Source organism: Silene latifolia, unplaced genomic scaffold (assembly GCF_048544455.1).
Source record: "Silene latifolia isolate original U9 population unplaced genomic scaffold, ASM4854445v1 scaffold_20.1, whole genome shotgun sequence".
Taxonomy (NCBI): domain Eukaryota; kingdom Viridiplantae; phylum Streptophyta; class Magnoliopsida; order Caryophyllales; family Caryophyllaceae; genus Silene; species Silene latifolia.
This window is the reverse complement of record NW_027413163.1, coordinates 11,342,705-11,414,558: the sequence shown is the minus strand read 5'-3', so window position 1 is coordinate 11,414,558 and position 71,854 is coordinate 11,342,705. Positions and strand designations below refer to the sequence as shown.

The 71,854-nt window shown below is 38.8% G+C and overlaps 5 protein-coding genes across 10 annotated transcripts; 1 reads left to right on the top strand and 4 right to left on the bottom strand.

Annotated features, from left to right (window-relative positions):
• Positions 1-11,388: 11,388 nt before the first annotated feature.
• LOC141638325 (putative protein FAR1-RELATED SEQUENCE 10) lies at positions 11,389-12,270 on the bottom strand. The gene has a single exon (XM_074447729.1). The coding sequence runs from the start codon at positions 12,268-12,270 to the stop codon at positions 11,389-11,391; it is 882 nt and encodes a 293-aa protein (XP_074303830.1).
• A 7,590-nt stretch (positions 12,271-19,860) lies between these two features.
• LOC141638413 (uncharacterized) lies at positions 19,861-32,811 on the top strand. Of its 3 annotated transcripts, none has more exons than XM_074447822.1 (16): positions 19,861-20,369; positions 27,823-28,204; positions 28,296-28,397; positions 28,507-28,578; positions 29,351-29,534; positions 29,631-29,837; positions 29,938-29,978; positions 30,057-30,125; positions 30,209-30,309; positions 30,585-30,663; positions 30,777-30,875; positions 30,968-31,036; positions 31,222-31,271; positions 31,523-31,604; positions 32,201-32,295; positions 32,430-32,811. In XM_074447822.1, the coding sequence occupies exons 1-16, from the start codon at positions 20,059-20,061 to the stop codon at positions 32,551-32,553; spliced, it is 2,067 nt and encodes a 688-aa protein (XP_074303923.1). In that variant the 5' UTR covers positions 19,861-20,058; the 3' UTR covers positions 32,554-32,811. The 3 variants fall into 3 exon arrangements, with proteins under 3 accessions (XP_074303923.1, XP_074303924.1, XP_074303925.1); XM_074447823.1 differs by lacking the exon at positions 19,861-20,369 and adding an exon at positions 25,833-26,411; XM_074447824.1 differs by lacking the exon at positions 19,861-20,369 and adding an exon at positions 26,355-26,428.
• Positions 32,812-34,515: 1,704 nt separating this feature from the next.
• Positions 34,516-35,178, bottom strand: LOC141638324 (uncharacterized). Its single transcript, XM_074447727.1, has one exon. It carries the CDS (start codon positions 35,176-35,178, stop codon positions 34,516-34,518), a length of 663 nt encoding a protein of 220 aa, XP_074303828.1.
• Positions 35,179-36,337: 1,159 nt separating this feature from the next.
• On the bottom strand, positions 36,338-41,930 carry LOC141638385 (uncharacterized). 4 transcript variants are annotated; one of them, XM_074447799.1, is made up of 16 exons: positions 41,475-41,930; positions 40,516-41,003; positions 40,345-40,423; positions 39,940-40,263; positions 39,697-39,770; positions 39,500-39,531; positions 39,304-39,359; positions 39,183-39,211; positions 39,035-39,084; positions 38,862-38,917; positions 37,861-38,300; positions 37,699-37,777; positions 37,264-37,584; positions 36,990-37,084; positions 36,835-36,913; positions 36,338-36,652 (listed from the first exon to the last, which is right to left on the bottom strand). In XM_074447799.1, exons 1-16 carry the CDS (start codon positions 41,496-41,498, stop codon positions 36,407-36,409), a joined length of 2,472 nt encoding a protein of 823 aa, XP_074303900.1. In that variant the 5' UTR covers positions 41,499-41,930; the 3' UTR covers positions 36,338-36,406. The 4 variants fall into 4 exon arrangements, with proteins under 4 accessions (XP_074303900.1, XP_074303901.1, XP_074303898.1 ...); XM_074447800.1 differs by having other exon boundaries at positions 36,835-36,910; positions 41,475-41,779; XM_074447797.1 differs by having other exon boundaries at positions 39,035-39,105; positions 41,475-41,770.
• Positions 41,931-64,484: 22,554 nt separating this feature from the next.
• LOC141638323 (uncharacterized) lies at positions 64,485-65,948 on the bottom strand. The gene is made up of 3 exons (XM_074447726.1): positions 65,731-65,948; positions 65,544-65,610; positions 64,485-65,264 (listed from the first exon to the last, which is right to left on the bottom strand). The coding sequence occupies exons 1-3, from the start codon at positions 65,946-65,948 to the stop codon at positions 64,485-64,487; spliced, it is 1,065 nt and encodes a 354-aa protein (XP_074303827.1).
• Positions 65,949-71,854: the final 5,906 nt, after the last annotated feature.

Below are 71,854 nucleotides of genomic sequence, written 5' to 3'. Positions count from 1 at the left end.
ACCTCACATATCCCATATATACCTCGGCATGTGTCATGGTCATTTGTTTGGTTGGAATGCATATGTACGGTCGTAGAGATCACTTTTATGTTATACTTTGAGGCATGCTCTTATAGGTCGTAGTTAGGTGAGCGTCATTACAAATTTACTTCTTTCTATCCTTACATAATTTACTCACCTTGTCTTTGTATTGTGTGATTGAGCGACCCGTGAGAGTCCGATTTTAAAAGTCTTGCAAGGTCGAAAGTTCAACATCTTTTTGAAATATGTATAAATCCGTTTGCTTGACATTGCGCTGTTAGTAGTTGATTCTGTTGCATTAAATTGGTTTGAGTAGTCGGTTTTCAGTTTGTCCATGTTTGCTCCTTTCTATTTTAGTTCATATTAGTTGCATTAGTTTGCTTGGGGACAAGCAAAGGTTTGGTTTGGGGAAGTTTGATGCGTGTCTATAATATGATGTTTTACATCTTTATTTCCACGCATTTTATGTCTATTATTAGTAGTTTATTCTACTATTTGCCCCTTTTCGTCGACTTCCGCCTTTTTATGTAATATTGCAGATTATCGCGGAATTTAGTAGATAATGAGCCAATCTGTCCCAAAGTGTTTAGCATAGGATTTTACATGGAGTAGTGACTCGAGGAATGAGCTTGGTGCGCGTTTCAAGGCCTAAAGATAGCAAAAGCATGGGTGCGTACGAGTTTAACAAGCAAGTAAGCACTTCACGATGTTGCAGCCTGCTTCATATGGCTATATCTCGAGTTATAGAGCAGATAATCGAGTGATTCCAATTGGAGGTGAAAGCTTATCCTCTTAGCTTTCCAACGCCGCGTAGAATTCCTGATTTGACCAAGTAACGAGGAAATGGCAGCTGTTTTAAGATCGTTGCGCGCTGCAGAATTCGTCAGAATGCACTACTGTACAGCACCTTTGGTCGATCGACTGACCTACTTGGTCGATCGACCAGAGCGCGAGTTCCAGAAGCTACTGTTCAGCTATGCTCAGTCGATCGACTGGGTCTTGTGGTCTATCGACCAGTTTATGCTGCAGCGAGATTTGTTTGCGCGAGACTTAGTGATTAGTCTTGTCTTTTATTAATTTAGGAAATAATAATATCTCTTATTATATATAAGAGAGACTTCTAAAACCTAGGGGAATCATCATTCCTTGACTCAGTTTTCAGTTTTATGTTTTATTTTGGAGGCTGCTTGAAACGACTCTTCATTGCTTCTTCTTCCTCCAACTTTATTTGTAATTTCTACTCTTAATCTTTCAATAATTACTCTTTTGCTTTCTTGTTTAATTGTTGTTATTAGTTATCGCTTTTAGTTAATTTGTTTTATGTCTTTTTAATTTATTAAGTTCAATTGCTATGTCTTCTTATTTAGTTATTTCGCAATTTATTGTTATTTCAATTATCAATATGAGTAGCTAGATTTCCTTCGCTAGGATGTGAGGGGATCTATGGTGTAGACGGCTTAGGATGTTGTAGGATTGTTTAGGTCGGTAATTTCCTTATCATAGTTTATTAATTTGCATCATTTAATGAGGAGACCAAAAGGAGAATTGTTAATTGACTTGGGAATTCTAGACCTAGATCGAGAGATTGGAATAGAATAGACCTAGAAAACTATGATAATTAGTCTACCCTTGAGACCGAAAGGCAATAGGAATTTCTTGAGACCGAAAGGAGATAGAAGTTGCAGACTTAGCTACACCGACTGCAAACGAAAGTTAGTTAGTGTGATTTAGGGAGGGAATTCAGACCGAAAGGGTGTTTCCTGTTGATAGTGGACCGTGAGGGCCTGTCATTTACCCGAATACCGTACTCATATCAGACCTACTTTAGATTAATGCCGTCAAAACTGTAGTGAACCGATCGTCCTAGCTATTTCTTTATTATTGTTTTCATCTTTTTACAGCATTTTATTTCACTTGCAATTTAGTTTCAACCAAATCAAAATCCCCCTTTAATTGTTATTTCAATAGATTAAAAATTAGCAAACATAATTAACCTTGTCTCTCTGTGGTTCGACCCGTACTACCACTAGCTTCTGTTAGTTTAGTTCGGTTTTATAAATTTAAATTTTGATACTAAACGACGGTATCAAATGGCAATAAGAAAATTCCATGGATAGCTTGGTCTAAACTCTGTCAACCAAAGTGTTTCGGTGGACTCGGATTCCGTAACTTCAGAGAATTTAATTTAGCGCTCCTTGGAAAACAAGCATGGAGAATGATCACGGACACGAACTGTTTTATGGTTAAAGTGCTGAGTGGTAAGTACTTTCCGCATACGTCGTTTATAAGGGCAGAACTGGGCTCGAATCCTAGCTATACATGGAGAGGCATTCTTGAAGCGAGAAATGTGTTACAGCTGGGTCTCCGGCGAAGAATTGGAAATGGATTAGGAACTAATGTCTGGAAGGATCCCTGGATTGCGGGTTCACAGAACAGGAAGCTCTTAACGCAAATAGGGGGCAATGATGAAAATCTGAAGGTGGCCGACTTGATAGCTGCGAATGGGCGCTCATGGAATAAGCAGAAACTTCGAAGCACTTTTGTGTCGATTGATCAGGTTCGAATTTTAAATATGCGCATAGGGCAAACTGATATGGAGGATAGTTGGGTGTGGGACTTGGAGAAAGATGGCAGCTATTCTGTTAAATCGGCTTACAAAGCTCTGCTGGGCGAGGTGGGAGTGACGGAAGAACAATCGGATCGATCACAAGAGAAAAGGCTATGGAATAAAATTTGGAGTCTCAGACTATTACCAAGGGTGAAAATCTTCTTTTGGCAGTTTTGTAATGACGCTTTCGCTACAAAACGGAATATAGCATCCCGAATAAAGTCTGTCACTATGGCTTGTCCGGTTTGTTTGTGCGAGGTGGAGACTTGTCTCCACCTGGCTCGGGGTTGTCGATGGGTGGCAGGGGTTTGGGAGGGACTTGGGTTGGAGCTGAGGGCGACGACGGGGTATGAGAGGGTGAGGGAGTGGGTGGAGGATGTGGTGGGAGAGCTTGATCAAAGGGAGGTGGAGAAGTTCATTTTAGGTGTATGGGCTATCTGGGAGGCACGGAATGCGGTGGTGTTCGAAGACAAAGCTATTCATGTGAGCAAAGTGGTGGGGCGAGTTACTGATTTGCTGAGGGAGATGGGGAGTGCGAGTAGAGCTTCGAATGAAGATAGGAGGAAAGGGGGTTAGGAGGGGGAGGACGAGGGTTGTGTGCAAAGGAGAGGAGTTGAGAGACAAGGATGGATGAAACCAGACAGAGGGAGGGTGAAGATAAATACTGATGCAGGTGTCAAAGAGGGAGCAGGGCTCGGAATTGGCGCTGTTTGTAGAGATGAAGCTGGTAGCGTTTTGTGGGGATGGGCGGAACGGCGTATGGAGGAGTTTGAACCCAGAGTTGCGGAGGCTGAAGCGATGTTGGTCGGGCTACGGGTGGCAAAGAGAATGAGATGCCCAGATGTTTGCGTGGAAAGCGATTGAAAGGAGCTTATTGAGTCCTTAATCTCTGGTTGTACGGGTCGTAGTGATTTCCATTTAGTAGTTGCAGAAATTCGTTTATTAAGTAGTAGCTTTAATTCCGTATTTTGGTCGTTTGCTAGTAGAAATGCTAATAGAGTAGCTCATGAACTGGCTCATTTTTGTAAGGTTGGATGCAGTTTGCTCTTCGATACCTCGACAATTCCAAGTCGTGTTATTAAGCTAGCCGCTGCAGATTTAAATGCAAGTTACTAATCCCGTTTTGGGGTTTTTCTCAAAAAAAAAAAAAAAAGAAGCTTGGCTAACAAAGAAGTAAGATGGACTAGCATGAAGATAATGCATGGACTTGCATAAGCAAAAGTGATGGATTAAATAAAGAAATGCACAACAAAGTCAAATGGAAGTTAAGCCCAAAATCAAAAGTCCAAATTGTGGTGGAAAACTTTGGATGCTTAGGGAACATTGGATGCCAAATAGAGCTCTTAATCGGGTGCATAATTGAGCATTAAAATACAAACTTTGGATTCCCTAAGCATTTAACCAAGAATTTAAGAGAGCGGACCAAGAACACCACGACCCCGATCGGGGTTGGGTGGCCCCGATCGGGGTTACCGCTGTCTTAATTGTTTACATTTCACTTTGTGTTCCTATAAATAAGGTGTTGATCCGGGACCTAGAGACCATCTTTTCTACACACTTTTACATAGAAATTCTCTCTAAATTTAGTAGTTAGTTTAGGTTAGCTCTTAGTTTAGTTTAGTTTAGTTTAAATTTAATTTATGTTATATACATTTCCTATTTACATTACAAGTTATAAAACAATTTACATTTACAAGTTATTTATATTACAAGTATTGTTCTTCATTTCGATTTCCATTTTCAATAAGGTAATTTCTTATTCATATTTTCATTATATTTTCCATTTCATTTATCATTAGTTTAATTTATATTTCCACCATGTTAGAGTAGTTGTATTTGTCTAAGGAGTAAGGGGAGCCATGCATGTTTAAGTAATATGTAAATGTCAAAATAAGGATAAATTAATATTGTCTAATTGTTTCTATCACATGTTTGCACCTTATTGTTTAATCTTTGTTTAAAGGCCTTATTCATTGATTAAGTTTGTTCATTCTTTCTAAAAGTCGAGAGGCATGAAATTGAATTAGATTAAGCATGTGTAGTAGGACGACCTAGTCATGGACGAGAGTTTCTCTAGGACCCGGTCTATGGTTGACACTAATGCCGTAAGGTGGGTGTCTTTAAGCCTAAACATTTATCGCAAAATCAACTTCTTAACTTGTCATGAGCAATTACATAATTAGCACGTGTGACCCGACCTCCCTAGACATTTTATTTATTATTGTTTTATCACTTCAACCCAAACCAATTCAAACGTAATCGACCAAGGTAAAATTCAATTCATAACAACTAAATTATAAACTCCCGTCTCCTTTGGGTTCGACCCCTACGTACTAAATTCATTTGTTGTCTAGGGTATAAATATTATTTTTGTATAGGTGTGCGATAGCCTATCAAATTTTGGCGTCGTTGCCGGGGAGACGGTTTTGTTTGCTAATTAGTTGTTGAATTTTATCTTATTTTATTTTGTCTCGGGGAACACTTGTTCCTTGGGATCATCTCACGGTTTCCTTTTAGTTTTAGTGCCTATTTTTGTAGGTGATAAAGCTATTGGCCTTACATAATGAGTTACGAATTCGTCCCACAACTCCAAGATGAGCCTTTTCCTGACTATCTTGACCGATTCTAGTAGTTTTGCGATGGTCTCATCTCCCTTGGACATGTCCTTGATTGGGATTACTTGGGTCATTTCGTGCTTGGTGGCATGGATTCTGAGACCCGTGGATTGGCTTTAAAATTGAGTAATGGGAGTCTCTACTACGTGATTGGGCCGGAACTTTGGAATTTCTTAGATTTCATGACTTCCGAATGTCGGGAATTAGCACGCCAATTCTATTATTGGCGCATCGAACAGGGGCTTAAAGTGTTACAGGCTCGTTTGGGAAAAAATTCTCAAGAGAAACCGAGACGATCCCGACGTGAGCCTATCTTCTCTCATTTTGATTTTTCACCTCCCCAATGTGAGTCTTTTCAATCTAATGATTTTGATTTATTGGATGATGATGATGGTCCGATTTTATCTTTTAAAATCCCCCCTAGTGTCATTCAAATAGAAAATATAGAGACTCATGTTGATGACATTAACCCCATAGTAGATGAGTCACCTTCTACAAATGAATTTGTCGAGATTCCTTGTGATTCTAATGAGGTTTATCCCGAGCCTTTTGACCCACTTGGCAATCCATTTATAGAGAATTTTGTTGATCCATTCGAGAAAGATAGAGGGCTAAGCAATTTTGATATGGAAATTAAGTGGGATTAACCCCCTATTTTTGATGACCCTCTCCTCTTTTATTCCTTATGCCACCCATTTGAGACCATATATGATTATACTTTGTGCTCTAACGATTTATTTTACGGTCTTAAGCATGATGCTCCATCTCTTGCTGACGAGTGGAGTGATACGGTGGTAATATTTGATGTCTCTCTTGCGCTCATCGATAAGATTTATAAATTTTTACCCTTGATCTTTCATGCTTTAATCTTATCAATTACGTACATATGCTTACATGTTGCTCATGCGCAGATATATGATAGACTTCTAAGGGCATTGACGTGCTTTTTAGAGGACGATGGGGGATCCATTAGGAAAAAACTAGTTTGTTTTTATTTTATTTCAATTTTTACGCAATTTCATTTGGAATAAATATTAGACTAATTAGCTATTTTGAGTTGTGACTTGTAGGTGTTTGAAGAGGAGAAGAGGCGTTTTGAAGGATAGCATACTACCCCATGTTATAACCCCGTTCGGAGTCGTAACATTTCCGTTTCTTCAAAAAAAAATGAATGAATTGCCTAATCACTTTGCAAACATCATTCCTTTTTCAAATTTTCAATTTTTGGCCTTTTCTTGAATTTTTGATGAATGGAAGAGTCCCCCGTATACGTTCTAGCTTGGGGGGAGGCTCGCTAGTCTAGTAAGTTTTCTTTGTTTTGCATTTTAGTTTATTTCTCGCAACCCATTAAATATGACCTCTTGTCCTTCATGTTTATGTGCTTTGCGCCATTTTTATGGTTTAGTTGGGTAATTTGATTGTTGGCACATTGAGGACAATGTTGTGTTTAGCTTGGGAGGAGATTGCATTTGCATATTAGTTAGTTTGCATTTAGTTAGTATAGATTTAGTGAGAATTTTTGGAAATTTGTGTTGCTTTTTGCTCTAATCTTTTGCTTGTCCTACTTATGCCCCTTTGTTTATCCCATGTTTAGCTTGATAGCTTTTGATTCACTATGTTTGACGGGATTTAGCATGCATGGGGATGTCTTGACATAGTAGGTGGAAGATGGATTTTGGACCAAGTAAGCTTGACCTTGACTTTTGGCGAGCCACAAGATGGTAAGGTGGAGGTTTCTTAGGCCGGTGCATCCATACCCGGTCTTACTTAGGTGAGTGGTAGGTCTCCTTATGGTGTGTTACATCAAAACGCACAAGTATGGTCTTTAATTCATCTCTTTAAGCATTACTTTCATTTTGCTATGCATTTTTGAAGCCCTTCACTTTGATAAATTAGCCCATTTTCTAGCCCCTTTCACATGTTCTTATTCCCTAGCTACATATAAATAGACTACCCTTGTTAAGCTAGTAGCTAAGTTCTTTTGGTGATGGGATGCTCAAAATTGAGATGATCTTTAAAATCTATATCATTGTGAAATTGGTTTGTCGGATATGTCATTGATTTCCGGAGTTATGAAAGAAAGAATTGGAGCAAGAAAAGAAAAAAAAAAGAGTTCGATAAGAATGAAAAAAAAAGGAGGAAAAAAGAAAAAAAATGAAAAGGAATAAAGTGTTGTAATTTGGAAGAAAGGAAGAAGAGTTTGTGTTATTAAGAGTTCTCATGTGTTTATCAATATCTTATGGAGAATTTCTCATGATTAGTAATGTAAGAAGTCATTTGTCAATTTGATTTCTAATTGGGATATTTTGGGTTGGAATGAGCATTTTCACATGGTTTTGTTGCTAGCTTAACATTAGCTCCACATATCCATAATCATTTGTCCCCCTTATGTCCCATATCACAATAAAGCCTTCTTCTAACCCTTTGGCTTCATTATTTGCTTTCATTTGATTGTTTTAGCTTATGATTTGATTGTTTACCATATTAGATTGCGGGCAAATTCTCATGAGTCGAGGATAGCTTGAGTGATTATTCACAAAATGTCCTGTTACACAAAGTTGAGTTATGAGTGGATCGTGAGAGTCCGAAAGTCAAAAGATCACGCAAGAGCCGAAAAGTTTACTTGAAGTCGACCACGCTACACCGTCGTGTAAATCTCAACCATGATATTGCTTATCCTTATGCCCATGTTGTTTAGGGATTTGAATCATTTTGCTTGTTAGCTATTTTGGGATTTGCAATTGAAGGGATATGGTTTCTTGCTTGGGGACAAGCAAGGGTTTAGCTTGAGGGAGTTTGATAAGTCCAATTTATATACATTTTATCCCCATATTTTAGCTCCAATTTAAATGTCATTATGCACTACCTTAGTGATATTGAGCTAATATTTGCTTTCTAGTTCTATTTGTATGTTTTGTCATGTTTTGTAGGTATAAGAGCTTTTAGGAGCTTAATCCTATACATTTGCAAGTAAACTAGAAGCTTGGCTAACAAAGAAGTAAGATGGACTAGCATGAATATAATGCATGGACTTGCATAAGCAAAAGTGATGGATTAAATGAAGAAATGCACAATAAAGTCAAATGGAAGTCAAGCCCAAAATCAAAAGTCCAAATTGTGGTGGAAAACTTTGGATGCTAAGGGAACATTGGATGCCAAATAGAGCTCTTAATCGGGTGCATAATTAAGCATTAAAACACAAACTTTGGATTCCCTAAGCATTTAACCAAGAATTTAAGAGAGCGGACCAAGAACACCACGACCCCGATCGGGGTTGGGTAGCCCCGATCGGGGTTACCGATGTCTTAATTGTTTACGTTTCACTTTGTATTCCTATAAATAGGGTGTTGATCCGGGACCTTGAGACCATCTTTTCTACACACTTTTACATAGAAATTCTCTCTAAATTTAGTAGTTAGTTTAGGTTAGCTCTTAGTTTAGTTTAGTTTAGTTTAGATTTAATTTATGTTATTTACATTTCCTATTTACATTACAAGTTATAAAAAATTTACATTTACAAGTTATTTATATTACAAGTATTGTTCTTCATTTCCATTTCCATTTCTAATAAGGTAATTTCTTATTCATATTTTCATTATGTTTTCCATTTCATTTATCAATAGTTTAATTTATATTTTCACCATGTTAGAGTAGTTGCATTTGTCTAAGGAGTAAGGGGAGCCATGCATGTTTAAGTAATATGTAAATGTCAAAATAAGGATAAGTTAATATTGTCTAATTGTTTCTATCACATGTTTGCACCTTATTGTTTAATCTTTGTTTAAAGACCTTATCCATTGATTAAGTTTGTTCATTCATTCTAAAATTCGAGAGGCATGAAATTGAATTAGACTAAGCATGTGTAGTAGGCCAGGACGACCTAGTCATGGACGAGAGTTTATCTAGGACCCGGTCTATGGTTGACACTAATGTCGTAAGGTGGGTGTCTTTAAGCCTAAACATTTATCGCAAAATCAACTTCTTAACTTGTCATGAGCAATTACATAATTAGCATGTGTGACCCGACCTCCTTAGACATTTTATTTATTATTGTTTTATCACTTTAACCCAAACCAATTCAAACGTAATCGACCAAGATAAAATTCAATCCATAACAACTAAATTATAAACTCCCGTCTCCTTTGGGTTCGACCCCTACGTACTACATTCATTTGTTTTCAGTTAGGGCTGGAATAGTAGTGATAGAGGGTTGTACTGTATGTATAGGTGTTGCTTGATTGATGGGTGCTGCGTGATAGGACGAGGAATCGCTGCGACTACTCAGTTCCTGTTGGTTGTTTAGTGTGTCAGTTGTTGCATTGATTGCAGTGTCGGTATGATTGGATTGTCCGTGTTGTTGGTTGGTGTTGTGTTGTCTCAATTGGCGTGATTGTGATTGTTTGTCTTGGTTCTCGAGGTGCGTCCTCGACTGAGTGGAGTCACTTGCGGGAGTGGCTTCACACCCTAGTTTCGCCCTCTGTGGAACTCGCCACGGGAGGGGATGCGACAAGGTTATCGCTCAGTATGATGAGCGTGGCTTAGGCGGGAACGGCTGCGGTCCCCCACTGGCAGGGCTGGTCCAGTGGACAGTCGTTGATGGTGATTGATCGGAGTTGTGGTGTGTATGAGTTTTGTGTACTTGTGTAGTGTTTGTGGTTGTTGATGTGTTGCCTCAGTTACTGACCTTGTGTGGTTTGTCTTTGTTTGTTCTGTTGTGTCTACCGTGATCCCTTATGGTGAGCAGTCGGTTTTTCAGGTGATGTCTTGGATGATGGCTGGAGTCTTGACGGGGATGGGTCTTTCGCAAGTTACGTCAGAGATAGTTCACATAAGAATGTTGAGTTGTATCTTTTGTATTAGTAGTTTGGCTAGATCACTTGTAATAATTATAAATGTTCTTCTATCGACTTTTGATCATTACTTACCTCGGGTAACCGAGATGGTAACACCTTTATATGCTAGGGAAGGTCTTGTTATAAGGCTCCTTGGTATATGGGGGTGTTACAGTATTAGAACCGGTCCATACACGATCACCGCTTAGGTTAGGTTGGACAGTCACGAAACATATTGTCCAGTTGAACAATGTTGCAAAAGCATGCAAATCCAAGGCTTCCATCCAATTCGGCTTTTGACATGGTTTATGATGAGCCCATTTGATTTGTCTATAAGCACTGTTTCGCTCACCGTAGTAGACAGTGACATAGATTAACTGTTTCAACTCCACCAACAACTGTTGTCGAATCTCGAGATAATTTTTTTGATTTCCTGTTTTTGCATGCGACATAACCTGAAAACCACAATGACCATCACCCTCCGGGTCAAAAGCTCCTAAAAAACCATCAATGACCGCCTCAGGCATACAATGCTGATAATCGAAAAGACCTACGTCTGTTACATAGTCATAATTAAGCTCAAGAGGGGGTCCATCACCTACATTCAATATAAAGTACAGAATTAAGTGTAAATATTAACATTAAAAAATAGTTACCTAAATATTAACATTAAAAATTAACTAAATATAAATATAAACAAAAACTATTATTAAAAATTGAAATTAACTCAATATTAACATACCTCCACCATTACTGGTTGTCGTACTCGGGTAACTACGTCTGGAATGTTCGAAAGCAGATTTATTACGGGTATTGGACTTCCTTGGACGACCACGACGTGTATCTATTATTTCAGGTTCCTCAACAACCTCGTCCTCAGGATACAACTTAGTGAACAATGACTCAGTTACATCTATTTGGACCGAATGGTGGGAAGCCCGAACTTTATCGAAAAGGTCCTCCATCACATCATTATGGCGAGAACGCCGATGACTAGAATCCGTGTAGGCTAACCGTGACCAAAACACATGTAAATCATCAGGATGAATTCTTTTACCTTCGTGGAAAACTGTATGTAACCGACAAGCACACAATAGCTTATGGGTGGTCCATAATGTGCAACCACAATTCTCCTCCAAATAATAACCCAAATCAGTCCCACGATTATATTCCACTAACATTGCTTCAATGGCGGTCGCCGAAACTCTTCCACTCAACATTGAAAATATATTCCCATAATACATATTAGTAACAACCGTCTTGCTTATAGAATCTTCCAGCGTTTTACGAATTTCAATATATTGCCCGTGAATCATAACATCAGCCCGTTTCCATATATACTGTCAAGAGTAAGTTCAGTTGATCCTAACCACATCTTCAATTGAGCATGAGCGGACTCAACTCTAGACGTAGTTGTGTTACCAAAATGAAGCACCAAATTAGTAAAGCATTTGCCAAACATATGGATTTTATGCCACCAAGTCAACTCAAGATAACTGATAAGTGCAGGATGACCACAATATTTTTTCTGCAACTCATTCCACTCCATGGTACATTCATCAAACGTTTTAGCTTCAACAACTTTCTTCCAAGCGCCGTGTGCTAACGCTTTCCCAAAATTACCATTCCTCTCCATGTTCGTTGCTCTAGCCTCAATTGCAGTGTATACGTGAAATAAGAACAAAAAATGATGGGAAGTACGAAATACAGCAGAAAGTGCAGTAACTAGACCACGCTCGTGATCCGTAACTATGACTGTTGGCCTCACACCTGGTTCCAACAATGACTCTAACCTTCTCAAAACCCACTTATACCCTTCGGTACCCTCGTTCTCAATTAACGCGTAACCTATCAAAAAACTTTTTCCAACAGGTGTGACGCCTACACATTGAACCAATATAAGACCGTACTTATTTGTCTTGTAGGTGGAGTCAATTATAATAACATTTGGCCACGCTTTAAACATCTGCACCGCCTCTGGATGAGTAAACCAAGCATGTGTAAGTTTTTTTGTTTCAGGATGTTTGATGGACTCACTAAGGTAGTTAGCTTCGTTCGCTAAATGCAACATATATTGCACACTATTTCTCCCATCTCTATCCTTCGCACTCAATCGGGCATTCTCATTATAAATTTGTTTCAGAATCGGAGGCGGTTTATCAGGATACCGAAGCGTAAAAGCATGTCTAACCATCCCCAGTTTCACATGAGACTGCCGATACTGCTTAATCAATTATTTCTGTTCTTCAGTAAATTTCACTCTACGCCTATGACCTTCTAGAAACTTTCCAAACTTGTGATTGTGAACCCCGCACTTCGGAACAACAACCCACACACCTTCACCTTTTTTTATCACTCTTAATGCAAATGGACACAAAAATTTTTTGGTCTTCGATTTTCTTTGCGGTTTCTCGAGATCCTTAGCCTTGCTATTATAAGGTCCGTATCACTCACATTTCACTATTTTATACGGAGGACTCTTTTCCATGTGATACTTAGCCTTTACCAAATGAAAGCCTAACTCATATGCAACTTCATCACAACGATCAAATGCTTCTTCAAATGTGTTAAAACGGATGCTCAAATACAAACATATCACTATAATCTACATTCTCTTCACCGGGATCTTCATAATTTTCCTAATTAAATCCATTAACGGTATTTTTATTTAAAAAAAACGTATTTTAATTTAAAAAAAAAGGTCCATTTGTGTGAAATATACGAAATAACCTGGGTCCATTCGTGTGAAATACACGAAATAACCTGGGCCATTTCGTGTAAATCACACGAAATATGCTGGGCCATTTCGTGTAATTTACACGAATGAGCCTGGTCCATTTCGTGCAATTTACACGAATAAGCCTGGGTCATTTCGTGAATTTTACACGATTCTGCCTGGGTTCTTTCGTGAATCTCACCCGAAAACGTAGTTTCTGAAAAATCGAAAATGCGTGTCCAAAAAAAATATTAACATGTACGAAAATGCGTATAATACCTCATTGTCTTGCGTGTTTTCATTGTGTTGCGTATTTTCAGCTTCTTCCTCGTAATTTCCCGTGTTACTACTGTCTCCATAACCACTTCCTTCACCGTTACCGTAACTATAATGTTGATCGTTATACCGATAATGTTGTTCAGCATTCCAATCGTTTTGAAATCGATTTCCATCATTATTGTGAGAATTATCATTATTGTACGAATTAAAGAGATAATTAAAAAAAAAGGATTTCCGTCACTCATTTAAAATTTTCCGAAAAAAATAAAATTTTAGAGAGTTAAAGTAGAGAGAAGGGCAAACTTGGAAAAAGAAATGAACTTTAGGGGCAAGATGAATATTTTAGGAAGAAAATAAAAAAGGGTAGAAAATTAAAGTAATAAAATAGATCAGATTAATGGCGATATTTCGATTATTAGTTAATTAAACACGTAATTAATGACTACGTCAAAGCGAGAACGTAAGTTCAGGGACATAAATCATCTCAGAACAGGCGCAGCATCTGCCGCATCCCTTGGAAGAGGCGCAGCTATTCCTGCGTCTGTTCTTGAGTTGAGCTCTGGCTGTGAAGTCAAAACCGCGAGTTGTTAATGTTTGTTGGCATATTTACGATTGATTATTGATGTTTATACTCAAGTGAAAGTGATTTAACATATTAATTATGTCTGACATCGTCATAAAAACGATAAAAGCGGATTAAAACGAATTAGAACGAATTATATGTATTTACGATGTCGGAATTACAAAAAGGAACGAACTTGAAAATCGAATAAAACTTGATAAACTGAAATCAAACAAGGAAATATGTACCAAAAAATGAATCTCAGAAACTTGATATGAACAAATCGAGTCTCTAAAATCCGGGTTTGATTTAATGACGAAAACCCGCAAATATCAAATTATAAGGGATTGAAGTCGGAAATAAAACGTTATAATTGTAAAGGAATTATTAAAACATGGTTTATGTACTGAGGAATCTTAGAAAATAGGAAAATAAGACAAAAGGACGAAACCACAGAAAGCTGAGGAGGAAGAAGAAGAAGAAGAAGAAGAAGAAGCCTCTGGAAGAGGCGCAGCTGCTGCTGCGTTTCTTCTCGACGTTTGGTATCCGCTGTTGCGTAAAAACAGTTTTCACTAGTAGAAAAACCCCATACAGTGGCGGTTATAAATGACCTTTTGTGGTGGTTTTTAGAGACTTAGGGTTCGTCGTTTATCGCGGCGTCGTATAAACTTTACGACGGTTATAGGTGGTTGTACAACCGCCACTATAGCTCTCCTATTGTGGCGGTTAATTTACAAAACCTCCATTATAAACATACATAATACGACGGTTGTTAGACAAGAACCGCCACTATAACTTATCTACAGTGGCGGTTATTGTTTGAAAACCGCCACCATAGGTATTTCAATAATAGCTTTGTACCACAACCTACCACTACATGTTCTCTATAACATCGGTTGTTGTAAAGAACCGCCACTAATGATAATTATGACGTCATTTATTAGTAAAGAACCGCCATTAAAGGTGAACAAATTGTGGGGTTTCATACTTAAGAACCGCCACCATAGATAGATTTTTTTTTAGAAAAAAAATTATTCGCTACCAAAATTTCGGCAACAATGTCCTATAGAATGGACAAGCCAAATAGCGAAATAAACAAACAATATATACACAAGAATGTCAGCCAACGAACTTGCATATCATCCGCAAAACAATAATGTCGATGGTCAAAATTATACATCCAAGTGTATAAATAATCACATACACGTCGTAGTTAATAAACTAATTAACATTTGATTTTCGATCTAAACAGTTAATAGCCCACACCTCTTTAACATCTTTTATCTCCTCAATTAAGATTGAATTGTTGAATCTGCAATAATACATTTAGCAAATCAATAGTTAGAAAAACAACCTAAATATATTAAAATCAACATAAGACACCATCGAACACTCCTTTGTTTGATCGAAAGCTTTTGCATGAGTGAGACAAAACCATGGCAGGTAATAACTAATAAGACCTTAAAAAAGCATTAGCAAATAGTGTATCAAAATATAACTGCAAATTATCATAGCTCGTACAATCCAAAGACCAATTTATTCAAAATTTCAATTTCATATTAGCATGTTTTACGGAAATATGAACGTTATTAGCCGTGACCTCGGGCAAAATCCTAACTCTTTGCCAAACTCGTCTAACCTGAAGAAAGCTTTCTTCATATTAACATGTTTTAAGGAGATATGAACGTTATTCAGTGTAATTGAACCCCAATGTGATGGTGCACATTGAACATTGGCTATAAACCACATGTCACGATGCCAGAGAGAAAAAGGATTACGGGTAATTTATAAAAGGGTTTTTCTAAGTTGGATTTAAATATACTTTTGACGTAAATCTTACAATAATTGGTACAAAAATGAAATAAAATAAATAAAGACGGGATTTACACCCTCAGACTTACATGTTTGACGAAACGAGATTGACTAAGTTAACATTAGTGATTGCTCGACTCGAATGTATGTAGAAAGTGCCCTCGTTGGAGGATTTTAGATTAACTGATTGATGTGTAGTGGTCAAATTGGTCGGTCATGCAACATGACTGGTACTCAGAATGATCTGAGCTTACGTGGTCGATTGATCAAGCACGTAGGCGTCAAAAGTTTAGAGCAAGGTCTAGAATGCAAAGGGAGAAGAGAAGGGCGGACACTCGCGTGAAAAATATGAAGACCGAAAGTCTCTATTTATACCAAAAAAATGTAAAGAGTTTTGGAATGACACAAACTATGGAAAGAAATCACGGAAATATTCCGTAAACAGCCAAAACAGGGCTGGAGAAGAGGCGCAACAGTTGCTACGGTCCTTTGATATGTGATTAGTTTACGCCGTTTCACTTCCTGTTTCTCATGTATTTTGCCTTCTTTAGCACGTTTTTAGCTCACTCTCGCTCGTGTTTTGCCCTTTATTCCATGTACATCAATATTATGACTCCCCGTACTCCTTTGTAAGGGATTGGCCTTGGAAAAAGGCGAGACGGAATGACGATCGAGTGAAGAAGCTAACTCGTGTTAGCTTGAGAAGAAAAGAGAGTTGAAAAAGCTGAGAAGTGTGTTCTGCCGGTGTATCGGCAGCCGGTTCAGCCATCGGCAGAACACCCCCACCTGACGTCACTAAGAGAAGTGGAAAAGGCTGAAGGAGTATGCTCTGCCGGCAGGCCGGCAGCGGGTCCACCGGCAGAGCACAACGTCCACATTTAATTAAGGATTGAAGAGGAAGAATCGTTTGGTCTCGCTATCGGTAGACGTACCGGTAGCCGGCCAACCGGCAGAGTACACACCAAGGAAGAAATTGGAGTATAGAGGAGTGTGTTCTGCTGGTAGGCCGGTAGCCGGTCCACCGGCAGAACGCACACTACAGCTAAAATTCTAAATTTCAAGTCCAAAATACAAAAGGCGCGCTACCGGTAGGCAGACCGATAGCCGGTCCACCGGCACAGAGCAACAGCTGCGTATTAATGGGCTTTATTTCCTCTTCATCTCTAATCCAATGACAGACTATAAATACCCCCTCCCAAAATCAATTGTACACACAACCCTATATCTAATTTATTTCATTTCTCCAAGTTCGAAACTTTGCTAATTACTTTACTAATCATTCCCTAATTAGAATAATTCCTTCAATATTTAGTAGATTATTAGTTCTAGTAGTTGGGTTGTAACAAGGGTGAAGATTTCTCCATCCTTATTTTCATCTAAGTTTCCTTCTTACTATTGAATTGGTACAATTTCTCTCCTTTGTTTTCATTTGTTACATTTGTTTACATTTAAGTTTGATTAGTTGTTTATGTTGAAATTCTTCTCTTTGTTGTTAGACTGTTGTTTTTCTCTCTCTTGTTCATCTTCTCCTTGTTCACCATTGTTGATTTAACCCAAATATTGAGTCTTTGGGTTTCTTGTGTTAAAGTTTGTGTCTTTTGGTTTAATCCTTACTCATTTTAGACTAATTTGCCTTTCCTCATAATTTTGTTGGTTTATTGCATGATTAGTAATAGAATTTATTCTCACATCATGTTTACATTTAAAGAATCCATCTTTATTCATTGCCTTCCTTTAAGAGCCACGATTAGTGAGTAGTACCCTTGCTGGGGTGCGATTGGGCACTTACATGAGCGATTAACATGTTTGATTCCATTTAAATAGTCATTAAGGGAAAATTGATGGGGTTTACCTTAGGATTTATTTTGTTAATGTTGTGATTTGGGAATTTGGTTGATTGATGACCCTTGTCCACCAATGGGAATTGGTTAGGTCCTAGGTTGACCACCCATTTACATCCTTGGCCTATTTGGGTTGAACCCGGGAGGGAGAGCCTAAAGAGGGTGCCTTTGGGGACCGGTTTGACCTTCACCTTTGGAAAAAAGGTTGGGAAGGCCGGGAATTTATCGTATGCTTAATGACTCCTAGCATTAATCGACTACCTTGGGGATGGTGCGCGTTCCTAGGGTCTTAGAATATTGTATAGGAGATTCCGAGTCATGAGCCCGGGAGGGAGTTCAGTCGGTAGGTCTAGTGTCCTTTTGTGAGCCCGGGAGGGAGTCAATAGACGAATTAGAGGCGTTTTCCCCCGCCTTGTACTCCCAAGATGACTAATTGTCGGAATTAACATGATAATCACGAATGTTTGTAGCCTAATCGTGCCCTAGTCCTTCCATATCTTGAGTAAAACATCATTCCAATTAGTTTCTTCTTTGAATTTTGTTGTTGCTTTATTAGTTTCATTTGCTAGTCATTTAGTATAGCTCACCTAGTCATTTTGCCAATCAAATCCTTTTTCTTTAACTTAGCTAAACTTAAGAATGATAACAATTGGTAATCTCTCATACTCCTTGTGATTCGACCCTCAAGTAGTGCAACTACACACGTTCACTTGCGAAGTTAAGCTTGAACCATCATCCTTCCAAGAGGCGCAGCACTTGCTGCGTCATTTCCCCAGAGGTTTCCTCCTGCGGAAGAAAGATTTCCGTGTTTCTATTATGCAATTGTGGTAGGTCTCTACTTCCTTATTCCGTAAAATATGATATATAGGATATATTTTACAAAAGATATAAAATTTAATTATGGAATAAATATCTAGAATATTCTAGAACATTCCGACTCGGCATTTTAAAGGGTTTCTTAGAAAATGAAGCGGTTTTTGACCCGGACTCCAAATGAACTCTAATTACTGTTAAAACGATCGTATCGGCGCGTAGATGACGACCAAGGGATAGACACAAGTGTTTGAGCTATCACTTGACGATAAACTTACGGACTGTCATAAATCGTTCCGCGTACCAAACATGCGGCCCAATCATCACTGGGTGGTTGGCGGAAGGTGTAGAAATGAGGTATCTTCACATGTAATTTTTAATCAATAAATAGCATAAAGCCCGGATCTTTGAAAAATATGATTATCACAAGAGTAAGATTAGAAAGCACCTACCTTGGCCCATGATGAGAAGCTAAGTGCAGCAGCGGAAACGATAACGATTATTATTGAGATTGAGTTTCTCCCTCTTGACCCTTTTAGCACTTGACAGTTCCTTTTTGTGATGGAGGCGTAAGAAGAACTTTTAATGGGTTGAGAGAGGACCAATCCCTAGGGCCTTCTTTTATACATATTCACCATCAGAATATATTAGGAATTTACCTTATTTTATAACCAATAGAATATTATCTTTACATTAACTAGGCCATATAATATACCATATTTAAGCCACAATAAAGTAATACCGATTACGGATTTATGAGCCGAACTTATAACTCAAAAGTCCAACATATACTCCCTCCTATTCTAGATAAATGTCCCATTATGAATATGGTACAAGAATTAAGAAAGTGAGTTTAGACCACACAAAACAGACAATGGGACAGTTATGTGAATAGACGGAAATGGAATTAAATTTGGACCACACAACACTTGTCAAAAATGGACAATGTGACATTATTGTGAATAGACGGAAATAGATAATGGGATAATTATTTAGAATAGGAGGGAGTACTATTTTGAGCTTTTCTTAGTTGTGTTAAGACAATGTTTACATAGACAAGTTACACTATCTTAACGCTAACCCGCAAAAATTCAAAAGGCAATGATTGTCAACCCTTAGTGCAACTGATACCTTCCCCTTGAGGAAACCAATTATATAAATCATCTGTGACGGATATATTCGTCGTAAGTTTGCGACGGGTTAAATACTATCTAAATAAGGAGATAAGACAAAAGCAAATTGCCTAAGACTAGCATTCTATTTTGTCTTATCTATCCATATGGTAGTATTTGACCCATCACAAAGCTTGTGACGGATATACCCGTCACAAGAAAGACTTATTGTATATAATAAATCAGTTTGTCTCATTATAGACGAATATTGTCCATCTCACAAATTAAAGTAGATAGTGCAAGTGGGGTATCCATTTTCCACCCACTTACACTACCCACTTTAATTTGTGAAAGGACACTATCCATCTATAGCTATAGACAGATAATGTCCGTCTATAATGAGAATTTGTGATAATAAATAGCTTTAATTTGTAAACCAATAAATGACGACAGCCATAATAAAGAAGAAACTGTTGAATTAAATGGTCATAGTCACTACTCAATGGATCTCTAACACACTAGTCAACCTCATACTACTGATACGTGGCAGCTATTTTGCCTCTGTACACAATACACACCCAGCTTCAAAAACTTAACACAGCCGCCAAATTCCCCTTCTATATATAGTAACAGTATACTTTGATTGATTGAATCTCTTTATGTAAGTAGTGTCCTGCGTCTATCTTCCGTAAAAAAAAAAAATTGAAATTTTTAGAACAGTTATTTTCATTTTAATCTAATTTAACCAAATCGTGAGTATCACCTCTCATAACTTTATCCTATTGCACTTAGATTTTTAAAATTGTCGTTTCTGATATCACCTTAGTTAAGCTGGCCTAAGGGTGAAATGGGATTGGAAGAGGCAGGATCGAGCACGAACCGGGTTTTAGCGAGGCGGTGCACGAGATTGGAGGCGGGACACGAGAGACTAAGAGAGTTACTAGAGGAAGTATTGTGTGAACTCAAGAGTAGGAAGGATAATGAAAGAGGAGGTGGAAGAGGTGGAGGAAGGAAGAGTAATAATAATAATAATGATTATAATTATAATAATGGACCGTTTTTCCGAGGGAATTTCAAAAGTCCATACCATAGTCTGCTTCAGTCTCTAGGCCATGCTCTTCATGTTACCTCTGTTCCTTCTGGCCATATCCTCTTCTGGTATGATTTTTCTCTTCTTTTATTTATTTTATATTCACTCTCTTTAATTTGCTTATTACTCGCTACATAAATTGAATATTAGTAAGATTGTTAGACCGTTTTCGAGTATAAAACCGCCATTTCATGATTAAAAGCTCATTTATGTTTATGGATAGATGAGTTGTACACTTGTACTTTATTCGGTCTCGCTAAAGACTCTTAAGAGTACTAGTACTATATGCGGGATATCACACTTTCTAATTTCTAGTATACCTCTTCCGAAAAACAATGTCATCCAATGTTGCGAATTTTATAGCTAGAGGTGTTCTCGGGTCGGGTTCAGGTCTGACTAGGCCCACCAAATGGCGTGCCAGGCTCTTTTGGTCAGGCCCGTGGGTGAGGTGGGTCGGGCGGCGGGAAATATAACCCGGGCCAAGCTGGCGGGACGGGACTTACCATTTTTTATTATTTTTTTTTTCCTAAAATGATGGGTCGTGCTATTGGCGGACCGGGCCAAATTGCCTAAAAACGGGCCAAAGACGGGTCGAGTTGGTCCGGGTTAGCCCGTGCTTATGGCTAGCTCTAGTTATGGGCCTATGGCAAAGGTGAGTAATCAAAATTTTAAGGCCAAGTAAAAATTAAGTATCGTAAGGCGGGGAGTGCTACAAGTAAACTTTGAAACTTATAGGGAGTACTACGTATCTAAATTGCATATGGGGTGAGCTTAGGTGATTAATTTTTAATCACATACAATTGCCTAATAATGTTCTCATATGTTCTTTAAAATGAGTTAAATATTATTCCATATCATAAATTTAAGAAGTCCCATTTAATGTTATGCCCATAACGGTGAAGAAATATGTACTCTAAGAAAAAAATAAGTTAATGATAGTCATTAAAATCGAGTCTGTAATGGGTCAGATTGAAAAACCAAAATCCTAGAAAGGTTTTGACCGAGATTAGGCTTTTCATTGATTCCGTCCCGGTCCGGTCCGATCCGGGCATAGCCGGACATCAAAACTAGTTTGTTCAATGATTGAACATGTTAATAACTACGCGAAAATTGAAGTAAATTAAGAATTTAACAACTTAAGAAGTCTCAATTTATATTCAATTCAAATGTTTAGGATATCTACTGTTCAAATATCGAAGTATTAATCTGATTAGATGTAGATATTTGGTAATGTCATAATTTTTTTGAAAAATTAAAGTTTGAATCAATACCATATTCATCGTCTCACACGATGATTTGCATTTATTTTCCTACTTCAATCTCAACATAGAATTTATATGTCACTTATATATTTTTGCATTTTAAAACACTTTTAGGTGTTATCTCACAGAGTGTTATACTTATAATTAAAATTGAGGTGAAAGTTATAAAAGTACGGAAAAGTTGGAATATTTGCAAAATAATAGGGAAACCAAGCTAAGAGTATAATTCTCTAAATACACTCATTAAACTAAAATTTGACAATAAAAAAAAAAAAACGGTATTGCTCTTTCACACACAGATTTTATTCATTCACATACGCATTTTACCTTTTTACCCCCTTTATTTTTTCAGTTTTTTCTTTACCCCTCTCTCTCCTACCGTTGCATCACCTAATAAACTAGAAGAACGAACAACTTCTCCGCCACCCTTGCCACCGCCATCATTCCTTTACTTGACAACCACTAGACCACACACTTCCGTCGCCAACCGCGACAAACACCTTGCGCAACCCATCCGCTCTCAACAGCTACCAACGACAAACCCACAAAAAGCCACCAAAGGCATAGCCATAGACCATAAATAAATCAAAATCGAGCCACCACATCTACTCCTTAACCACCCATAGGAGCCTCCAAAATTGGCCAACTGAACCCCGTCATTGTCCCTCCTTCGTCTTTTGGATCTCCCTCGCACGCCATTGTCTTGCTCCTCCGCTAAATCGAGATGCAGCCACCACTAGCCTTAGGATGCAGATTACCTAGTTTATCCAACCCAAAATCATCCATTCCCATCAAAACCCTAGTTGACAAAATTAAGTAATTAAAAAACATATAACAATTAAATTAACTTATTAAATAAAATTAATGTAATGTATTGATAAAAATAGTTATTAGTTGTTTGATATGAGATGTTAAGATCCATTATTGAAGAATTTAGGAGGATTTTGTTTAGATTGTAAGAGAAAGAAAAAGAGAGAACAAAGTTTGATGGTAAGGGTATGTAGTGGAAATTTTATAAAAAAAAAAATGTATGTGAAAGAGTAAAATGTGTATGTGAAAGAGCAACAACAAAAAAAAAAATCAATAGAAAAATATGATTATGGATCGGATAATTCTACTATTTGTAAAACAAATATTAACATTTGATCCGAACTTAATTATACAAATACAAAATCCTAAATTTCGGATTAGATATTGAATTTGTCCGGATAATCTAATTTTTTCTTAGTACTATCCCTTAACACAATTTTTTTTTTAAAAAAAAATATTTTTTCACATTTAAAAGTTTAGTTTTAAGGATAGTTTTAGTCAGTTTAAGACCGGGGCAGATCAACGGTTTCTTCGAGGATTTAGAGCAAGTGCAATGGAAGAATTTTTTTTTATGTCAAGTCATTTTTTGTCAATTACTAGATTTAAGAACTTCTTTTTAACACAATGGAAGATTTTTTTTTTTAGAAACAGTGCAAGAACTTTTTGTTGGTTCTTAATTGAGACCCAATTCTTAATATTTTATTTACATTAAACTATTTTCTTTTTTTGAAAGTATCAAAGAACTTGTTTCTTAAACAAAAACCTAGTTCTTTATTTGACAAACTCAATACTACTCACAATGGGAAGAACTTTATAAAGTTCTTATTGACAACTAGATCAAACTCACCATTGCACTTGCTCTTAAAGTGGTGTTTAAAAATTGCCTATCAACATTACTATATTTTAGTTTAATGGTAATCGGACCCCTAACTTCAAGGTCGGTGAACTCTCTACCATCTCATATATACTAATTGAATAGGAAAAACTTCACATTTTCTCGCCTAAAAGCACATTTCCTATTTTGATATAAACTCTTATTTACTTTCCTATTTTGATATAATCTTCTCTTCATTTTTAGTCTTCCCATTTATTTTCTTGATCTTCTAGACAATATTTTGACCGCTTTTTTCGACACACATATAACTTTTTTTGCCTGAAAATGATATTTTGTGAAAGAAAAGATATTTTGATAAATGGGAAGATATAAAAAAAATTAGAGTATAAAATAATATCACTAATTTTGCATAAAAAAATATTTTTATTAAAATACACATTTCATGTTATTACATAAATCTCTTGATTAGTTTTTTTTAATTTATTTTCTCAAATAATGAGAAACGTTACAGAAGTAATGAATTGTCAACTTATAATTTATAAATAATATACTAAAAACTACTCCGTATAACAGTATAAATAGCGTGTATATAATGTAAAAGAAATATCTTAACAGTTGAAAATGTCTTAACAGTTATTCGTTTCTATAATTTAGCTCCGTATAGATTTGTAATTTAGGAAATATATCGTTCCGTAACTCTTTGTAATTAGGCGTGTCTTGCGTAGCAATCCTTATAACCCTAGCTTAGCTCTACTATATATATTGTATTCATCGTTCATGTATTATTATGCAATGCAATTCAATAATATTCAACCGTTCATAATTCTATCATGGTATCAGAACCTCGTGCTCTTGATAGGGGTTAAATCCTTCGGAGTAGATCCTATTTCCGAAAATCTATCCACCAAAAACCCGACCCACTCCCGCTGCCTTCACCCGCGAAATGCATCAAACGTACACCGTTACTGAAACCGACTTTCTCTACTCCGTTACTGAAACCACACACAATAGTTACATCACAAAGCATCCCGTTTAATAAACGACAAACCCTTGCATACACTATTGCCCAATACTTTTACCCATCACACCAACCGTCTCACCACCATCGTCATTCGAACTAAAAAACGACAGCCACCACTGTTCCTTATTCACGCCACCACGAGTCTCTCCTGCATCACACGCATAAACGACATCGACACACACCATAATTCGCACCTCCACTAAAAAACCCCGACCCGTCATCAACCGTCACCATTCACAACCACCATGGTACCGTCATTCGACCACCGTGATACAACCCAGTTCGACACCTCCCGTTTTCGACTACAAACCTAGCTTAAAATCTAGGAAACCGAGCCATAGCCTATGCCAAAACACCTCGAAACAGACCCTGTTTTCACAAAAACAGAGGTTCTGACCAGCAGCCATTTCGACCGTTTTTCGCACCACTTAGGATTATCAACGACCCCGACTCTTTCCATATTCACAAAATTCGTATCTTACGATTCCAAAACGTCCAAAAACTCGGTTTTTCGTTACCGTTTGACCCTCCAACGACCTCAGCAGAGACCGTTGCAAAACACACTTTATTTTCGAAAAATCGGCAAACTTAAGCACATTTAGCGACACCTTCTTCTCCGACTGCCTACACGATCCACACGACACCTCCAACTACCTAGCATCACCGACTTGGTTATCCGTCCCCGTAATTTTCTGTGCCAATTTTGGTGCGTTCTCATTCAATACCCGTATAAAACAACTTGCACTTGATTTTCACTTTGTCCGTCCAATTGGGTTCCATCCGTGTTCACCATTTTAATGGCAATGATCAGTTAGGCTTATAAACCAAGCCGCTACCTCGAGCTCGTTTTCTCCGTTTAGTCTCCAAGATCGGTCTTACTCTTCGACCGACCGTCTTGCGGGAGCGTGTAAAGGAAATATCTTAACAGTTGGAAATATCTTAACAGTTATTCGTTTCTATAATTTAGCTCCGTATATATTTGTAATTTAGGAAATATATCGTTCCGTATCTCTTTGTAATTAGGCGTGTCTTGCGTAGCAATCCTTGTAACCCTAGCTTAGCTCTACTATATACTCCCTCCTATTCTTAATAACCCTTTCCTCTCGTGGAGGGCACGAGATTTAAGGGAGGGGAGTATTACATGGTAAAGTATTGTAGTGGGGTAGGAGATTGGAGAGAGAGGAGATATTGTGTGATTAAAATAAGTATTGTTGTGGGGTAAGGTGATTAAAATAAGATAAGGTATGAGTATTGTGGGGTATTGTTGTGGAGTGAGGTGATTAAAATAAGTATTAAAGTTTGCCAAATAAGGAAATAGAGAGAGTATTGTGAATAAATGAAAAAAGAAATAGGATAAGTTATTTAGAATAGAAGGGAGTATATTGTACTCATCGTTCATATATTATTATGCAATGTAACTCAATAATATTCAACCGTTCATAATTCTATCATATAATCCACATAGTCTATACTAGTTGAGAATTTGGGATCCAGCATCTGACATGCACAATGGGATAAGACTGATTATAAATTTTTATAATTAGTGAAAAATACCAAGCTTTAATATTTTAAACAAAAAAACAGAGCCACACAATCTTCCTTCACAACTCGTTCACCCACCTTCCCAAGTTCCACCACTCATCTTCCCATTTGCTTCCCGTAGCGGCACGTGACACCACCACACATCACCTTCAATTATTTTACTTTTGCCCTTTAATCCGTACTATCTAATCTCTGTCGCCAACCAATTATTTAATTAATAAATATAAATTAATTAATTCAACAAAATATAATAATCCAATAATCTTTGGGTAAATACACTACTCAAGCAACTTGCACGACTAAAATAATGCGCACCGATTTTCCAACTTTACCCTTCCCGGCGAATAAGTACCGGCGAGGAGAGAGAATACTAACTGCGACTATAAAAAATGGGCTCCGACGAGTCAGGAACGAGTTTGATCCGAGTATTGGTGGATCGTTGCTCCGAGTTGGAGGTGAGTTACGCGAGTCTTAAAGCTCAACTCGATGTGCTGGCTAAGGACGAGGTTGCCACGTCACCGGATGACGTGTTTTCGTTTCCTGGTAACTTTCGATGTGGCGGTCCGTATGGTCACGTGCTTCAGTCGCTTGACCATGCCGTCCACGTGACTGATCCTGCTTCTGGAGAGATTACTTACTGGTTTGTGGATTTATGGAGTAATGATTCATTTATTATCGTTATGTTAATGTTTTGAACATCTCTATGCCTAGTAATTTTGCATTTACGAGTCGATATTAATGTAAAACCGCCTTATAGAAGACTTACGGATAGATTAATTTATTTTTTTCAACAAAATGATGCCTCTTTGATTTCTGATTGCGTTTTTTTTAAATGATCGCTAGTTTATTTATGTTTAAATCATTTATCGAGTAGCGAATTGTTGTGGATAATCATGTTTGACAAAGGATTGGATTATTTTCCATTTATGACTAGTGATTTTGCTTGTAGATATTGTTTTATGTGCTTTTCCAAAAAACAATAAGCTTTTGGGTTGAGATATTGTTTTTTAAATGATCGTCGAGTTTGGTAATTGGAGAAATAATCAGTTGATTTCAATATAAAGAGGATATGGAGTGGAGATTTGAGGATTGAATTTGTTATGCTAGAAATGAGGAATTTAGAGCGACTAATTTTGTTTTATATTTTGCTAAAGTATAGATTTTAAGTTAATGGCGGCCAGTGGTGGAGCTAGGGGGGGCTAGCAGGGGCGGTCGCCCCCCTGACGGATGAAATTTTCAAAGTTTTTAGTTAAATTTTTCGAAATTTTTTCGGGGTGCCTTATGAAATTAGTCGTTCGCCCCCCTAAGTTCAAATCCTGACTCCGCCACTGATGGCGGCCCATTCTATTGAAATTTGTGTGTTGTTTTTGCTGGTACATAGACAATAGTTGATTGGATTTAGTCTCGAAATACGGGGCGATTAGTTGTTAATAATAGTAGTAGTAGTAGTAAAATGCTTGTTGTGACTGTTGGTACAGAAAACAAAACAACAAGTGGGATTTGCTTCCATTGTAGTCTTGGGATACTACTATGTACATGATTGGCTTTGAGCTGATTTAGAGATTGCAGTTAAAGATTTCGACAATAAATTTGATATTTCCGTTTTAGTTTTTTTGTTTTTGTTTTTGTTTTTAACAATATCATTCTGTACCGACACTTGAACTGTCTTTTTCGGGGCGCCAAAGACAAATTAATGAGTAAATCGCTCTCGTAACTTTGGTTTCATTTCTCCGCAAAAAAGCTGAATTGAAACCAGGACCGCGTGTTTAGGAGATTACAGTCCCAACTGATCATAGATTCAACTTTTATCTCATTGCAGAGGTCATTGGAGGTTTAATATGTGGCCTTCAAACTGCGTGTTTGTGAACTTGTGCACACTCTTAGCTTCACTTATCTGAGCTAGCTAAAGGATTGTTCGCTTACAGTATAGTGTTATATTGGTATTGTTATTATTGGTTCAAAGAAAAAATTAAAATTTTGCAGTTTATAGTCTAGTTAACCAAATAGGCGGCGTCATCCGTGAAGCTTATGAACTACTCCGTCTCAAACAGGAACCATGCTGCAGAGAAGCTTTATGGATGGCGGGACTATGAAGTATTAGGACAATGCTCTTGGGAAATACTTATTGAAGAACAGTATGCTCCATACATGAATAGAATAATGGAAAAGCTGCGGTTTGGCCATTCATGGTCGGGTCAGTTCCCTTTCAAGAAAAGGTCTGGTGAACTTTTTATGGCATTGGTGACTAAAAGCCCACTATATGAGGATGGTCAGCTGATTGGTGTTGTCACTGTTTCAAGTGATGCTGTTGTATTTAACAATTTGACGTCAGAACAACCCAGGAAACCTGGATTTGACAGGAGAAGAATTCAGTGGCCTCATAGGCCACAGATTGCTTCGGTGCCTCAGATGGCTTCGTCTTTTTCGGATCTGGTGCTTATCAGTTCCTGAAAGTTTCCTTTTTTTAATGCTTCTTGTTTCTTTCTGATCGCCTTTGTGATAGTCTGTAAGTGTGTTTCACCAGGCCTCGAGAGTCCTATTGGGAAAAGGAGGGGATAACATTCCAGACGACAGAGAAGGATCTGATTTTGATTTCCGAGATTCAAATCTACACCACCACGAGGATGTGAGCTTTATTTTTTGTAATATCCTATTGGTGAATATTGCATAGGAGGCAGCATCTGTTGTTCCAAATTTTTTGTCTGGCAAATTTTGAGATCATTTCTGATTTGCAGATAACTAGAGGCGCAAGTGGAGGGAGAGATTTCCAGGAGGAGGAATCCGTGATTTCTCAACCTGCAAAGATTGTACTTCTCTACTCTCTTTCATGACCCTTCAGATTTACTTTTTAATAGTACCTTCATATTACGCATGGACCATGGCGAACATTTAAGCCGTTTCTTTATAGTTGCTTCTATTTAGACTCGTCTCAGTGTTTTTAGGAAATATAAGGCTGTTATGTTGCAATTCTCTAGAGGACGTGTTTATGTAAAAGATGATGATTGGCTTCTCTACTGTTGGATTAATTCCCATTTATTCCCTATGATCGGTCCAATTAACTACATTTTACAAATTTTGTTAAAGGTAGGAATTGAACCGAACAGAGGGACCTTTAGTATGTACGCATATGATACCTGACTCTTTGAAGGGGTTCTCTTCAAAACAGGGAACTCTTTTTAGGAATTCCTGTGCTCTAGTTAGTAGTTATAATGTACTCAGTAACTCTTCAGGATTTCCCAACTATAATGACATGAAATCAGGGATTTAAACCTATAACTATGTTGCATCTCGCGGCTTCACCTTTCAAGGAAGAAGTAATCATGAAATTTGATTATATGAATGATCAATCATTTGGATTGTGAGCTTGTTAAAATTTCAAAAAAGAAAAGTGTGAATGAAACTATTTTGATATTCTAAATTGTTGATTTATTATAAATGAGGTTCAAATGACGCCAGCTATGCTGCAATCTGCTTAAATAGGGATATGACTGACATCTTTGTGTAGTCGTATTCAGTATTTTATGTAAAAGAATACCATTATGAATTATGATGGAGTGGCCTATTTTGCCATCATCACAGGCAGCCAAGTTATTTGCAAAATTGCGAAAGAAGAGTACCACCAACAAAAGTGAAGCTAACTATAGTAGCTTTATGGAAAGTGGCGTTCTACACAGAAGTGACGATGATTCATGCTGGCCCAGAGGTCCAAAAGAAACCGTGTCCCATAATTCTGCTCTCGATATCGGATATTCTCCTTTTCAAGGTAAAATAATACTCGCATATGTAATAAGGAATTCATGTTCTTTAGAAAGGCTCTTTCAAGTAATACCTGTTCTGCCAACTTCGTTGCTATGAATAGGCTTGCGTGTGGATGATGAGTTGGAGGCTGATTTGGAAAAACATAAAGCAAGGGAAATTGAAGATGCTACTGAACGACAGGTAGGGGTGAAAAACATACCAAGCTCATTGGAGAGTCAAGCTAGCAGTAGCTCAGGAGAGTTAAACGCAATGGCTGACTCTGATATTCGATGGGAAGACCTACACCTGGGAGAGGAAATTGGTCAAGGTAAACTGTTAACTTCAAAAACTTTTTTTTTCAATTATTGATACATTTCCTTGAAAGTCCTTGATATGTGTCCTTAGTCATAACTACTAGTGTTCCACAGGTTCATATGCTGTTGTCTATCATGGACTATGGAATGGATCGGTATGTTGTAAATCAAGGTTGAATCTCAAGCTTACTTAGAGTTTGGATGTGAATACTGATCTCTTATCCATGCTGTAGGATGTTGCTATTAAGGTATATTTTGGGAAAGATTATAATGAAGGAACTCTACTCGGTTATAAAAAGGAGGTAAGTCGGTGTACTGATTGATCTTCACAATATCTTTAATTGAAAAGGGTGCTAGCTGCATCTGACCAATGAGGATGCTGCAGATCGGTATTATGAGGAAACTAAGACATCCAAATGTTTTGCTCTTCATGGGAGCATGTTATTCTCAAGAGCGTCTTGCAATTGTTACAGAGTATTTGCCCAGGTAATATATACTTATGAGCAGGCCTTGTGTAACCGAGACAGTCATATTCTTCCATATCACTGTAAAATTTGGCATCAGGATAGATGAACCATAGGCCAGCTTAGAAAATTGTGCATTTAAAGCTGAATGTTTTGAAGTAGAAAATATGAGATTTGAAGCACTAGCGTTATATTTAATCTAGGGCTTGGCTATTTAATGTATTTGCCAAAGTTATTGTGCTCATAATTTTGTTGCAAGATGCATTCTGCTTACAATCAGCTTTGTGCAACTTGTAGGGGTAGCCTGTTTAAGATACTACACAAGAACAATCAGATATTGGATCGCAGACGGCGGTTGAGGATGGCCCTTGATGTTGTACGGTTTCAGTCATATTAAACATATCACATTCCTGTTGCTGAGAACGCTCTATTGACTTTTATTGTTTATTTTTGCTTTTTTTTCACAATTTACACTTTATTTGGCCACAGGCAAGGGGCATGAATTATTTGCATCGCAGAAATCCACCTATAGTACATCGGGACCTGAAATCATCGAATTTACTGGTTGACAAGAACTGGAATGTTAAGGTAATTAGCGCTAGTACGTATGTCCGCCTTTTCTCAAGTAAAGCACCTTAAATTCTTATAAGGTGGCTGACACATTAGACCTCGTTTATTAGGTCGGTGACTTTGGCCTATCAAAGCTGAAAAATGCAACTTATTTGACCGCCAAATCTGGAGGAGGAACAGTAAGATTGTCATAAACTATGATCATTTATTTATGTCTTAAGTTTTATCTCCACTAGGAACATTTAGCATTTAATCCTATAGTAGGACAATGTGGTTGTATTTACTCCAGTTATGCAACCACTTCATATTGTGCTCCGGCTGTAATGACCTTTTTTGTTTGCTTGTATCCTAATTTGATTTGCAGCCTCAATGGATGGCCCCAGAAGTTCTACGAAATGAACTATCTAATGAAAAGTAATCTCCGAACTCTATGCCATTGAAGCTCTATTGTTTCTTTAAATGCTTTCACTTTCATATTAGTGTATAGTGTATTGCCGATAAACATCAAGGATGGCATTTTTGTTAACAACCCAACTGAGAGAATGGTCTTGTTTGATTCGATCACTGTGCACGATTTGCCCTAGTGGATCTTTGTGTAATGTGTTAGATAATTGTTCCAGAATACTGCAGTTCTTCTGAATTTCTTTCCTATGGGATTTTTGCAGATCAGATATATTCAGCTTCGGAGTTATCTTATGGGAACTGATGACCGTGTCAATCCCCTGGTCCAGTCTGAATTCATTACAGGTCTTACTTTAACTGTCTTTCGTATTTGATACTCCTGCTGTTTTATCCATTTGCTTGTATTGATTTTATATGCAATTGCATGCAAGCGGGTTAAGGGTATTTATAACTGTGGAAGTGACAGCGTATTCAGGGGCGTCCAATGTTCCATCCATCAGGGGTTTGGCATACGGCTGCGACACCAATTTGTGACCTAGATATCGAGGTTTTGGAGGTAACCCTAGAGCACACTTTGAGGCGTTGTTGGCCGCATCTAGCAATATTAGGGCGCTTGTGACCTTGACCATTGGTTCTATGCCACGTACGTTGTGAACTTAAAGGCTGTGACAGTGTTATCATGGTTTAGAAGGTTCTGTGGCCCCATTTCAGACTGCATTGGCTGATTTTATGATGACCGACAGTGTTATCATGGTTTAGAAGGTTCTGTGGCCCCATTTTAGACTGCATTGGCTGATTTTATGATGACCGACCAAAGAGGAATACGGAAAACGTGAATTGAAGGATGAGTGTGTGAACACATGAAGCGTAGTAGCCTACTGGTTGCCTTATTTTTTACTTATTCAGCTGTTTGGTTAACTTTGTTTTGTTAACCATGGAAGGTGGTTGGAGTAGTTGGATTCATGGACAGAAGGTTGGACATACCGGAAACCATTGATCCCAGTATTTCGTCCATCATAAAGGACTGCTGGCAAAGGTAACTCCTTACCTTTTTTTTACCTCTTTATTGACAGATTTGCCTATTTCAACTTTATAGTTTGCAGAACAATCCAGGAGAATCCCGTGTTAATTTTTTTTTTTTTTTTTTTAATGCAAATTTCAAATGAGCAGTAAGCCAGAACTTCGTCCTTCATTCCAAGACATCATCCAAAGAATGATAGGAATAATAAAGAGTCTTGATCCACCAGCACCGACACCAACGCCTATTCGTAAGAGCTTCGCGTTACCATCTTGACAATACTTGCTTCACCTTGGATAACTTAAAAGAGGATTCCACACAGATTTCGTCATGTCAATTGGTACCCCACATCTGGAATTCCCGAGTGATAATTATGTGACATATAGTGCTTGATACCAATTGTATTATATTTCGTGCTGTTTTGGCCTGTGTTTTGGTGTGTTCCGTCGATGATATCCTTTCCTTTTGCATATTGTACACATTTCTTGCAATTTTTTTATTTATTTATAGAAGAGAATTATATTTATTTATTTATTTTTTCTTCACAGTCGATAGTAGCTAGTTCATGTCAACTTTGGTGTTGATCTTTACGCTCTCTTTCTGTGAGACTTGTTGCTCGATCATATTTAACTTTGAATGTAGTATTACGTCTTATAGTCAGGGAGAATGAAATTTTGACGCGATTGGTTAGCATAAGTTGGTTGATATCTGCATAATCCTGAACATTTTCATAACAATAAGCCGAACCATCCATAAAGTGGAGTGAACAAGACTACAAGAGATGTCACAAACTTACAATGATATATTTATCAATAGGTCTTGGTATAGACGGGTGGGGCGAACAGACGGGTAAAGACCTCTAATAAAATGAGTAGGGGGGACAAGGTGGGGCACCCCCATGTGCTTTCCACTTTATGGCAAATGGGTATTTTGTGAGGGAAAATGGTATCTGTCTATACGTATAGACGGATAATGTCCGTTTATAATGAGAATTTGTGTATATTTATTGGGTTTTCCAACTTTGACTTGTATTGTTTTGGAGTATGAGCATGTACATTAGTAGTGTCTCCTCTATCCATTGGACATGTGTTCAATGGTATACCCGTTACGATCCTCCACGTGTCAACCGGAACCAATCTATTTTCCTCCACCGATGCATTCCGATGGCCTACAACCGGGGGTTCGCCTATGACCTTACATGAAACATTAACAATGCCATTCCCTCTTGAACCGTCTCTTTCTCTTAGTCGGTAACTCAAGTGATGGGCCAAACCAATAGGAAGAAGCCCATTACAAATATCGGAAGCAGGGATCTGGACCCAACCCAGTAAACCTCGGCCCATCAAGGTCCTTCTAGTGTAAATCTCGAGAATAACACAAGAATAACCGTTACTGAAGAATGTCGAGTCTAACGGTATTAAAAACACGTCGTCCCACATTGGGTTACAACCTCCTTTATCATCAACCTTAGTACAATACACTTCAAAGCTCCTCACACCACGTACCAACTTGCGTGGTGGTGATGGTGATGGTGATGGTGTTGGGAAGGTGGTGATAGTAATGTAAGGCCTAAGTCGACGAGTCGAGAAAGGGAAAAGAGATGAACATGTTATTGTGTTTTTGATGTTTTGAGCTGATAACATTGATATCTCTAACATAGTTTTTTGAGTTGTAATTTGTAACATGTAGTGTGTTTTTTATGCATAGGAAGGCATTTCTAAGGCATAGTTTTTTGAGTTGTAATTTGTAACATGGTGTGTTTTTTATGCATAGGAAGGCATTTCTAAGGAAGTTCTGTTTAGTAATATGTAAGCCAAGAGGTAGCTTCCTTTTTGTGGAATAATTTGGATTAGGATTGGAATTTTTTGAGTGTCATTATCTCTTTGTCTTTTGCATTATGGGTGATTTAGATTTGTTTCTTGCGTTTTTTAAAAGGTCAACTTTAAGTTTTTCTATGGCTTTATTGGAAGTTATTTTTTTTTTCCCAATTTTGTGACTCTCTCAAGAAAAACAATAAATCTTGCTGAAGACGGGTCCATTTTCGTCATGTTTAAAAAGATTTAAATGCGACCCATTTAAGGCATTTAAATGTAACCAAAACGATTTTCTAAAGGTACAACAGTTTGTCGTTAAAATAGTAACATTTGGCCCGCTTTCAACATGTGACGAAGAGTGTTTCTCTTCCATGAGAATTTTTTTTTTTTTTTTTTTTTTGAGGGAAAAAAGATATTTTATTGATTAAAAGAAATCCGACATTAAATCGGAAGAGACAATATCAGCTATCGCATCAGGGCACATGTCCACCCAAACACGAGTTAAGAAACTAATAGGCATATAGTGAGCCATGCCATGGGCCGCTTCATTACCGCTCCTTCTAACATAACTATATGAAATACAATTAAACTTACTCCCCCATTCAACAATTTCAGTAATAACATTTCCGAGATAGCTCAAGGGTACCTTGCCAGACTTAAGAATGGAGATTATTTGTAGGGAGTCCGACTCTAAAATAACGGATTGAACACCCATTTGATATGCCAGAGAAAGACCAAGAGCTGCTGCCTTTGCTTCTATAACATCCACATTCCATTTCTGTCTAACATGTTGGACTGCAGCACGCACAACGCTTCCTTCATGATCACGAATAACGACACCCATTCCGCTACCAACACCCTCAAACATGGCTGCATCTACATTCACTTTCCATGAACCAATAGGAGGGGCTTTCCAATTTTGGTGGCAGCCCACTAAATTTGTACCAGACGGAGGGATTTCTTGAGACGAAGCTTGCAAGTAATTTACGCGGTATCGATCAGCGCACTCAACTATTGTTATGGGAGCATTTCCTTCTCGTCCATGGAAAATATCATTTCTATCATTCCAAATTGACCAATTAATCATTGCCCATCGACTGGAAGTACTCGCATCACCGTGAGAATTGGTGCATGAAAAATGTCTTTAAATTGCAAAGTTGAACGTAGGTGAATGGGTGAGAGTAACTCAATCTTCAATGGAACAAAAAAAAACTAGAGAGCTTGAAAAAATAGTCACCCATTTAAGTAATTTTATTTGTTTGGTTAAAGTTATTTTGACTTGTAAAAGTCAATTAGTTCACTTTAAAACCATATAAGCAGTATTTGATTGTGGTGGGGAATGAAGCAATTCATTGGTTCAGGTCCGAGTAGGGATGGCAATGGGTCGGATTGGACCGGGTTTTGCAAGATCCAAACCCGATTCATTTTTTCCTTCGGTTCAATTAGGGTGCGGTTCAGTTTGGGCCATAATTGTCATCCCTAGGTCCGGGAGGCCTGTTAGGCTGTACAAAGCAACACTTGTAAGTTTTTTTTTTTTTTTTTTTTTGACAGATCGCAACACTTGTAAGTTGTAACACGCAAATTGCGTTTTCACCAACGCCTGGGTGTTGAGATCCCTTTTCATTAATTGATTTTAGGATAGAATTTCGTTTGCTTATGGGTTGTCTTACACCTAGTTGTATAAGCCCGCTGCGAGGACTCGAAACTATCCGACCCTCTCGCAATTTCAATGCCAAGATAATATATTAATTCACCAAGATCCTTCATATGTACTCCGTATTATGTTTATGGATCGACACTCACTTCTCGCTTCATCACAAAGTAATCGATCTTGAATTCTTGATTTCGAAGCCCAGTCGATTTCTGAGTCAGTCCTTCATAAAAAACACCCAGCTTACAAGGGCAAGGAGAGTTGGTCCGACAGCCATGACCATACCGTGTAGATGTAGATGTTATCTCGTTTATGAGGTAACCACGCGAAGGTCATGCAGGTCTAAGGCAGTCTATGTACCCTCTATAAATGTCTGACGTCATCAAGTGACACGAGGTCAAAAGGACAGAAAAATTCTCGTGTCTTCCCAAATGGAATATTATAATGGCTTAAGTGTAAGGAGCTCAATCCTCCCGAAGTACACAAGAATTTTTCACCTTCGCATATGCTTATTTTTGAAGTGAATAACTAACAATGGCTTACTCTATTCCTTTCTTCCCTACCACCCTCAGCAGGACCTCTTTTTATTACTTGGTTTCGTGTCGGATACTTTGGAACATTATTATAGTGAAAACTGAAAAGAGAGGAGCAAAGTGAATTCCTTTTATATTATGCGCCTGAATCGACTAGTCAAGGCAGCCACAATGGAAATACACCGTATGGGAGAATGTCGACGATGCAGCACATCAACCAGTCTCAGTCTTTTTGCTGATACGAGAGGAGCAAAATCTGCATTTGTTTTCAGGACAGGTATGTGGAGAGCAGGAGCAAACACCATAGACGAAGAAATGCCTCGTTTCCACGACATACTCATAGCAGCTTGTTTAGGGTACCTACTCCCGCCAAGAAGCTTAGGAAAAAAAGATTACCCTGAATGAGATTCCATCCTCATAATGTGATTTAAATGCCAGAATCAATTTATATTACGATTTGTGAGCAACCAATCATCTAAATAACCCAAGGATAGTATGATGAGCAAAAGCAAGAACCTCAAGTTTGATTCAAGTAAGATGCAGGGTCAATAATTCCTACCTTAGGACGACAATGTTGTTCAAGCGAGTTGTGATATACCCTTCCTGATACCCTCTCATGATCTGCAAAGTACACCCTGCTGCAAAACAAAAGGCAGGCTGTAAAAACTATAACGACTAGTCGACTATTAACGAGCAAAGAGTAGAGCTAAAAACCTGAACATAGTGTTCGCGATTTTTGAAACTAGTGCATCAGAAATGCCTGCCCTGACAATGAGCCATGCAACCTCAGAGGCCACCTGATATCCGATCTGCACATCAATGATATTCAAGAATTAAAACTCATACATCTAATCTTTATGAAAGATCAGGATCACAAATTGCAACAATTATAATCCAAGATCATGAGAAAAGCGTCTCTTACTAAAGACATGTTCGTAAGACTTACTAAATTGATAACTTGTACTGCAAAACCATATCGACATATTACCTTTAGTTGCTCCAATCTAATATATGCAGAAAGATGATCACCTATCTTTTCAAATATAGCTAGTAGTAAAACCGTCTCTTCTCTCTCGACTGGATCATTATGTTCATGCGAGTTCCCGTCCCCAGCACCTCCATCTTTGTGAGTGATTGATGTTGGAACCAGAGTGTCCACCATAAAGTCTGATGCCAAGAGCTCTTTATGGGCTACCATCAGCAACGCACACAACTCAACCATCTTTCCTTGTTTCAAATATAGTAAAAATTCAGAGTAGACATCTGTCGTCTTCAGTACAAGCAATCTTATTGTCTCCAATATATGCCTCTGTCAAAAGCAATAGAAATAAGAGCAAGACATCATCGGATATTAAATGGATCAAACTCTATGCAACACCGACAAGAATATGATCCTACTAAGTTGTAATCTGAAGCACCATACAAATTCGTCACGACAGAGAAGCACCACAAGATCACTGGCAGACTTATTCTTCATCCAGCATTGGATATAAAAATCATCCCTGTGAAAAGAGCAAACAATCACACGACAAAAGAATAATAGAAGAGCAAAAACTATAAGATGTTTAGAGTAACAACGCAATACCGAATACTTTCAAGTGCAACATTGAGTGGCAATGCTGCCTTAATTTTCAATTCATCACAATCTCTTCTGTCGTCAGCCAGAAAGCCATTTTCAAGAAACAGGGCAGTTAATTTAGGGTTTGCAAGCTTTGCAGCATTGTGTAAAAAAGACCAACCAACATCTGTCAGGTCTCTAAAACTAAGGAAAGCATCAGTCTCGCCAGCGAGTACTGCAGCAGCACAATCAGCACTGTCATGCAAAAACATGAGGTGTCTGACAATTGTTGGCAGATCATAATCACAATCCAGGCTATCAAAGGATTCCACTCCATTCACAACTTTAACAAATTCATATCTGTCATCCAGAACCATGACATGATATAGATGATGGTATAACAAAGTGTCCTCTCCACAAATCTCTCCTTCATAGCTTTCACTTGTCTTTGGGAGAAAGTAAATACACTGTTCCAATTATAAAAAAAAAAAGAAAAAGAAAGAAATAGGCATTAATGTGTGACCTCACAAGCATTTCATCAAGATAAAGCAATAGAGAAACGGGTGTGCAACAAAGCACCAAATGAGAGACATAACACTATCGTGCCCTCAGCTTTTATGTAGGTTATAGGATCCTGAAACTAAACTCAACTATTGTTTCTCACTATTAAATCTTAAAACCTGAGTCCAGACAACATGAAACAACATGAAACAGGGCATGTCTCATTACAATGTCAATGCATGACAGAATTGCAAAAAAACTTTAACTGGACTATAAATGAGACTCCACCCCTCATTGTATATTTTGTGGATTAGTACTACCTTCAGCTCAAAAGTGCCCTTAAATATTTAGCATCCATATTTCCCCCAAGTACCCAAAATAGTGACCAGGAAAGGGGTGCGTAGGTACACTCTTTTCCGTGCTAGATCTCGCATATCCTTTCCCGGGACTAAAATTAACCTAAACATATAAATCGAACAGAAGTCAACACAGAATATGTGAACATTGCAAGTTATTTTATTGCTTACCTTAGTAATCATCGATTCTGAACTCACTTTCTTCATAAGACGTGTTTCCAGTAGAACTGTTTGAAAAAGAGAGCTTAAGAGATTTCTACGAACATTCATTTGTTTGGGCTATTCACTTAAATGTTTTGTTAATAACTGATAGGCGATAGCTATGGCTGTCAGAATAGTCTCACCTTTGTCCCCTAGCCGGCCAAGTGGTCTACACGTACTCGGTTGCAATTTCCTAATGAGATTAAGAAATAACCTTTATCAACAAGAACGTGAAACAAAAATAAGAAAAATATCGACCAATAACCTTTAGCAAAATTCAATTACTTTTACCTGTGTATATCAGCTGAGATCTTGACGTTCTGCTCCACATGTAGTTTCACACAACTTAATAATTGCTCAAATACTTAGAATGTACGTAAAAGCTAATCAATAGAGTGAATTGGGTGCTTACTCGAGTACTCGGTGTGCTTGAACAATTTTTTTCCGCAAGAACTGTCTCAAAAAATTCTGTTTGAAAAATAGACGTTTAGAGACTTCTATGGTCGATTGTTCTGTTTCCTTGGTGTTTGTACAAATGGCATATTCAGTTATTCACACATTTGTATTGACACTTTTACTGAAAGCTAAGGTTGTTAGAATTATCTCACCTTTATTCCTTCGCAAAAGCTGAGCTGCCAACCTAGGTTATTGCGGATTATAATATTCTCATCAGGTTGAGAAGCAATATTTATACAATGGCGGTATTTAATTAAAATAAAGGTAGCATCCGACAAAATATACTATAATCAGAACACAGAGGAAACAATCAACCAATACCCTAAATCCAATTATATTAATTCTTTACCTAGCCAAGTTAGCTGAGATCATATCTGTTCCCTTGCCATGTAGTTCCACTTCCATAAGTTCATTATAGGCATTCTGAAAAGAGAGAAAATTATTAGTAGGAAGAAAAATGGTCCTTCAAAGATGGTTCGAGTTGAAAATTAGCTGAATCTGCTTCTACTGAATTACAATTTATTTTTACAAATAAATTTGTACTAGTTGTAATAGATTAGGCAGCAATGATACTAGAAGTAAAAAATTATACCTCAAGCTTTAAAAGAGTGTGATTCAGAGTCAGATTCTGGTTGAGATAATCGCGAGACATCTCCACAAGTCTAAAGGCAAGCAACATAGATCTCATAACTTCCTTTTTCTCCAAATCTGATTCTAGGTCATGTTGTAACACAATTAACTTGGCAATTGGGCTACTATATACATCGTCATCAATCACCAACTTGTCCCAAGCAACGATTAGCAGCGTAGCCAGCTTAACAAGATTCCATTTCTCAACACAGGCGACACCTAGAGCAGTAACCTGCTGTTTTTTCGACTTTGACGCTAGCAGTTTGATTGTATCCAAAGCCTCCTTCTGCGAATTAAGCACAACAGTATATTATATATTCCGTATCAACCAGCACATACACTCAAGTCACTGAAATCAGATTTATACCAACTCTTGTAGACGGAATAAGGAAAAGAGGTTGTATACAGATTCTCCAGCACCAAAGTCTTTCACAATTTTATGATCGCTGCAAATCAGAGAGCAAAACCACAAGGACAGGTCGTCAAAGGAAGCATAAAACCAAGGAAACTTTAGTTAATCAAGTAGAAGTAGTCGTACCATAAAGAATCTAGTGCTAACGTAAGTGGAAGGAATGAAACAGCCCCCCAGCCCTCATAACCCTCCAAAGTGGGATCAGCGCCATGTTCTATAAATAAGGCGGTTAACCCATAGCATAACATTTTAACAGCGAGCTCTAATGGTTTAGGATTATCTCCAACTTCAGCTTCAAGTGGATCAGCTGGTAGTCCAAGATTAAGATCCACCTTCCGCAATAAAGTATCTCCATTAAGAAATGCAGTTGCACAGCCAACAGCACGACGAAAACATAGCAACTTCAACAGTCTGGTCTCGAAATCCTCATATCCCCCCCAGCTATAGTCATATTCTCTGGCTTTGAGTAAAGAGACAAATGCTTCCTTATTGTCAGTACGAATGAAGCTTTCCAATTCTAAACCGATTCCGAAATCATCAAATTCGGTTTCTAGTAAGGAGATAAATTCATGCCCATTAACACTACTAGCACTACTACGCACCGGTTCCCTATCCTGAAACAATCAAAACACGAGTCGGTAACTTGGATTAAACCAATTTACAACATTCAGCACTCATTTGTTCGTTTAACATTTATATACTGTACATTGAATTTTAATCAAACGTAAACAAATGATTAAAATCACTACATTGAACCAATTTACAACATTCAGCCTGTAATATTCTTTCTGTCTCAGTCATTCGTTTGTTTAACATGTATGTACTGTACATTGCAAGGGCTATTGTATTTTAATCAAACGTTAACAAATAATTGGAATGGAGAGCGTAGTACTTAAAACAGGTACAATTAAGTCGGGTCAATTTGGTCAGGTCTCGTAACTGCTAACAAGCCCTTAAATTACTTAATTCGAAACAAATCTACTCTGTAAAAAACAAACTAGATTTATTTATTGACATATTTTATAAGCTTTGATAAAAAAAAATAAAAAAAATAAAAATAAAAAAATAACGAGAAATGAACTTACCTTGTTGAAAAGTCCTTTAGCCATGGCTTTGGTGGTAAAATAGCAGACAAACAAGTTGAAGGGAAGAAGAAAAGGTCAGGGACAGAGGACGTGGAGAATTCACGGTAGACCTCGCAAACCTTCAAAGGCTCCAACTCAAACTCGACCCAATTAAATCTCGTGTCGCGTTCGTATTTGGAAAGTTTAAGTTTATTTATGTCATGAAGGATCAAGAAAAATTAGGATTAATTTAGTAAACAGGTTAATTAGGTCGGGTTTGAGTTTAGATAGTTCAACCTAAACCCAACCCAATTAAATGTCGTGGCATATCTTGTCGATCCACTTACATAAATGAGTCATTAAGTCTCAACCCAAACCCATTAATTTCGTTTTCGTGTCGTACTATTATTTGCCAACTATAATTCTAGAGTTGCCAGCCCAGCTTTTGAGTCGGGTAGTAAGCTAATCCGTGTCCACAACATCGACTTACGAGTTAGTTGTCTACTTTAATACGGAGAACTACTACTTTCATTTTTGATGATGATCTTTTGACCAAAAATAAATAAAAACTCACTATGACCTTTTTTTTGCGGCCTTCAAAACATCACTTTAACCGTATATGCTAGGGTTAAATTTCGTGCAAATGCACTATAATACACGACATTTTTTACATTGTAGTATATAGTTATAATGATTTAGACATTTTGATGAACGACTAATTGGTTAGTGTTTGTTTTAATTTGATTGAATAATTTTATTATAAGAGTTAAATTTAACTAAAAAGTTGAAGTTCGTTATATATTTCCGTACATTATTTGATGTAAATGGTGAAAAATGATTATGGTAAATATTGTGACCATAATGATTTTCGTATCTGTAACTCCTAAAAAGCCCTTACATAACTAAGATGAATCACCTTAATTTGAATCAAATGTAGAAAAATAAGCTCGAATTAGGAATTTTTTTGGTTAATTAGCGTTATTAAGCAAACTAATTAGGTAATTAGTGTTGAGTTGAAACTATTTACGTTTATGGTGTCCACGTCATCACTATTTTTTTTTTTCCGCAGTTTTTCAACAAAGCCGCTAATATTCTTAGCTGCTTTCCTTCTTTTTTACTAGGCGTCCATTTTCCACAATCCAGTGTACTGGACTCAAAAATTTCAAAAATAACAGGTAAAGCTGCTAAGGTTTATAGCGGCTTTGTCAACTTTTAAAAAAAAAACGGAACACCAGAAACCACTAAAAAGTATAGTGGCTTTGGTGGTTATATAGAAAAAAACAGGAGAATCTTCATTCATCCTATTGAACAAAAAAATCCCCAATTGCTCTCTTCAAACCCGGAACCCTAGTTGTGCGAAAAACCCAATTTATCACCCAAAATCCACCAAATTTCGTTCAATCAATTCATCTCCATCAACCTAATTCATCCTATATTCATCTAAATGTAATAATTCAACCCTAATTTACTAATTTTGGTGCATACTTAAGTAATTCTTCCCCCAATTTAGTAATTATTTTGTGCTTAGTTTTGTAATTGTTTTTAGCTTAGTTTGTTACTTTTATAGTTCAAATTAGTAGCTTGGTTGATATAGTTTGTATTTAGTTTGATTATTTACAATGGATATAAATAATTATCCATTGACTTGTTGGTGGAATGGTGAAGTAAAGGTAAATGGTGAAGATATTAGTTATAAGAGTGGTTGTGAAAGCTTTGTTATTGTTAATAGTACTATTAGTCTTAATGAGCTCAAGAGGTAAATGGTGAAGTAGAGGTAAATGGTGAAGATATTGATTTGAAATCGGCTTTCACCGACACCGTTATGCAACACCAAATTAGAAAATTTGACTTAGGTATGGAGAAAATTGGTATGATCAATGCAAATGCTAGAGCTTTGTTAGAGAGCATTCCTCCAAGTAAATGGTGTCTTGCTCATGATGGTGGTAAAAGATATGGTTTGAAGACAACAAATATGTGTGAATGTTTCAATGGTGTGCTAAAGGGGGTAAGATTTCTCCCAATTCAAGCCCTTGTAAAAGACACTTTTACACGAGTTAACAAATATTTTGTTGATAGAAGAAAAATAATGACAAGGGATAGATTGTTAGGTGGTTTTAAATGGTCGGATAAGGTAACTAAGACACTTGATGAAATTGAAGAAATTGTCGCCCATCATGAAGTTAGTGAACACGATTTTGAGCAAGGCCTTTATCAAGTGACTACAAGTCAAGGTCGTAGGCTTGGAAATCGTGGTGGAAGAAGTCACACGGTACGATTGACAGAAAGGACTTGTACTTGTAACAAGTGACAAAACTTTCATTATCCTTGTTCACATGTAATGACGGTATGTCGTGCTTTTTCAATCGACGTGGATCAATATGTTGACCCATTATACTCTTCCGGGGAATATAATGGTTGTTATCGCACAATCTTTCAACCTATTCCCGATGAGGGTTATTGAAGACATGGATGGAGAAGAAATTGATTCCTAATGATTCTTGGATAAGAGGAAAGGGCAGACCGGTATCTAAAAGAATTCGCAATGAAATGGATGAGGTTTCCAAGTCTTCCGTTACTTGTAGTTTGTGCAATGTAGAGGGCCATAACAAACGATCATGTGCAAGAAATAAATCTAGAGGGTAATTATGTTATTTTTTCTTGGAGTTTGACAATGTTTAACATTGAACTATTAAAAACTATGTTATTTTTTCTTGGAGTTTGACAATGTTAATATTTTTTTTTTGATGTGTTTAGGTCAAATGGAGCCGGGTCCAGTAGATGATAGTGTTCTGAAATTGTAAGAGAAACATAGAAGCTCGGTTATTTGGGAAGAAGAGGTAATTAACGGTTCTTTTAACTTAGTATTATGTTTAAAAAAATAATATTTACTTGTTGAACTTATTTTAAAACATATATGTTTATTTTTTTTGAAGGATATCGAGCCGCTAAAATGTAGAAATCATCTATATTCCAAATCTAAATTCACCGTAGCCCCAGCTGTTGAGAATTTCATTAGTGGAACCCAGTTTCATGGTATTCATAGGTTAGCTTATGTTGTAGCTCGTCCTGATATGATAACCGCATTATTTGAGCGTTGGAGACAAGAAACCCACACCTTTCATTTAACAGTCGGAGAAGCCACCATCACTTTGCAAGATGTTAATGTTTTGTTGGGTCTAAAGGTTGGGGGATTACCTATAACTGGTAAATCTGATTACTTTTGGCCTGAGTTATTGGAGCATCACTTAGGTATTAGACCACCACCTAATGCATTTAAGGGGAAAACTTTGAAACTTTCTTGGTTAAGAGCACATTTTCAAGGCCTACCATAAGATGCAACCGAGCAACATCTTCATGCACATGTAAAAGCTTATTTGCTATATTTGATCGGTACCGCACTCTTTCCTGATAAAAGTGGCAATAGAGTACAATTAATTTACTTCCCCCTTCTGACAAATTTGGAAAGATTGAATGAATATAGTTGGGGAAGTGGAACACTTGCTTATTTGTATAGAAACTTGTGTACGGCGTGTACAAAAGGAGCTATAGAAATTGGTGGTTGTCTTGTTCTAATGCAACTTTGGGCTTGGGAACGTATATCTATTGGTCGACCTACCATCATGAAATCAACAGTAGAGGAGCAAGCCGGTGTCAATACCCTCTTGGTTCGCAAGTGGTGGAGGGTGTTGACCCACTTGGTTGTAGGTGGCTAAGAATACACCGAGCTTATAGGGATCACTTTATTGGTTTAATTCAATGTAGGCGTGCTCTTGATACAATGACCGATACCATGTTCACTTGGGAACCCTACCCTACGGAGGTCCTTTCCCTTCTTCCCGCCATTTGTACCGAAGACCCTAGTGAGTGGATTGTAAATGCACCACTCATTTGCTTTGAAGCCGTTGAGTGGCATTTTCCTAATAGGGTCGTTAGGCAATTTGGTTGGCATCCTACCATTCCCCCTATGTGTAAAACATCTAAAAAGTTGCATAAAATTGATCGTCGGGGAAATGCCACTGATTATGAGGACATGCATAAAGAAAGCATTGTGAAGTGGAATAACCGCAAGACTAGATTGACCCCTAGAGGTGTCCCTTACAATGGTTACGTTGACTACAATGATGCATACCTACAATGATATCGTGCCATCACTCGTCTAGTAGTTAGTAACCTCAGTACCAAAACACAATTCAATGACTTGTATGAGAAGAGACACAATTTCTATCCAAATGCGGCGGACAACATGCTACTTGTAAGTATTTCTTAAATTTTAACTTTAGCATTAGTTTAATTTTAGCAAGAAGAGACACAATTTCAATTTGTTTAGTATTAGTTTAATTTTAGCAAGAATTGTACTTGTTAAATTTTGCAGACGGAGGGTCATTTATACAACTATAGGCATGCTACTACTATGCTTGGTAACATGCCGGAGGATGTTCCACTATCACATGTAGGCATGTTGCGAGAGATGCAGACAATGTCACTCGAATGCTTGCGACGCACGGGACACGAGCATCTAGTCCCACCCATTGAAGCCGATCATCCAAGCCCTCCACACCAACCTCCTCCTAGATATCCTTTACGTCACTTGGAGCATAGGCTTACCCTTATCCGTGAGGAGGAGACACCTACCGGTTCAAGTTCAAGACCAAAGAAGACTCGCTCAAGATTAGGCTAATGTGCCAAGTAGTTTAGTTGGTTTAGTTTGTATGAACTTTAGTTGGTTTAGTTTGTATGAATTTTAGTTGGTTTATTTTGTATGAACTTTAGTTGGTTTAGTTTGTTATCAATGACATGAATTGCATTTCCGGATTTCAATCCCGTGTTAGGAGTGTATGTTTGGGCATTGTGTAAATCATGTTGAAAGTTTGTGCATGGGTGAATGTATGTGTGATGGTGTGAAGGACTAGGGATTGGGGGCTTCTTTGTGCAGGTGTGATTGTAGGTGTGATTGTAGGTGTGCATGGGTGAATGTATGTGTGAAGGTGCTTTTTTTTTTTCAAAACTGCAAGTGAAACCGCTAATAACCTCAGCGGCTTAGTGGGTTTGTTATTTTTTTTAGTGCAAATTTCACAAAGCCGCTAAGAACTTCAGCGGCTTTGCCTCTATTTTTTGCATTTCTTGAGTCCAGTAGCTACTGGATTGTGCAAGTATTTTTTTCCCAAATCCACATGCATAGCCGCTAATAACTTCAGCGGCTTATGGGGTTTGCTTTTTTTTGTTGTGAAAATTACACAAAGCCGCTAAGAACCTCAGCGGCTTTGCCTGTATTTTTTGCATTTCTTGAGTCCAGTACTACTGGATTGTGCAAGCTTTTTTTTTTTCCAAAAATAACATACAAAGCCGCTATAAACCTTAGCGGCTTTACCTGTTATTTTTGAATTTTTTGAGTCTAGTACACTGGATTGTGGAAAATGGACGCCTAGTAAAAAAAGAAGGAAAGCCGCTAAGAATATTAGCGGCTTTGTTAAAAAACTGCGAAAAAAAAAAATAATGATGACGTGGACACCATAAACGTAAATAGTTTCAACTCAACACTAATACCTAATTAGTTTGCTTAATAACGCTAATTAACCAAAAAATTCCGAATTAGGGGCCAAAATACGAAACCGGATTAAAGTTACGACGAATGAAAAGTCGCAACTTACAATGATTGTTTCGAAGGCTAAAAAGGGTATTATATGTAATTTCAAGTTTCTCTTCAAAAATTATAATATGGCATTAATTATATAAATACGCTATTAAAAATACGGGGTGTTACACTTACAAATTAATATTCGACGAGGTCTCTCAAAAAATGATAAGATAAACAGGTCACATCACCAATTGGCATAGCATTTTAGTATAGAACATTTAATTCTAATTTAAGAAGAAAAAATAATGTATTGGCACCCTTAACTGTAAGACCATTTATAACCATTGTATTTGAATGGATTAAAGCGAATCAAAAATATAATAGATGATATAAAATTACCATTAATAAAAGCATTTGAAAACGATTTATTATTTGCTCACGAATAAACAACTAACTGAAACATCCTAAATTGAAATAGCTCAACATTTATAAATGATGCACAAAGAAAAATAGCGAACAACAATCTTAACTCAAATAAAAAGGGTTTTTTTTAGTGTGTGTGAATAGTTAGAGCAAAAAATGATGAAGTTTGAAAGAAGTGAGAACATTCATATGGTCAAAGTTGTATCAAGTTGTATCTTGTGTCGGTTGGTGTCGATGAGCATAGCTCATCTTGTTTGGGCTTTGTGTCGTGGTGGTATGGTTTGGGATTTGTTGTATGTCCCTTTCCCCTCGGCCCTTTCCAGCACTCGTTGTTCCCTTTCCCGGTATGTTGGTTGGGGTCGTTGAGTTTCTCGTGGTTGATCTAGTTTCATGTAGGCCAATGGTCCTGGGGAGTCTTGATTGGTGTCGGGGTTGCTGTTGGTGTTTTTGGTGTCATCTGGTTCCGCTTCATCGGCCATGTTTTGGGTCTGTCGTTTCCGTCTCTTTTGTGTATGAGGTCAAGTTTGGGGAGTCTTGATGGAGATGTGTGGGATTTGGTGAGGTCGGGTGTAACACCCCCATACTCCAAGTGCCTTACCAGGACCACTTAAGGCATGGAAGTGCTACCATCTCGGTTACCCAAGGCATGATACTCATAAGACAATAACGAAACAACTTAAATGATATAACTTTAGTGAAAAGTACAACTAAAACCAAATCCCAAAATACGGGTACAAGTTCTTAAAACCAACTGTCTACTGAAATACTGAAATGTCATAAAACTAAAAGACTACAAATGGAAGACTTCTATCGTCGACGGTGGCACATCCCAGCTATCCCAGTACTCAACTCAAACCTGCTCAATGACTGCTCACCATCCCCGAAGGGATCACCGCTGGTTTTACAAAACAACAACCGGGGTCAGTACTAATCACACAACTCAATATATCAACAATAAGATAAACAGACAGCTTAACCGTCACACACACACACAATCACACCAATCCCAACAATCTCAATCACTGACTGTCCACTGGACCAGCCCTGTCAGTGGGGGACCGCAACCGTTCCCACCTAAGCCCCGATCATCATACCGAGCGATAACCCTGTCCATTAATGTGCACATCCCCTTCCGTGGCGGGTTCCACGAAGGGCGAAACTAGGGCGTGAAGCCAATCCCGCAAGTGACTCCACTCAGCCGAGAACGCATCTCGAGAACCAGAGACAAACAATCACAATCACAGCCGTCACAATACAATTACGATATTAAACAATCAATCTCAACACATCAACAATCATCTCATTATGGGACTAATACTGAGTAGGAAATCCTACCTGGAAAGCACAACTATCAGACGGTCTCTACAGCTGTATCAAAAGGCTTCTTCTACAAAACCTCCTCCTATCATACAACATACAAATGCTACCAAATCACAAACTAATCAAAAACCCCCAAATCCCTAGATTAGGGTTTAACCAACTTAAAGGAAAGACAATATAAAGGGTACACAGATCTTACCCTCGACGCAAGGATCTCAACGGTATAACCAACGATGAAAACCAACCTTCCAAACTTCGGGATTTGCTAACAATGCGATTAAAGCGAAGAACGTACTTTGTTTTCTCTCTTGACAGTAATTAGGTTTTGAAAAAGTGTTTAAGAACAATGACGGAAAAGATTATATACCTAATCGCATTATTAACAAAACCCGAGAAATAACTCCCCGTAAACCGGCTACTCGATCGAGTAGCTAAGGTACTCGATCGAGTGCCTTCTTACTCGATTAAGTATCTGCGTTACTCGATCGAGTACCCAACAGGTCAGAAACTTTTATAAAATGCAACTCACCCTTACTCGACAGAGTAAGGCCTACTCGATAGAGTACCCAGAGACTCATAAATCCGTAGTATTACATCGGGTGTTTGGTTGTGTTGTTGGGTCGGGTCGGATGCGGTGGGATCCTTTTCTCGCGCATGCTTAAACCAGGGTTAGCTTATTTTCTGTTTTTTTTTTTGGGGGGAAATGTAAACTTTCTCATTAAAGATCATAAATCTCCAAATACAAACAATTGGAAGGCATAGTGATACTAACTTCCTTCATGACTTAACAAATGCATCTAACCAATTTTTTACATTAGCCGTTTGACACTTAGTCTGAAATTTCTTAACTCTATTACAAACATCTGTCTGAACAAATTTGACAACTGTTCGGATGTAACACACTGTTCCACCGCACTTGTTTCTAGCCATCCACGATGATATATCATCCCGCCAATATAACCCCAACAAATTTCTTCCGACCGAGGCTCTCAGATCGTTTATGACACCACCATTGAATGCACTCTTCATCGGTAGTATCTCATCACACCACTCAAAACCATGCTACAACATCTCCTGCTGTACTCACACTTAAAGAATAAATGATCGTGGGTTTCTCGCTGCGCAAACCAAATAGGTAGCACAAATTCACTTGAATAATCTTCATGTTCATCAATCTATCCTGAGTAAGAAGTCTGTTATGACCCATCAACCAACTGATAAAACCATGTTTAGGAACCATCCATGTATTAAGAATCCATGGATACCATTCACAGACAGTATCCTGACCTTGTAACCATTTGTAACCCAAAGCAGTAGAGTAAAATGTAGCCACTCCAGAACCAGGCATTAGCAACTCCTTGAAAATAGATTTTATCTGACAAATCTTTCTCCATGCCCAGCTCGAATTAGAGGTTGGTTCATAATCCTTCCAATTCCTGTCTTTGATATAAATTGCGTGCACCCACTTTACCCATAAATGGTCAGCTTTAGTCTCAATCCACCATACATACTTTGCCACAGCTGCCATATTCCAAAGCATCAAGTTATGCAACCCACTCCCATCTTGTCTCTTAGGCCTGCACACACGGTCCCAAGCAACTAAAGCTGGGCTAGAACTGTCTTGATGCCCATGCCAGAGGTACTCTCGACAAATGGAGTCAATTTTTCTCAGCACAGTTTTGGGGAGAATGAAGATACGAGCCCAGTAGTTGTGAAGGGTACTAATAACGACCCTAATCGTAACTAACTTTGTCGAAAGATATGAGAGATGTTTTGCCCCCAACCCTCATATCCTATTGTAGATACCTCATTTCTGCACCTCCCGCAAACCACCCGGTGATGATTGGGCCGCATGTTTGGTACGCGGAACGATTTGTGACAATTCGTAAGTTTATCGTCAAGTGATTGCTCAAACATTTATGTCTACCTCTTAATTGTCATCTACGTGCCGATACGGTCGTTTTGACAGTAATTAGAGTACATTTGGAGTCCGGGTCAAAAACCGTCTTCATTTCCTAAAACCGTCAAATCCCGAGTCAAAACAATGTGCTTGTCTACCTAAGGTTAGGATGTCATAAAATGTTGAGATTATATCTCATTTTGAGTCTCATATCACTTCATTAGGCTAAACATAAAGTTTACATTACAAAATGTGCATTTCATTTAGCTAAAATGATAACCCGACCTTTAGGCCCGTTTTACGAGGTGATAACTACTTTTTTGGGTCAGGCCTATTTCACAGAAAGTTCTAGATCTTTCTTTTAGCTTTCCAATGCCACCGAAATCACCTTAATCCGAGTCTTGTAGAGAAAGGTATGCCTAAAATACGACAGGCTGTCAAACGCGTTTTCTACGCGCAGAGAAACCTACCCGGGAAAGGACGCAGCAGGTGCTGCGCCTCTTCCAAAGGACGCAGCACCTGCTGCGCCTTTTCCCAGGGCTTTCTTTTTGTCCAAGTTTCCGTGTTTTAACCTAAGTCGGTTATTTCCGGATCTTTCCTTCCGTATCCTAGTCTTACCATAATTCCGTCGTGTGATTAGTATAAATAAGAGCTTTCGCTCCTCATATTTCTCACGCGAGTGTCCGCCCTTCTCTTCTCCCTTTGCATTCTAGACTTTGTTCTTACTTTTTGGCGTCTACGTGCTTGAACTTTCGACCACGTAAGCTCGGATCTTCTGAGTACCAGCCTCCCCGTTTGCATGACCGACCAACTTGACCAACTACACATCAATCAACTTAATTATTTAATCGTTTTCCTCTTACGAGGGCACTTTCTTTGCATTCGCGTCGAGCATCACTAATCGATATCTTAGTCCTTCTCGTTTCGTTAACATGTAAGTCTGAGGGTGTATAATCTCTCTTTATTCATTGTATTTTATTGTATCATCGTCAATTGTAAGGTTTATGTCGAAAATACCATTAAAACCGATTTCTAAAACCATGCTTTTAAAAACCTCTTTTTACGGATTTCCAGTAGATAACCGTCGAGAAAGGACTCAAGAATCGCCGCGCTCTTGAAGGAGCGCGCCTTCTGTTAACGCCTCTTCGTGAGGTCCGCCGATTCTGCTTCTTTTCTTCTTCTTCGTTCGTTCTCGTTATTCACAAATCCTTTCATTTGTTTCGTTGTTTGTTAATTCTTCACCATGATAGCATATAATTCACATGTATATTATTCATTATCATTAACATGCTTTTAATCATCACAAATCCGACTTAAATCCCAAGTAATCCAATATTCGCGGGTTTTCGTCATTAAATTCAATTCCGGGTTGTAGAAATTCAATTTGTTCATATTGAGTTTCTGTAATTCGTCTTTGATATAGTTTTCATCTGTTATTTGTCATATCTATCATGTTCGTCATTAATCCATTGTATCTAACTTAATTAATTGATTTAATTTGTTTAGTTTGTTAATATTTTTCACCCTGTAATTAATCCATCTTATATTAAGTCGTTTAATTCTGTCTCATCCATGTTTTGCTGTTTTCACGACCCATTCATATGTTCAATAAACATGCTAATCACTTTCATCCGAGTAAATATCATGAATCGATCATTAAATTCACCAATTAACATTAACGGCTTGCAATTACGGCTTCACGACGGACCGAGCCAAGGAACAGACGCGTTCTGCTGCGCTATTCCAAGGGCGCGATCCTGATCTGCTTGCTATTCAGTTGATTTACCTCTCAACTCCGTTTACGCTTGACCTAGTTTAATTAGTCTACGTATAATTAACTATTATCCGTATTATCACGCTAATTCCTGTTCGTTAATTTATTTGATTCTTTCTTTTATTCTTTTATTCTTTTTTTTTTTCTCAAATTATCTGTTTTAAAGGTATTTTCGACATAAATCGCCTATTCCGTTGTAATTATTGTAATTTTCGTTATTGTAATTCATAATTATTGTATTTCTTTTATCATTTGTATGTTTTCACATGTAAATTAACATTAAATCCTACTTCGACATTAATTATATGCCAATTACGTGTTTACCGACTTAGTATTAATTCTCACATGCTAGGATCAAAATTTGGATGTTGCATTGCATGCATATAGCCGACGATATATCAAGTATAGACAACTTCCCTAATCATTAGTAGAGGCCGCTATCGAGGCGGGCGGGATTAGGTGTTTGATCAAAAGAGCTTCCTAATACGTACCCTCACCCCTTACTCCAGATCTCCGTGAACACCCGTGTTCATTGGCATCCACGAGAGTCATTCTAGACATAGAATGCTAAGGGTAACGATTGCTTAGTGTTCATGTCTCTACTTTGTGTCTTGACATGACACGAGGTATTCGAACGGTTCCAATTTCCCATAAAAATTGGTGGCGACTCCATACAAAAATGCAAACGCTTGTTTCCCAAGCGCCCCCGTGGCCCATTGTCCACAGTTTGGCGACTCTGCTGGGGATAATACACTTACGTGTAGCCAAGGGTGAAACTTGAACAAGGTTAGGGAATAGTTTGTACAAGACAATTGTCGGTTTTCATAACTCGGTCTTCCTAGATCGTTTCATTCGGCCTTCCTAGGCCCAACCCATTCGACCAATCGTCCCGTCTAAACGGTCCTAATTCTTATTTGGGCCTAAGGATGGATAGCGATTGACGTCATCCATACCATGATGCTTACTCTTGTTTCTATCAAGGGCCTTCACTACTTGAGGAAATGGACTAGGAATCGGCCTTACTCTTGTTTGGTACGAGCCTCTCCACAGACCCCGGGTTTGATTGTTCGGTATGGCAACCCACCCTTTAAACGAAAACCCTTTTAAATGCACTCAGCATCCCGTTATAATACTTGTATAATGTTTGTACCATATGTGATCATCGCTTTCTAAACAAAACCATGGCGAAATTTGTAAAAGTCAAAACCTCTTTTAAAATGTAAATTTTCGAAAAAGGCCAAATTTAGCACAAAACCAGTCCAAACTCTGTCCGTTTATCGAGTCAAATTTCGGGCCTCAAACCCATTTCAAAAAAAAAAAAACCAAAAACGTTTTATTCAAAATATTTTCAAACCATGTAAATGTAAATATGTAAATTCAATTGGGCTAAGTTAAAGTCAAAGTTCAAACCGACTATGTCCTAGTCGGAACTCTGTCGAGTCATAAACCGTTTTCCTTTACTTTTTTGGGTCTTCAAGTCAAGTCCTAAGGCGTCACGCCGTCATTTTGGACCCCCTACCCCAATTCAGTTAGGATCTAAACACTCGAGTCACACGTCCCGAGGCTCAACACACGAGTCTCAATGGGCCTCATATTTCAGTCTAAACTACAACAGTCTTCTTAACACCTATAAGCAAACCTCGAGTCCAGAATCAACACGTGTCTTCAATCCCGTCAATAAGGTCAACTGTATAAATGTCACTCCGTCAAAGTTAACACTCGAGTCTAAAATTAAAGTCAAGCACCATGAATTCAAACACGAGAAGTCGCTCACGACATTTCACGAGTTCACAAGTCAAGTCTAGATGTGTCGTCTTATCCCTTCCTTTATTTGTTGCCTTAGTATGCGTGATCCCATATCGAATCAAGTTGTAATGCGCGTCATTTCTGTCGAGTAGGAATCCGCAAGTTCCGTCGATCGAAAGGTCACGAGGCAGATCAAGCCACAATCACCGTGTCTCTCCAAGACGTTTATGCCATGGTCCTAGAAGTTCAAGCTACAGTGGAAAATTTGAGCATTCGCATCCTCACCCTTGAAAATGGAATGGTGGAAAAGAACATGCCAACTAGGGAAACCTCTAGTCTAGGTCGTCCAAAGCTTATCTCTTGCAATAACCATCGTCCTAGAAAGCCGAAAACAGCTGAAAGGAAACCTGGGAGGCATCAAAGGGTGCTTACCGATTTAGGCAAGTCTTATGTCGATGCTTTGAAGAGACTTTCTGCCCAAGGCATGTTACATCCAATAGGGCCGACTCCGGATCCACCTTTGCAGAAACAGATGAACCTCTGGAAGGGCAACAAATATTGTCTATATCACCAAGGTAGAGGCCATGATATTGAAGAGTGTTTTCTCTTGAAACACACCATCGAAGATATGATCGAAGAGGGCAAGCTTCCTAAGCCACCTTCCGCCAAGAAATCCAAGAAGACCGACCCTCTTGGGTCTAATATCATTAAACATGACGAAGACTCATTCCTAGACTGTTCTCAACTCCTCGCTCCTCATGATAGTTAAGAGATCAATGTCCTCGAAGACGAAGATATACAAAATGGAATGCTCATGCTTTCCATGGCCTTCGACAACAAATTTTCCAAAATAGAGGGAGCTATTGATAGCTTAAACTCTCGGCTTTCCAACATGGAGAAACAGTTTGCCGAAATGGGTAAGAAGCTTGATGCCCAACCTTTCAAGATGAAGAATGTCCAGACAAACCTTCAACCTCACAGTCCTAAGGAGAAAGCAACAAATGGATAACCTATTCTTAGTTCTTCTAGTCCAAGCATCAAAATCAACAAAGTCAACCTCATGGAGCCTTTGTCAAAAAACTCCCCCAGGTCATTCACAAGTTTAGGCATACTGTATGCCCTAACCTTAAACAAATTATCCTCTCTAGGTCTTCTTGAACCAATAGGGCCTACCCCAGATCCGGAAAGGAAGTCTAAGTTTTGGGATGGCAATTCGTATTGTCAATACCATAGAGAAAGGGGACATGACACCGAGAATTACTACAAATTAAAGAATGTCATCCAGGATAATATCGAGAACGGCAAGTACCATGAATCGACCTTTGCTCAAGCTGACATTAAGTGTGATGGGGCTAAACTCATGGAAGCCCCACCCAGAAGACCGAGACGGGCTCCTAGAGCATTCGCTAACCTTAGCATTACTTATGCGGCGGCACTACAAATGTTAGTATCACAGGGCAAATTACACCTAATCGGTCCAACTCCAGACCCTGAAAACATACTACCTAGATGGGACAGTAATGCATATTGCCAATATCATCGTGGTAGGGGACATGATACAGAAGCGTGCTTTTGTTTGAAGCATATAATCCAAGATATGATTGAAAGTGGGAAGTTGTCCCTCTCAACTTTTAACCTACAAGGTAGCTTAGGCAATCCTCATGGATATACCACTTATCAAGAAACTTTTCTTGATCGTTATCCTTCCAAAGTGTTCCCAATGATGAGGACGGGGTGCTCAAATGGGTGAATGCTCAAAGTCAGATGCCGAAACCAGTTGCTAGAAGAGTAAACGTTCAAGCGTGGGCCGATGATTACGAGTCTAGATCTGAAATCCAGTCAAAGTCCGGGTCCGAGTCCGAGTCTTAGGCTTTCTATCCTATAATTTTGTCATAGTGTCATTTCTTCATGTCCATTTTCATTTCTAGTGACAACCTGGGGGCTGTCCCATGAGTCACATGTCTTCTCATATCTATGTTAAATACATTTATTATTCATTTCAATAAAAGCACTATTTCATCCACATATTCTATCATATCTCTTCCTCTACCCTTTTCCTGTGACAACAAGAATTGGTTTGAGACATTTTTTAAAATGACAACAACACATGACAGTCAATGTGAGTGCACTTATATGATGTTCCGTTCAAAGTTGTAGAGGACTTGAAACTCCGTGTTCTTTTCTTACCTGTTCCATGTCTGGCAATAGAAACCACAACATACCCCAGTTTAGGACGAGCCTATCTCAGGAGATCCTAGGACGAATCCAGACCATTTCCCTTGTTAATGACCCATGACGGAAGGCAAGCCCATTTCTCACAATAAACAACCCGTGTTACTAAAGACCAACCCGTTTCACGCCAAAGGTGCTAGTCTGACCTAAATCCAAGGTCGAAGTTATATCAATCAAATCCAAGACGATACGAGCCATGATCAAAGACCAAATGCTCAATCAAGAGAAATGACCAAAGATCAATATCCAAGACAAAAGAGTCAAAAGAAGAAGGCTCAATCAAGCAAGTCAAGTCAATATCCAAAGCCAAAATTATCTTCAAAAACCGGAATCAAAAATCTGAGCAAAGGCCGAGATATATTCTAGACCAAGAATCCGAGTTTGAATCAAGAACAAGTCTGAAATCAAATGCCGAAGTCTATATAGAATCGAGACATCAATGAAGATGGTTAGCTAGCAACCCTCACCTAGCCTTTCACACATCACACACCCTAAGTCCTTCTCGAGACCGTTACGGGGAGATAGTTAGGAATTTTGAGAATCCTTTCAAGCTCGTCAAGTATACCTATCCTTTAGGGCCAAGACATGGAAACTTGAACCCACGTCATTTTAACCTACCCTTTATGTGCTCGGGCTACATCAAACCAAGAGACCCCATTTCCAAGCCGCATTACAAGCCATAATCCCATCAAGCCTTAACTCCACAAAATCAAGCTTCAGAGATTTGCTCATCAAAGTCTCTTCTTACCGAGCTCCACATTCCAAATATCCAATCCAGTTTCACCTTGACCCAGACACGGAGTCTTCAATACTTTGCAACCCAGGACGGGTCATACCCATATTCATCCTTAGGGTCCACTAAGTGTGCTCACATGACAAGGAAATTTTTACAAACTTAATTATACCTCTTTGGTCTATGATCAGAGGGAGTTATCTCAAATCGATTCTTCGAGTCACCAAAGGAATATACTCTCCTGACCCGTGCACTTTATGGTCTTAACAACTAAGCTTAGGCACACACTTGAACTACGATCTGGTTTGATTTCACCTACTCAGGTGGATACGTAGGCAGTCCTTTCTTACACAAGAAGGATACAACCACAACACCCAAACAAAATTAACCAAACCTCAAAACTACGATCTGGTTTGATTTCACTTCACGTGAATACGTAGGTAGTCCTCAAGGACACAACCATCTCAACCATCACAATTTTCAACCTTCCAACCTCAATTAACATCCCTTCCACAACCAACACCTCTATACTGGGGGCTCCTTATTGTCGCCCCATCTTCTTTTTTTACCAAATTCCAGAGTCATCTTCTCATCCTGGGGGCTTCTCTTCCAAGATGCCACCCTTCCTTTATTCCTTTAAGTCTAAGCTAGTGCTCGGTTCAGACAATGACAAAGATCTTAGATCGATTCTCCAAGTTATCGTGCCTCAAGAGGGTCTCTTTTACAAAGAAACGGTGGTGAAAGAAGTCCTAGTAGATAGACGATCTATGGCTCATGCCTTGCCTTTATATGCCTTCATCATTCTTTCAATTCTTATACCTTTGGAACTGATACGAATTGTCACCCACACTTGGCTATGGGTTGCGCATACTTAAACAAAGTCTATCAAAGTCATCCCTGTGTCGCGTCAAAACTAAGTTGGTGTCGCGTCAGTCTAAGTTAAGTCTACATTTTGCGTCACGTCCATATGAGGTTTATGTCATGTCAAGTCCTATGTCTAAAGCCCATTGAATATGCATAACGCATTACAAACGACAAAATTCTTTGAACAAGCTTTAAACGACTTTTAAAAAGAAACAACTTTTGCAAAACCTATGTGTTTCCTCATTCGAGGTCCATGTGATAATCGCTTACGTGCATATATTAGATTGCATTCTTGTGTGGCTACTAACCATGCAGGTAAGTATCGAAACGATTTTTACCAAGACCTCGCTTGTCACAACGAGCGAGTATTTCCCGACAGGTGTTTTGACACGCCTTCATTATATTTCCCCAAGCGAGAGTAAGCGGATAGACAATCTCTCTCAAGACATGGAAATAAATTCCCGATTATGTTCCCCAATGAGAGTTCACGACCGACAGTCATTTCCTCTCGAGACATGGAGATCAACATCAACTCCCAAGACTTATCGAAGTTTGTTTGAAGACTACCCAAGCAGTTTCTCCTCAGCAGTTTCCGCCTGTGTCCTGCTACTTACAATATTTCTCGAAGACTACCCAAGCAGTTTTCTCTCAGCAGTTCCCGCCTGTGTCCTGCTACTCGCAATTTTTCTTGTTCCCAAACCAAAGCCTCCTTCCTTAGGTTCGTAGACCCAAAGTTAGGATTCTTACCCTTAGATTCTTATATCCCAAAATGGCTTCCTTTAGGTTCGTAAACCTTTAAGCTCCCATACCAACATCCTTAGGTTCATAAACCCATAAATCCTTTTGGAGTTGTCATACCTTTTCCTTTTTCCTCAGAAAGCTTAAGCGCGCGCGTTTTAAAACAAGAATTAGTAACCCAGTAGTTCCTAAACTTAACCCTAGGATCCCCATTCCTTTTAGGTTCATAAGCCTTTAAGTTCCCATACCAGCCGTCCTTTTAGGTTCGTACACCCAGGTTCACACACATAGCTTCTTTTAAGTTCTCAAACTCCCTAGAGTTCACATACTTATACCCTTTAGGATCATATTCCTTTAGGATCACCTTTTTTCTTTAGGATCACATCCTTTAGGATCACCTTTTCTTAGAGTTCTTACACCCAAACTTTGGTTACCCCTTAGGTTGAACTTATATTTGGCCTCCTTCCCGTCGATGCTTTCCTTTAGGGTCCCACACCCTAGCACAATCCTTATATATCTTTTAGGTCTTACCCTTAGCTCCTACGCACCCCCGGAAGCATCTCGAGAAAGAAGTCTCAAGTATGGTCTCTTCTTATGGCTGGCGAGCTTCCTTACGTAGTCTAATGGACTTTAAACGACCCTCCCCGATAGTCGACAGACTCTAAAATGTTCCCGACGACGGGTCCTTGGCTCAGACCCCTTGAGCCGCCTCGCCATAGTCGTCAGGTTGTAATCTTCGATTGACCTGATGGCTATACTTTGACTTTCGCCTTGTCCAAGCCTCAGTCAAAGTGGGGGCTCTGTAGATACCTCATTTCTGCACCTCCCGCAAACCACCCGGTGATGATTGGGCCGCATGTTTGGTACGCGGAACGATTTGTGACAATTCGTAAGTTTATCGTCAAGTGACTGCTCAAACATTTATGTCTACCTCTTAATTGTCATCTACGTGCCGATACGGTCGTTTTGACAGTAATTAGAGTACATTTGGAGTCCGGGTCAAAAACCGTCTTCATTTCCTAAAACCGTCAAATCCCGAGTCAAAACAATGTGCTTGTCTACCTAAGGTTAGGATGTCATAAATGGTTAAGATTATATCTCATTTTGAGTCTCATATCACTTCATTAGGCTAAACATAAAGTTTACATTACAAAATGTGCATTTCATTTAGCTAAAATGATAACCCGACCTTTAGGCCCGTTTTACGAGGTGATAACTACTTTTTTGGGTCAGGCCTATTTCACAGAAAGTTCTAGATCTTTCTTTTAGCTTTCCAACGCCACCGAAATCACCTTAATCCGAGTCTTGTAGAGAAAGGTATGCCTAAAATACGACAGGCTGTCAAACGCGTTTTCTACGCGCGAGAGAAACCTACCGGAAAGGACGCGCAGTCGGTGTCTGCGCCTCTTCCAAGGGACGCAGCACCTCTGCGCCTTTTCCTGGGCTTTCTTTTTGTCCAAGTTTCCGTGTTTTAACCTAAGTCGGTTATTTCCGGATCTTTCCTTCCGTATCCTAGTCTTACCATAATTCCGTCGTGTGATTAGTATAAATAAGAGCTTTCGCTCCTCATATTTCTCACGCGAGTGTCCGCCCTTCTCTTCTCCCTTTGCATTCTAGACTTTGTTCTTACTTTTTGGCGTCTACGTGCTTGAACTTTCGACCACGTAAGCTCGGATCCTTCTGAGTACCAGCCTCCCCGTTTGCATGACCGACCAACTTGACCAACTACACATCAATCAACTTAATTAATTAATCGTTTTCCTCTTACGAGGGCACTTTCTTTGCATTCGCGTCGAGCATCACTAATCGATATCTTAGTCCTTCTCGTTTCGTCAACATGTAAGTCTGAGGGTGTATAATCTCTCTTTATTTATTGTATTTTATTGTATCATCGTCAATTGTAAGGTTTATGTCGAAAATACCATTAAAACCGATTTCTAAAACCATGCTTTAAAAACCTCTTTTTACGGATTTCCGATAATAACCGTCGAGAAAGGACGCAGCAACTGCTGCGCCTCTTCGAAGGAGGCAGTTCCTGCTGCGCCTCTTCGTGAGGCTGCCGCAGTTCCTACTTCCTTTCTTCTTCGTTCGTTCTCTGTTATTCGTCAAATCCTTTCATTTGTTTCGTTTGTTTGTTAATTCTTCACCATGATAGCATATAATTCACATGTATATTATTCATTATCATTAACATGCTTTTAATCATCACAAATCCGACTTAAATCCCAAGTAATCCAATATTCGCGGGTTTTCGTCATTAAATTCAATTCCGGGTTGTAGAAATTCAATTTGTTCATATTGAGTTTCTGTAATTCGTCTTTGATATAGTTTTCATCTGTTATTTGTCATATCTATCATGTTCGTCATTAATACATCGTATCTAACTTAATTAATTGGTTTAATTTGTTTTGTTTGTTAATATTTTTCACTCCTGTAATTAATCCATCTTATATTAAGTCGTTTAATTCTGTCTCATCCATGTTTTGCTGTTTTCACGACCCATTCATATGTTAAATAAACATGCTAATCACTTTCATCCGAGTAAATATCATGAATCGATCATTAAATTCACCAATTAACATTAACGGCTTGCAATTACGGCTTCACGACCTTAATCGAGCCAAGGAGCGACGCAGCGTGTCTGCTGCGCTATTCCAAGGGACGCAACGATCTCCGCTGCTTTATTCGGGTTGATTTACCTCTCGAACTCCGTTTACGCTTGACCTAGTTTAATTAGTCTACGTATAATTAACTATTATCCGTATTATCACGCTAATTCCTGTTCGTTAATTTATTTGATTCTTTCTTTTATTCTTTTATTCTTTTTTTTTCTCAAATTATCCGTTTTAAAGGTATTTTCGACATAAATCGCCTATTCCGTTGTAATTATTGTAATTTTCGTTATTGTAATTCATAATTATTGTATTTCTTTTATCATTTGTATGTTTTCACATGTAAATTAACATTAAATCCTACTTCGACATTAATTATATGCCAATTACGTGTTTACCGACTTAGTATTAATTCTCACATGCTAGGATCAAAACTTGGATGTTGCATTGCATGCATATAGCCGACGATATATCAAGTATAGACAACTTCCCTAATCATTAGTAGAGGCCGCTATCGAGGCGGGCGGGATTAGGTGTTCGATCAAAAGAGCTTCCTAATACGTACCCCCACCCCTTACTCCAGATCTCCGTGAACACCCGTGTTCATTGGCATCCACGAGAGTCATTCTAGACATAGAATGCTAAGGGTAACGATTGCTTAGTGTTCATGTCTCTACTTTGTGTCTTGACATGACACGAGGTATTCGAACGGTTCCAATTTCCTATAAAAATTGGTGGCGACTCCATACAAAAATGCAAACGCTTGTTTCCCAAGCGCCCCCGTGGCCCATTGTCCACACCTATCCACAACATTATCAACCAACCTAGTACAATCCAGTATAGATAACCTCTTAGGTGATACAGTCACCCCCAAGTACTTAAGGGAACAGCACCTAATTTCATGTCAGTCGCCCTTCCTATCTCATGAACCAGCTAATCATCCATACCATTGCAATAGTAATTGGATTTCCCCTTATTCATTTTCAATCCAGAAGCCTTGGAGAAAAAATTGAAGGCTTGCAACAACAACTCAATAGAAGCCCTTTCTCCTTTACAAAACAAAATCAAATCATCTGCAAAACATAAATGTGAAAGCTCAATTCTTTTGCAAAGGGGATGAAACCTGAACTTTGGATGCCTCTGGGTTACCATCAAAGTTCTGCTCAAATACTCTAGACACAAGGTGAAAATCAAGGGGGATAAAGGGTCTCCCTGTCTCAGTCCACGCTTGCCTGGGAAAACCCCAAAAACTTCCCCATTTAAAGCAATAGAGAAAGAAGGGGTGGTGATGCAATTCATGAGCAAAGTTATCATATGCTGAGGGAACTTAAGTGCTCTCAATATTTCCTCTACAAAACTCCACTCAATACTATCATACGCCTTTTGAAGATCTAACTTCATCAACATTCTGGGTGAACAACTTTTCCTCTTGTATAATCTGATGAGGTCCTGGCATATGAGTATATTCCCCACAATATCTCTCCCCTGAACAAAGGCACTTTGGGAGGGACTGACAATATCTGGGAGCACTCTACTCAACCTGTTGCAAATCACCTTGGAAACACACTTATAAATAGTATTACAGCATGCTATAGGCCGAAACTGTAGTACTTGAAGGAAAAGTAGATTTATATACTTACATACTCATATATGTCTTAATTTAATTTGTCATAAAATTAAAGATTGATCTTATGCATGCAAACATTAAAACAAAATAAGGAAGAAACATGTTCTTACATTGTGTTTTCGGTTCAAATGGGCACAAAAGAGATCTCCTTCTCTTTTGTTCTTGAGCTTTCCTTTTGGATGAACAAAGACCCAAGTGTAGGATCTCTCCCAAGGAATTATACCCAAAGCTTACTCTTAATAAAATTAATATTATGTATACTAGATAATATTAATTTTGTGAAGAAAAATGACCCAAAAATGTTTGATTTTTGCTCTCAAAACCGGTTGAGAGAGAGGAGAATGGAAGGTGTTTTTCTCTTTCTAGAAACTCTTGTTTTTTTTGTGTTGAATGAATAATAATCACTAGTCAATATCTAAGTGAATATTAAGCAAAAATAAAAAGAAAAACCACAAGGGTTTTCTTCCCCAAAACCGGTTGGGAGAGGAGGTACAAAAGAGCCAATGCATGCCCTAGTTGTTCTTCACAATGAGCAATAGGCATGCAATTCAAGGCTAGTTTTAGTAGGTAATTATGTTGTTTACCACTAATAACAAAAACTTAATATTTGCCTAACCATCCTCATATTTTCGGCACATATGGATAATATGGAATCCATATTATTTTTGTCAATTTTCAATATGTTACATGTCATATGTAACATAAATTTGTCATGTATTTTTAACATATTAAAAATCAACGTATTAATAAAAATACGTCATATACAAAAATCGACTTAGTAATTCATAATTACTTGTACCAAAATATTTTACCATTTATAAATCACAACAGTTTGTATTTATAATAATTCATTCAAATTTAATTGTTTCTTTAAACAATAATTTCATCCGAGTAATGATACAATTCGATTACTCAGATCGTATCTCATTTAATCACATTTCAATGTGATACGTAAATTTTACTTCCAAAATCGTCCGTCAATTTTTCAAGTAATTTAATTAACTCGTAACGTTATACGATTAATTAAATGATCAATTAAGAGTGTTGCCCTATAGGTATGACTTAGGGGGTCAACTGATCACCACCGTCGCACGACAGTAATGTCAAACTCTAGTCAGCCAATCATTACCGATATATGTTGACCAGTTGACAGTAAAAATTACTTCCCAATTGTATTCTTTAAAACGAGACTTAAACATGTGATCATCATGATCAACAGTCGTGATCGCATTATTGTCGGAGGACACATATTCCAACAACTGACTCAGGGATCTCCACTTTGGGCACAAGAGTAAGTATAGTATTATTGCATTGCCTAAGTAGTTGCCCTGACCTAAACACATTCTGAACTGCTGCTATAACCTCCTGCCCCACAATGGGCCAGCAATCTTTGAAAAACTGACTGCTGTATCCATCTGGACCAGGGGCCTTAGTCCCTGGAATGGAAAAAATAGCTCTCCTAATCTCCTCCCCAGCAACAGGTTCCATCAAAACCTCACAGTGATGCATTGTAAGGCATGCCCCTGGCTGACAATCTTCTTGTTCACATGAGAAACTGGCATAGAGGTGCCCAACAGAGAGATATAGTACTCCTCAAAAGCCTGTTTAATCTCCTCATTTTTAGAGCGTAACTTACCCCACATGTCCTTCACCTGAAAAAGTTTATTTTTCCTCCTTCTCTTTCTGATACTGGCATGAAAGACAGCTGAGTTTTCATCACCATCTAAGGCCCACGAAATCTTTGCTTTCTGTTGAAGGTAATCAGTTCTAGCCTGTTGCAGTAGTCTGACCTCTTTGGCACACTCACTCTCAGCCTGACAAATCCTCTCATTAAGAGGATCCTCTCTGAGCAAGGTTTGGTAGTGCTCCAAGGAGAGCTCAGCAACACGAGTGAGGTTCTCAATGTCACTAAACTGTTCCTTGTTCAGTGCCTTCAAATCCTTTTTCAATCTCTTGAGTTTTGTCACCACTGTAAACATGGCATTGCCCCTAACTTCAGGTCCCCAACTATTTTGAACAGTTTCCAGAAAATCAGGTGCACTAGCCCACATATTGAAATATTTAAAAGGCATCTTCCTATTATGAATGGTTTCCTCAAGGTTAATCAGGCAGGGGCAATGATCAAACAAACCTTCAGGAAGGAAGTTTGCATAGCTGCCAGGAAAGACATTCAAACATTCTTCATTAGTGAACACTCTATCAATCCTACTATACACCTTATCCCCAACTTCATGCTTATTTGTCCAAGTATAAAATGAACCACACCCCTTAAGTTCATACAAATCACAGACATGTACCAACTATTTAAGTGGTCTAATGTCAGCCAGGGTAACAGGTGCCCCTCCAATTCTTTCATCAATGGCCATCACAGCATTGAAGTCCCCACAAGTAATCCAAGGCCCCCTAATGCTCTAATGATACTTCCTAAGTCTTTGCCATAAACTTTCTCTCTCAGCTGGTTTATTCAAGCCATAAATCATGGTTAGCCAAAATGAGATGTTCCTTCCCCTATCCATTATCTGGGCATGAATACATTGATCAGCAACCTTCTGAATGGACACCATAAACATACCAGGATCCCATATCAGCCAAATCCTACCACCTTTGTGACAGCTAGAATTAGTGCAAACAGATCAGTCCTCACATAGGCTACTCCTAACTTTATTCCAGTTTAAAGACTTAACCTTAGTTTCCAATAAACCAAATAACCCTACTTTATTGTGGTTGAGAAACCATTTTATTTCATTCTGCTTACTAGTCTTATTCATCCCTCGAACATTCCAAAACCCCAAGCTACCCATTATCAGTATGATGATGACTAGATTCACCTTTTTCAAACAATACCTTTCCATCAAACCTGCTTTAGACTTTTGGAGAGAAAGAGTAAGGGACTCCATAAAGGACAACCCCCCAGGAGTAAACAGCCTCCTTTCAGCATTGTCTCCCCTCATCAGTCTAGTCAGCATCCTCCTAGGCATAGCTCAGTAACAGGACCCTTAGTCACCACAAGAGGAGCTCTCTGAACCACATGAGTAACCACTGGAGGAAGGACACTAGGTCCCACAGTCTTAGGTGGAGTAACTTTCTGTGGACCAGCCTGCTTCTTCTGAGGCATAGGAGCCTTACTCTTGGCCCCCACCTGAGTCTGTTTAAGTTGAGTAGTTGCCTTTGGTTTCCATACTCTGCGAGTTCCAGCAGCCATGTCCCCCTTCCTGCAAATATCAGTTGTATGCCCCATTCCACGACAAGCAGTACAGGTGGTGGTAAGCCAATCATAGACCAGCCTAGCTGTCTGAACCCTACCCACTTCATCAATAAAGGATAATTCAGAGGGAAAATGTTGCCCAATTTGTACTTCAAGCATAACCCTAGCATACCCCAAAAAAGCTCTGGTAGCTGTTGTAACACCCCCATATTCAGAGGAGCCTTAACTAGGCCTTCCTTAGCATATAAAGGCGTTACCATCTCGGTTGCCCGAGGATAGTAATGATCAAATGTCGATAAGAGAACTATTACGTTGTATTACAAGTGATTTAAACAACAAACGATATAAAAGGTACAACTCAAAGGCTACTCGCTACTGCTATCAAATCTCGTGAACACTCATCCCTGCCCGGACTCCAGCTATCAACAACATCAACACCTGCTAAGACCGACTGCTCACCATAAGGGATCACGGCAGACACATAACAAACAAACAACCACACAAGGTCAGTACTGAGATAAGATACGACAATGGCAACTACAATCATCAATACAAACAATGCTATCAGTCTCAAACACAATCACGGCAACTCAACCAACTCTGTTACTGACTGTCCACTAAACTAGTCCTGCCAGTGGGGGACCACAGCCGTTCCCACCAAATCCCCGCTCCTCATAACGAGCGATAACCCTGTCCATTAATGTGCACATCCCCTCCCGTGGCGGGTTCCACGGAGGGCGAAACTAGGGCGTGAAGTCACTCCCGCAAGTGACCCCACTCAACCGAGACGCATCTCGAAAACCAGAGACAACAACCACAATCACAACCACAGCCGACATAACACAATTACGATACTAAGCAATCACAATATAACCACAACGACCGACATACTAGACCATCTACAGAAACCGAGTAGGCGAACCTACCTTTAAGCAACTGCAACCAATCCATGCCAACACATGACATATCCAGCAATCAAGCAAAGCCTATAAGCACAACACAATCATCTATTACTACCAAGCAAACCCTAATTGCAAAGAACAAGGACACGGATGATGATTATGACATACCTATAGGGGGAGAACTCAGCAAAAGACCGCTACCCGACACAAGTGACGCTCTCCTAAGGTACAAGGATCTTCAAAAGGCTTCCATGGAGGTTTTAAGGTGAAGGGAAGGGAAAGAGGCGACTGGAGGATAGGAGGAAAGTGGCGGAAGTGATTTGCGGATTTAACAAAACGCGATATAAAACCCTCGCTGAAAACTCGGTACTCGATCGAGTACCCAACATACTCGATCGAGTGACCCCCTACTCGATCGAGGAACCTAGCTACTCGATCGAGTAGCCTCTACTCTATCGAGTACCACTCATGACACGCAACCCAAGATGGTTTTAGCACGTAATTCTAAGACTAATCCCGCTCCCAAGGTCAGTCAACATTGGTCAAAGGGTCTCTAAAAGGGCGGGTATTACAGTCTTCCCCCCGTAAAAAGAACTTTGTCCCCGAAGTTCAACTCACCTATCTCCCGCTCAAGACACGGAAACAACACGACCTCACCCATCTTCCCGCTCAAACCATTACTCCTTGGAAATACCATCCCCTCCCTCATGTCATCATCATCACCATCTAAACTTTATACCTAACGACTCTTACCACTATCATGCAAGCATTATCACCGTTAATTGTCACTCTACATGTATGCATTAATTCTTACTAATGACTATGTATCAAACATCGACTTTGCCATATGAGCCAACACAAACAACCATCGCTCATCACGTGACAACAATTTATCAACCCGAAACATAACTCATATCAACCTCATACTGCACACTTAACACTACCGTGTTACTCAATTCATTTAATTACGACGCATCGCGCCGAGATAAGACTCTTTATGACGGTCCTTTACAATTCATTCTATCATTTTCACTTCAACGCACGAATTACTCCACAAACCGAGGTAACCAAATACACCTCATACAAGTAAAGTAACCAATGGTACTAGAAAATTTTGCAATTAAACAACAAAACATTATAGGCAAACAAAACATAATTTCGATATCGGCCTTTTATTTCGCGATAATTTTCGCAACATTACTCTTCCCCTCTAAAAAGGAACTTCGTCCCCGAAGTTCACCACAAAAATTACAACACATATTACCTATTATTTGCCTCATAACATTAAAGAAAATCATGTTATTTGTTATGGACGTTACTCACTAACTATATACTCGTTAAATTAGAATTCATACACAAACCTCCAGAATGTATAGTCACCGTCGACAACACATGTTAATATGGTATGCACAAGTGTACAAGAAGTTATAACTCCAATAAATAGCTCGTAATAGGTCGTATGCAACATTAAAGTAACAAGAAACTATTACCGCTTCACTAATTGTGACAAATACGCTTATAAAACTCCAAACACGACTTCCAACATATGAAATTAACGGTTCAAAGGTGTTACTATGCAGTAATAACTACCTTAAACATCAAACTTGCAATTATAAAACAATTGAACAATTTTAATTTTTGAAAACCTCCTGTAACAGTGCTACTTGATCGAGTATGCGCGTGTCGATCGAGTGCCATGCTACTCGATCGAGTGCCTTGGCTACTCGATCGAGTAGCCTACAGTCGAATGCTTTTATCCCACCTTCCCGCAGCTACTCGATAGAGTACGGGGTACTCTGTCGAGTACCTACAGGCCAAGTTCCTCTATACAACCTGTCATAAGGCAACATACACGCACATATTTGTCATATAAATCGAGTCGGGACGACTTCCCGACTTCTAACATCCTGCAACAAGTTAAAATATCAAATCCGGCCTTATGGCCAACAATACAAGTCCCAAAATCAAAGTCGCAACAAAACAACTACTAAAGTCTAACAACACTATTAACCACTAACACCAACTACCATCAACAAAGATAAAACAAGGAGTATCACTCCTCCTGCTGCTGCTCCTCCATCACCTCATCATCACCACCACCGCCAGAAGCACCTGCACCCGATGACCCAATCCCCGCCTCCCCTCCTGCTCCTGCTCCCGGGCCCACGTACCATGGAGTCAAGCCACCGTAGGCAAAGGACTGAGGTGTCCCCCACGTCGACTGATCCACCCCGTAGGAATGGAAAACCCCTGTGTAGTCCCCAACTCCACTCCACCACACCGGATGCGGTCTCTCGGTCCCTATCCCCTAAGCGTACGCCATCTCGTGCATGTTCCGGAGGGTCAAGGTAGATGACACTCTCTCTGCCAAGTAGCTGGATCGCGTCTCCGGGGTGTCGAGGTAAGGGTAGCACGGAAAAGGCTGCTGCTGTGGTGCCACCGGCCGTGACCTAGTCTATGAGGTCCTCTCCCTCACTCGACGGGGTCCTCTCCCCAACCTAGGTCTCTCCACCGCCACGACCGACGCATTCTCGCCCTTTGTCGGCTCCGGCATCACCTCGAGAATGGTGTCGTCGATGAGGTAGGTCTGCAGATGGCGGGGTCTATCATCATCCTCCTCCTCCTTCTCCTCATCATCGGAGTCCACCGTCACTACCGTCGGCTCCAAGGGCTCCGTCGGTGGGAGGTGCTCAGGAGCTGGAATCTTCATCCAACTCATGCCCCACACCCTCCAAGCTAGGTTACCGTCAGCCAAAGTCCTCAACCATTTCAGATCGAGATAGTAGTCACGGTCCATGGTGGGCACCGGGGTAACTAGAGGCACGTACTCCGAAGAAGCCTCGAAAGAGGTTAGCTTTTCAGCTAACCGAGTGGCGATGGCGCCACAACTCAAGTATCTGAAAGAGGCAGTAACCATCAAGGCAAGGGCGGCACAAACCATGGAAGGAGCATTAAAGACCACTTTCCGGGTCCGCTCCGGGTTCAAGTAAGACATCAGAAGTAACACCTCATGGTTGTTCAGCTTACTGATATCCTTTCTGTCATAAAGAAGGTTCGAGAGAGAACGGAGAAAGATCCTCAATGTGACATGCTGAACGTCATTATTCAGCTTGTTACTCGAGGTAGGAGCTGGTTTCCCGGTCAGACAAGGCATTAGGCGGCATACACCGCACTCAGCAGGGATGTCGGTGATGGAGTCCTTGGGAGGCTTGGCCAACCCAAGGTGAGAAGCAAATTGGTCCATAGAAAGCAAAAAACTAGTGTTCATCAACCGAAACTCAACGGTCTGGCCAACGGGGTCATAGATAAAGGAGCTCATAAACTCCAAGGTGAGAAAAGGATAAGTGTGTTTCCTCAGCCTATACAACCCAAGAAGACCCAAAGTCTCAAATATGTGACGGACATCCGTCTCTATCTCCAACTCCTTCAACAAAGTAGTGTCTATACACCTTGTAGGTCTCATTTTGCGTTTTTGTAAGGCTACAAAACGCTCTCTTTGCTTGAAATCAACAAAAACAACAGAAGGGTACTCTGGAACTGCGGGTACCACAGGTCCACTCCCTTCCCCCATCTCAGGTGGATTACCCCTCCCCCGTTTACTTTGGCGGGTTCCTATGTTCAGTCTCGGCATCTGTTTCAGCATATGACTTAAGCAACTTGCACAAACACGTAAAGCATTTACTTCATGTAACTTGAACTTAACTCATTCAGTTAGGTACACCAATTCACCAACAAATTTCAACATGTGAAGCACATAAGTCATGCCATTAACCTTGAATATTAAGCTATGTACACACATTCACCAACAGTTTTCCAAATTTGACATACAAGCTCAGATTACTACTACTCATAGGCCATAGTTGTGAAAGAAATTATCATGGTGATTACATATGCTCAGCAAATTCGAATATCCTAGCATGATTCTAAGGTTATTCCAAACACACTTCTAATCACATGTGAGGCATTCTTACTAGTTCATGGAAAAGGATAACTTGGAACATATCATTATCACCCTTCAATATTATGAACAACAATTCACTTAGAATTTCCAGACGGTCTTTACAGCTGTGATAATTTTGACATATTTTCATCAATTATCGTTTCTATTATCATATTTAAGTTTAACTTATACTTATAATGTCATTCACAACACCAAATTCCAATTATAAATCGCGAATTCCCATTTGAGGCACTTTTAAGACGGAGTTTTAAGGCAGCTTTTTAAGGTGGAAATCATCAAATCCATCCTTCAACATGATATAAACAACACATAGGGCTCAATTCTACCATCTAACCATTGTAAAACAACCAAAAATCGATTTCAATTTTGGAAACCCTAGAAATTTCGGGTTCAATCTTTGCAATTTCTAGTCTAATTTACAGCAATTAATCACAAGCAAACATGGAAAGGAGGCATGTGAATCATATTTCAACAATTAAAAGCACCAAATTGATCATAATAATCGAAAATCTCATATTGTTTCACTTCTCTAACACATTCAAATCAGTAAACCATGTACATTAAGAAGAATAGCATACCTTGATTGAGTAGCAAAGTAAAGAAACGAAATTAAGCAAAGAAATCAACCCCAAGAATCACCACTAACCAAAGAGTATGAGAGATTTAGAGAGGAAACAAGGCTCTAGGGTTCGAAATATAGAGGATGAATGGGGAGAAATAGAAAGAATAGGGGTTTTATGAAACCCGTAGGATTCACTGTACAGTAACCTACTCGATCGAGTGCCTAGG

Coding starts and splice junctions, on each gene's coding strand:
- LOC141638325 (XM_074447729.1), bottom strand. CDS start 12,270: ATGGTTAGACATGCTTTTACGCTTCGGTATCCTGATAAACCGCCTCCG.
- LOC141638413 (XM_074447822.1), top strand. CDS start 20,059: ATGGGATTGGAAGAGGCAGGATCGAGCACGAACCGGGTTTTAGCGAGG. Junction 30,126..30,208: donor TACTCGGTTATAAAAAGGAG/GTAAGTCGGTGT, acceptor AGGATGCTGCAG/ATCGGTATTATGAGGAAACT. Junction 31,037..31,221: donor CCAAATCTGGAGGAGGAACA/GTAAGATTGTCA, acceptor TTTGATTTGCAG/CCTCAATGGATGGCCCCAGA.
- LOC141638324 (XM_074447727.1), bottom strand. CDS start 35,178: ATGATTAATTGGTCAATTTGGAATGATAGAAATGATATTTTCCATGGA.
- LOC141638385 (XM_074447797.1), bottom strand. CDS start 41,498: ATGGCTAAAGGACTTTTCAACAAG. Junction 38,301..38,861: donor CAGAATCGATGATTACTAAG/GTAAGCAATAAA, acceptor TAATTGGAACAG/TGTATTTACTTTCTCCCAAA. Junction 37,585..37,698: donor TTCTCTGTCGTGACGAATTT/GTATGGTGCTTC, acceptor TGCTTTTGACAG/AGGCATATATTGGAGACAAT.
- LOC141638323 (XM_074447726.1), bottom strand. CDS start 65,948: ATGAGGGGAGACAATGCTGAAAGGAGGCTGTTTACTCCTGGGGGGTTG. Junction 65,611..65,730: donor AAGCAGAATGAAATAAAATG/GTTTCTCAACCA, acceptor CACTAATTCTAG/CTGTCACAAAGGTGGTAGGA. Junction 65,265..65,543: donor TTATGGTGTCCATTCAGAAG/GTTGCTGATCAA, acceptor TATGAACTTAAG/GGGTGTGGTTCATTTTATAC.